At 35.2% G+C, this 72,089-nt stretch overlaps 1 protein-coding gene across 1 annotated transcript; it reads right to left on the bottom strand.

Annotated features, from left to right (window-relative positions):
* Positions 1-18,710: 18,710 nt before the first annotated feature.
* LOC134842501 (carbonic anhydrase 7-like) lies at positions 18,711-58,291 on the bottom strand. The gene is made up of 7 exons (XM_063858873.1): positions 58,107-58,291; positions 50,843-51,018; positions 47,149-47,301; positions 46,374-46,436; positions 37,988-38,111; positions 34,233-34,411; positions 18,711-18,982 (listed from the first exon to the last, which is right to left on the bottom strand). The coding sequence occupies exons 1-7, from the start codon at positions 58,183-58,185 to the stop codon at positions 18,848-18,850; spliced, it is 909 nt and encodes a 302-aa protein (XP_063714943.1). The 5' UTR covers positions 58,186-58,291; the 3' UTR covers positions 18,711-18,847.
* Between the last annotated feature and the right edge of the window lie 13,798 nt (positions 58,292-72,089).

The raw sequence follows: 72,089 nt of genomic DNA, 5'->3' as shown, positions 1-72,089 counted from the left end.
TAATAAGTCGATCAATTTTCATCACTTCTGTTCATCATTTTTTTAATGAAATTTTATAAATTCTGATTTCGATGCATTCAAATTCAACTGATTTTCGGCAAAACTTTAGGTGAGTTTAAACGAAGAACTTTGTAACTGATTAAATGCATAATTTGAAGCTAGGCATGATGCAAATATCATATATTCGTCTGCATGTTGCACCAAAGTACATTCATGAGAAATTCGTTTTTTAATATCATTGATATCCCAATCGAACAACAATGGACCTAGTACCGTACTTTGTGGCACACCTCTTTTAATTTCAACCCAATCAGAAAAACAACCGTATTTACCGTTTGAAGGCGTTCATTGAGGATTTTTTTATATAATGCGTTTGCTTCCATTGATAAATCCATACAAGGTAGCCTTTTTCTTAAACATTTTGTGAGTTAGAGTCAAAAGCTTTTGAAAGGGCTGCCCATACTGGAGCTAATTTTATTGGTAATAACAACAGAACACCACCACTTCTTAATTTTAGTGTAGATTTTTTTTTCAATTTAAACATCACGTGTGTTCTTGGTTTTGAATCCCATAAGTTCAGACCAACTTTTTGTTAGCCATATTTCTGAACTTCCTTAAGTTGTATTTTCACCCAACTCCCGAACAATTTGTTTTTACCTGCATGCCTTTTCTAATAACACTTTGAAAATTCAAATCAACAAATTTCAGACTTTTTGCGTTCTGGGAACAAACTTTGTAGACTGCTTCTATAGCTTCGTAAGGGTCTGAATCACTTAGAATATCCCCACTTAGTGTGACCAAAAAATGATTATGAAAAAATGAGTCAGTTGGAATGGTCGGAACTCATTTTTTTCAGTTTTACACGAAAAAATTTTTTTCATCCAATTCCTGATTTTTGTTTATCTGCATGCGTTTTCTAACGCGACCACCACTGTAAATAGAGCGACGGCATTGGGATTTTTCTCGAGGATGTGCAGTTTACAATATTTACAGATGCTGGAGTCCGAACACCGTTTGGTGACAGCGTTAAGCGTGGAGTCTTGGCCAGGAGAGTTGCAAATGATCAAGAAGCACATCAGAGGATGGAAGATTGCTCTTCAGACGGAGATGGGATTTCCTGTGAGCGAGGCCTACAATCTACCCACGAATGTGAAGTCTCTGGCGGGATCAGTCATGGCCAACCTCTGCGGAAGCCATTATCCACTACACATGGCGATGGTGGAAGCATCTAGTCAGAGGGTGTTAATCGACAAGGCTTTTTCGGTGCCCAAGTGTCTACGATTGGCACAAATGTCGCACCACTCTCACAAGTTGTTGCGGAAGATATTAGGAGCAGTGCCTGGAGATCGAAGTGATGAATTGAGTGAGATCTGGGGGAAGAGCTCGAGAGTCTGGAAAAAGAGAACACAAGTGACTTTGAAAGACAAAATACGATTGGAAAAGCGACGAATAGTGCCCCAGCCATGGAAGAAAACGACGTAATGCATGAGAAAACAATTTAGTTTGAACCTTTGTTGGAAGCTTTGGGAGAACGCAGCCTTCGGAGCATCAACCTGACACACGGGGAATGCCCATGTCATTGCCTGGCACAGAAGTTGGTATCCGGAGCACTCGAACCTCTGTTTGATATGGGACGTGGAAGAAATTCGGTCAATAAGGCTACCCAGTCACCAGCAGAAGGTCACTCTTTTTGTGGTGAGCATGATGCTGGCGTTGCGATGGATCGAGGAGAACGTGGCGAATTATCGAGAGTCGAGAGCACCAACAGTGGATTCAATACATGCCACCGGAGGCTTGAATTTTTCGAGACTGCGTGTAAAGTATTCGCTGTGCCCAAGGAAATGAGGCACGTGTGGAGTCGCATGAGATTTTTTCATGGTTTTGAGCGACGCTGACGTCGTGACTGTATACGGTGACGAAGAATCACACGAAGAAGCATCAGAAAGAATATCGATAGTTCCTGGCCGAGATCGTGCCCGAGGCCAACAGAGACCCTTGCTTACTCATCGTAATGCAATAACCACGGGTTGGATTATGGTTGGTAGAGTGTCTCGAGATAACACCAAGGCGAGGGAATTGATATTGGAGGAGGACTTGGCTAAGAACGTGAGCTTGAGCTTGCACAACTCCTTTTGTTTGATCATGGATTCTTTAGTGAAGGGTCTGCCAAATCAAGCGAAAAGACTACAAAAACAAAAGGAATGGATGTGAGCCTACGAACAGCTGAAGGCATGGGAAGAGATCGTAATCAGTTCCGATGACGAAGAAGAACTGGCAAAACAAATCACGATGTCGAGTGTGTCAGGAGCCAGTATCTCGAACACAAAGGGCACGAACTGAAGAGGGTTTTCAGGGATTGGTTCTTGAGTCGTGAGCGGGGGAAAAAAAAGTGCTTAAATGTGAACTCAGATGAAACTTGAGGGCAAGGAAAAAAAATTTTAATTAAAAAAATTATTGCTATTAGTATACTATATCTACTATATATATCAAAATGCTGCATGACATTTTTCTGAATGGGCAGATCAAAAAAAAATTAAAAGATAGCTTACAAAGCGGAAATTCAGCGTTCAGTTGTATGCAGATTATGATTGCTGTTTAAAGATAATGTGACAATTTTGCATGGCTGTGAATTTGGGTGTGTAGATAAAGTTAAATCTGCTGCAAATTTCTGTAATTGACCCTTGGCACTGTATCTTGAGACGCACTCAACTTTCTAGAGGCTCACTGACAGACGACGACACAAAATGAGGACATCGATCTTGAGTCCGGGGAGTATGTGCCAGTCGGTCATATTTTGAAGTTTGACCTTGAGCAACGCTTAGCCTTGATTTTGGGGTTGAATGCAATTTTTCAAAAATTCGAATTGAGCATGTCATGCTCAAGTTTCTCGCGACAACAGAAAATACGAGAAAATAAGATCAGAAGAATTGAACTACAATCGCGGAAAAGTAATACAAAAAATAGGAGCGTGAAATTGCTATTCACAATTTCGCCGTATAAATCGAACGAGAGTAGAGCTGTCTCATTCCTAGAGAAATAACAAGTCATGACAAGAAGAGATAAAGAAGATTGAGTGGACCAGACTGAACCTTCGGTGGAAAGGTGGACAGCTGAAGCTGCCCAATGGTCAAAACAGAAAACTTGTGTCTTGAGTTAAAATTTATTCACTTCAAACTACTTGAGTTGAACTTGATTACTGGATTAATTCTAGAGTTGCTTATTAATTTGGTTTTTCGATTGTAAGAAAATGTGTTGGTATGTAAGTACCCAATTTAATTTTCTTGAGTATGTTTTACACTCTTATGTTGAGTTAGGGAGAGTTTTAGGTTGATCCATTTGAAATGGATCAAAAGTACACTGTCTAATAGAAATCAACTGCATACGTAAGGTTCCGACCCTATTTTTTAACGGCGTTCGTGCGTTTTGGGTATTTTGAGACCTAAGCTTGGGGGCGTACTTTTTTGTAGAGTAGAGGGGGTATTTTGGTGGTAGCTTTTAAGCTGTAACGCGGTTTGTGGTCTCATGTCGCAAATGAACCGAATTGGCTCCGACCATTTGAGGTAGAAAAACAGAAGAGATAGTGTCCCTGACTCTTGAGCCAATGGTTATGGGGCTTTTTCTTCTTTAACCTCATATGTGACTTAAGTAGGCGGCTGTTACAATATTTCGCTGGCGGTAGCCACAATGCGTTAGTAAAAGCTTGCATTTTGCTAGTAAGATACTGATATAGATATGCAATACAAATCAACTCAATTCTTTTCTCAATCCCGATAAATGATTTACTTTTCGGTAGTGTGATAGAAGATTGAAAAGTTTCAAAGCTCAGTTCAATTTGCTCCAAAAACTTTGCTGCTTAATCTAAATGACCTAAAACTAAACAAAAAAGATAAGCAATAAAAGACAAAAATGGAAAGTGCTATCCAATAGTATCAATCGTTTTAATTCTTTTAGTCAATTTTTGCAAATTTGTTTTTAAGATTGATATGAAAGACTAGCATCAAGAATCAGACTTAAAAACTGCATTCAGTTTTTTTTTTGCTACGTATTAGTCATTTATAATAAGTCGATCAATTTTCATCAATTCTGTTCATCATTGTTTTGATAAAATATGATAAATTCTGATTTCGATGCATTCAAATTCAACTGATTTTCGGCAAAACTTTAAGTGAATTTAAACGAGGAACTCTGTAACTGATTAAATGCATCATTTGAATCTAGGCATGATGCAAATATCATATAATCGTCTGCATATTGCAGCAAAGTACATTCATGAGATATTCGTTTTTTAATATCATTGATATCCAAATTGAACAACAATGGACCTAGTACCGTACTTTGTGGCACACCTCTTTTAATTTCAACCCAATCAGAAAAACAATCATATTTACCGTTTGAAGGCGTTCATTGAGGATTTTTTTTATAATGCGTTTGCTTCCATTGATAAATCCATACAAGGTAGCCTTTTTTTTAAGCATTTTGTGAGTTAGAGTCAAAAGCTTTTGAAAAGGCAGCCCATATTGGAGCTAATTTTTTTGGTACAAACAACAGAACACCACCACTTCTTAATTTTAGTGTAGATTTTTTTTTTAAAGTTTAAACATCACGTGTGTTCTTGGTTTTAAATCCCATAAGTTCAGACCAACTTTTTGTTAGCCATATTTCTGAACTTCCTTAAGTTGTATTTTCAACCAACTCCCGAACAATTTTTTTTACCTGCATGCCTTTTCTAATAACACTTTGAAAATTCAAATCAACAAATTTCAGTGTTTTTGCGTTCTGGAAACAATTTTGTAGACAGCTTCTATAGCTTCGTAAGGGTTTGAATCACTTAAAATATCCCCACTTAGTGTGACCAAAAAATGATTATGAAAAAATGAGTCAGTTGGAATGGTCGGAACTCATTTTTTTCAGTTTTACACGAAAAAAATTTTTTCATCCAATTCCTGATTTTTGTTTATCTGCATGCGTTTTCTAACGCGACCACCACTGTAAATAGAGCGACGGCATTGGGATTTTTCTCGAGGATGTGCAGTTTACAATATTTACAGATGCTGGAGTCCGAACACCGTTTGGTGACAGCGTTAAGCGTGGAGTCTTGGCCAGGAGAGTTGCAAATGATCAAGAAGCACATCAGAGGATGGAAGATTGCTCTTCAGACGGAGATGGGATTTCCTGTGAGCGAGGCCTACAATCTACCCACGAATGTGAAGTCTCTGGCGGGATCAGTCATGGCCAACCTCTGGGGAAGCCATTATCCACTACACGTGGCGATGGTGGAAGCATCTAGTCAGAGGGTGTTAATCGACAAGGCTTTTTCGATGCCCAAGTGTCTACGATTGGCACAAATGTCGCACCACTCTCAAAAGTTGTTGCGGAAGATATAAGGAGCAGTGCCTGGAGATCGAAGTGATGAATTGAGTGAGATCTGGGGGAAGAGCTCGAGAGTCTGGAAAAAGAGAACACAAGTGACTTTGAAAGACAAAATACGATTGGAAAAGCGACGAATAGTGCCCCAGCCATGGAAGAAAACGACGTAATGCATGAGAAAACAATGGAGTTTGAACCTTTGTTGGAAGCTTTGGGAGAACGCAGCCTTCGGAGCATCAACCTGACACACGGGGAATGCCCATGTCATTGTCTGGCACAGAAGTTGGTATCCGGAGCACTCGAACCTCTGTTTGATATGGGACGTGGAAGAAATTCGGTCAATAAGGCTACCCAGTCACCAGCAGAAGGTCACTCTTTTTGTGGTGAGCATGATGCTGGCGTTGCGATGGATCGAGGAGAACGTGGCGAATTATCGAGAGTCGAGAGCACCAACAGTGGATTCAATACATGCCATTTACTACAGCCGGAGGCTTGAATTTTTCGAGACTGCGTGTAAAGTATTCGCTGTGCCCAAGGAAATGAGGCACGTGTGGAGTCGCATGAGATTTTTTCATGGTTTTGAGCGACGCTGACGTCGTGACTGTATACGGTGACGAAGAATCACACGAAGAAGCATCAGAAAGAATATCGATAGTTCCTGGCCGAGATCGGGCCCGAGGCCTTCAGAGACCCTTGCTTACTCATCGTAATGCAATAACCACGGGTTGGATTATGGTTGGTAGAGTGTCTCGAGATAACACCAAGGCGAGGGAATTGATATTGGAGGAGGACTTGGCTAAGAACGTGAGCTTGAGCTTGCACAACTCCTTTTGTTTGATCATGGATTCTTTAGTGAAGGGTCTGCCAAATCAAGCGAAAAGACTACAAAAACAAAAGGAATGGATGTGAGCCTGCGAACAGCTGAAGGCATGGGAAGAGATCGTAATCAGTTCCGATGACGAAGAAGAACTGGCAAAACAAATCACGATGTCGAGTGTGTCAGGAGCCAGTATCTCGAACACAAGGGGCACGAACTGAAGAGGGTTTTCAGGGATTGGTTCTTGAGTCGTGAGCGGGGGAAAGAAAAAGTGCTTAAATGTGAACTCAGATGAAACTTGAGGGCAAGGAAAAGAAATTTTAATTAAAAAAATTATTGCTATTAGTATACTATATCTACTATATATATCAAAATGCTGCATGACATTTTTCTGAATGGGCAGATCAAAAAAAAATTAAAAGATAGCTTACAAAGCGGAAATTCAGCGTTCAGTTGTATGCAGATTTTGATTGCTGTTTAAAGATAATGTGACAATTTTGCATGGCTGTGAATTTGGGTGTGTAGATAAAGTTAAATCTGCTGCAAATTTCTGTAATTGACTCTTGGCACTGTATCTTGAGACGCACTCAACTTTCTAGAGGCTCACTGACAGACGACGACACAAAATGAGGACATCGATCTTGAGTCCGGGGAGTATGTGCCAGTCGGTCATATTTTGAAGTTTGACCTTGAGCAACGCTTAGCCTTGATTTTGGGGTTGAATGCAATTTTTCAAAATTTCGAATTGAGCATGTCATGCTCAAGTTTCTCGCGACAACAGAAAATACGAGAAAATAAGATCAGAAGAATTGAACTACAATCGCGGAAAAGTAATACAAAAAATAGGAGCGTGAAATTGCTATTCACAATTTCGCCGTATAAATCGAACGAGAGTAGAGCTGTCTCATTCCTAGAGAAATAACAAGTCGTGACAAGAAGAGATAAAGAAGATTGAGTGGACCAGACTGAACCTTCGATGGAAAGGTGGACAGCTGAAGCTGCCCAATGGTCAAAACAGAAAACTTGTGTCTTGAGTTAAAATTTATTCACTTCAAACTACTTGAGTTGAACTTGATTACTGGATTAATTCTAGAGTTGCTTATTAATTTGGTTTTTCGATTGTAAGAAAATGTGTTGGTATGTAAGTACCCAATTTAAATTTCTTGAGTATGTTTTACATTCTTATGTTGAGTTAGGGAGAGTTTTAGGTTGATCCATTTGAAATGGATCAAAAGTACACTGTCTAATAGAAATCAACTGCATACGTAAGGTTCCGACCCTATTTTCTAACGGCGTTCGTGCGTTTTGGGTATTTTGAGACCTAAGCATGGGGGCGTACTTTTTTGTAGAGTAGAGGGGGTATTTTGGTGGTAGCTTTTAAGCTGTAACGCGGTTTGTGGTCTCATGTCGCAAATGAACCGAATTGGCTCCGACCATTTGAGGTAGAAAAACAGAAGAGATAGTGTCCCTGACTCTTGAGCCAATGGTTATAGGGCCTTTTCTTCTTTAACCTCATATGTGACTTAAGTAGGCGGCTGTTACAATATTTCGCTGGCGGTAGCCACAATGCGTTTGTAAAAGCTTGCATTTTGCTAGTAAGATACTGATATAGATATGCAATACAAATCAACTCAATTCTTTTCTCAATCCCGATAAATGATTTACTTTTCGGTAGTGTGGCAGAAGATTGAAAAGTTTGAAGGCTCAGTTCAATTTGCTCCAAAAACTTTGCTGCTTAATCTAAATGACCTAAAACTAAACAAAAAAGAAAAGCAATAAAAGACAAAAATGGAAAGTGCTATCCAATAGTATCAATCGTTTTAATTCTTTTAGTCAATTTTTGCAAATTTGTTTTTAAGATTGATATGAAAGACTAGCATCAAGAATCAGACTTAAAAACTGCATTCAGTTTTTTTTTTGCTACGTATTAGTCATTTATAATAAGTCGATCAATTTTCATCAATTCTGTTCATCATTGTTTTGATAAAATATGATAAATTCTGATTTCGATGCATTCAAATTCAACTGATTTTCGGCAAAATTTTAAGTGAATTTAAACGAGGAACTCTGTAACTGATTAAATGCATCATTTGAATCTAGGCATGATGCAAATATCATATAATCGTCTGCATATTGCAGCAAAGTACATTCATGAGATATTCGTTTTTTAATATCATTGATATCCAAATTGAACAACAATGGACCTAGTACCGTACTTTGTGGCAAACCTCTTTTAATTTCAACCCAATCAGAAAAACAATCATATTTACCGTTTGAAGGCGTTCATTGAGGATTTTTTATATAATGCGTTTGCTTCCATTGATAAATCCATACAAGGTAGCCTTTTTCTTAAGCATTTTGTGAGTTAGAGTCAAAAGCTTTTGAAAAGGCTGCCCATAGTGGAGCTAATTTTTTTGGTACAAACAACAGAACACCACCACTTCTTAATTTTAGTGTAGATTTTTTTTTTAAAGTTTAAACATCACGTGTGTTCTTGGTTTTAAATCCCATAAGTTCAGACCAACTTTTTGTTAGCCATATTTCTGAACTTCCTTAAGTTGTATTTTCAACCAACTCCCGAACAATTTTTTTTACCTGCATGCCTTTTCTAATAACACTTTGAAAATTCAAATCAACAAATTTCAGAGTTTTTGCGTTCTGGAAACAATTTTGTAGACAGCTTCTATAGCTTCTTAAGGGTTTGAATCACTTAAAATATCCCCACTTAGTGTGACCAAAAAAATAATTATGAAAAAATGAGTCAGTTGGAATGGTCTGAACTCATTTTTTTTCAGTTTTACACGAAAAAAAAACAATTTTCATGCAATTCCCGATTTTTGTTTATCTGCATGCGTTTTCTAAATACACTTGAAAACTTAAATGAACAAATTTCAGATTTTTTGCCTTCTTCGAACAAATTTTGTAGTCAGCGTCTTTTGTTTCGTAAAGATCTGGATTAGTTTTAACATCACCACTTAGTAATCAACAAAAAAATTACATGACATTGATTCAGTTGGGGTGATCTTCGCTCATCCTTTTTCAGTTTTACTTTGAAAGTTTTTTTTTTCGGGACCTCAAATATCCCAGAAACTTCTTTGTTTTCTGCATTTTTTTTTATTTGAGACATAGCGATTAAAAGCGGCGCATAAAATACGCAGAATTTAATATTCAGTATCATAGATTGCTTTAAGGGATTCAAATGCAGTCGCCATAGTCTAAAACAAGAAAAAATTAAAAAATTAATACTTTCTGAGAAACCGTGCAGCGTTTTGAAAAATTGAAGCATATCTGCGGTTTTTGGATATAAATTGGATAGTTGATGGGGATGTTTCATTCTGGGTTTGGTTTTTATTACATATGATGTCGGTTTGATTAAAGAATTATTAAACAAATCTCCAAATATTTGCTTTAAAAACTCAACAACTGCATAAGAAGAGCATTATTTTAAATAAAATTGACATTTAATGTCAAAATAACTAATTTTTTATCAATCAAACCCTTCTAAACTTTAAGTAAATTAAAAAACAGATTGTTAAGTTTCTGTACATTTGCATTAAAATCTTTTCTAAGAGCTTCTAGACGAGTTACTGTACAGATTGAGATGGTTTGGGGGTATAACTTAAAATTTAATGAACAAATTCATTTCTCTAAAATACTCCCAGATTTTTTTGCATCGATTTCATTTGAAAGACAGTCATTTTTTCCAGTCAAAAAATTTACGTCTTCAAAGTTGCGAGGCTTACTGTTTTTCATCCATTCCACCAGTCATGAAACTTTGTGGTCTCCAAATCCTCTTGCTAGAACAAGTTCTGACATTTGTTCTCTATTTATTCTGTTCACTTTTGAGTCCCTCGCAATAAGCCGCAGTATTTGCTTTCTCTTGGTGAAAATAGGTGTTTTCTTGGTTCGACTTTTTCGTAATCTTGGTTATTTATTTTTTGGTTGCGATGATTGGTTTAGTCTGGTGGGTTAAAGAGATTTTTTCTGGTACTTGTTAGCTTTTCTTCGCTCCATTCTCAAGCTCGAATGTTTTCTTAGTTCTTTTCCTTGTACTGAATAAACTTTCTCATCGCGGGTCTGTTTTGCCCTCAATAATTTAATGCCATAGACGATCATATTAGATTTACTTACATCATATGTCGCCGTTTGTTGTCAAGAAATTTAATCAGGTATTGACTCAGACAATTCTGAGGTATTTTGCAGACACTTATGAGGTAAATTTGCAGTTTTGAGAGCTTTCAGTCAATGAGCAAAGCTTATTTATATCATTTTGGATCTGATTCTTTTCTCATTTCAGGTTGTGTTTGATGAGATTTATCTTTGTTTAATCGATGTATGTAAAATTCTTTTCATTTTATCCTTTCTTTGATTCCACTGTTTTGATGAGTTTTGCTGTTTCTGAGCTCAACAAAGGTGCTTATGAGCTTCTTAGTTTTCTTAGGAGCGTACTTAGAGATTAGGTTAATTAACTTATTGTACACCAAATCGGCAATGAGATCGACAATATTATGGCAGTACGGAGCAATAAAAGGGTTTTCCATAATTACTGTTTTATGACCTTACAGTAAACATGCTTATAGAATTTTATTTTCTCAATGAACTTTTTTGATCAATCAGTCGTCTCAACTTGAAGAAATACAGAAGTATTTTTGTTGGTTTGTTTCCAAACATTACACCTCCTTGTACTGATTTTCCATTAACGTTTTATTGATCGATTTGGTGCATATCGAATTTTTCATGAAATATTGAATCTGCGGCCATATTCCCTGTTAGCCATGTTTTTGGCAGACAAATGATGTCACAGATCACTTTGAATGGCATTCGAGAAAAAAAACTTTTCTTGATTTTTCCAGAATGCTTCTTACATTGTTTAGTAGCAGACGGTAGTTTGTTTTCAATCAATCTGTTTCTAGTGCAATTTTTAGTGGTCTCAATTTTTATTGATTTCCATTCTTTTGTACAATTTGCAATCTTTAACGCTTCCTGTCGTTTCTTTAACGAGGCGTTTTTTAAAGCTGCGTGTGCATTTGTCAGTGCTTAACTTATAAACACCAGTGTTCCCTAGTTTTTCAGTTTCCTAGCTGACAATAAGATTGATAGTTTGAGTTTGAGAAGTTTGAGAAGTAGTGTTCTGTTTCAATCATTTATTTCGTTGGCCTAGTCTGATTAGGTTGTTGAATTAGCGTTCAACCCTCATGTGGTCAAAAATGTACTGAATTTCACTAATTTTATGCTCTTGGCATTTTCTTGCATCCTTGTCTTTGCATTTTTTCACTCCCTTTCTCCTCAATCTAGTGGTGCATTGTTAGATGCGTTAATTTTAGCTGGTGGGTTTGTCTTTGTGTTTTTTTATCCGCTCTTCTTTCCGCATTTGTATGAATTTTGATAGCATGTTTTGTTTAACGATACAGTTTCTTCCAGCTCCTTTATGTCATTTTTTTCTAGTTTTTCTTCAATAAGACTGGTTTTGTTAGCACCGATATTGCGATCTCACGCTTGTTTGAGGTGAAAAAAGAGAAGAACGTTCATAACTAAGTCTTTTGACCAGGTCACTGTACTGTAATTAACTTCGTTGCTTTTTTTTGTTACATGCATTCTACATCCGCATTTTACGCAATCGAATGATTGTTCCTCGGTCGTATAGAGTGGTTGCAGGTTTTGCATGTATCTTGGTTTTTGGTCATTTTTGTGCGTGCCTTTAAGTTTCAACCGGTGCCATCTGAATGTACCTTTAGAAAAGAAAAAAACTAGAAAATTGGTTCAGTGTTGACAGACAGGCTTCACCTTGGGTACCTTTGGACAATCAATACTAACGATTAACAGTTCTCATGTTGGCACAGATGAAAGCACCGATAGTTGTCTGTCATGCACTCGTTCAGCTGATTACCTGCGTCGTTCACTTCTTTCTGGTATTTCGAATTTAGGACCTTTTCTTCCATGTCGCTTAATCCGTTTCTGTTCAAATGGATCTTGTCTTGCTTGAGGTAACATCTACCAGACTTATGACTGCTTAAACCTCGATACCTTTGACAAACTTTCGTCTCGCAGGTGGGAGAGGTTCTTTCGACTCTTGATCTGGGAATGTCGTCCATCATAGGAAAACAATACTGCTATCGGTTCACTCGCAGACAAAGTCGGTTAGTGCAATCAGTTCTTGGACAACTCATTCGGGAGCCGTTGATGAGGGTTCAAAACACTCCAAGGGGTCGTTTTCACCAATCAACAGAATGATTACTTCAAAATGTCCTTCGGGGGGATAAAGTCTCCGTGCTGCCTAATGCTATATACGATATTGAGGTTACCAGTTCTCAAAAATGTCGCCTGTGCATCTGCTAGAAATTGGTAACTCGTCGGCGCTTTCTTGAAAAAATGAAGTCATGATCTCAATAGTCAAGACATTAAATTGAATCTAGTATCTGAAATACTCCCATTGGAGGCCACAAAGTTTGAAACTTTTCACATAAAAACATACTATGTAGTAAAAAACACACTTTTACAATCAAACCGTTTCCAAATGAGGATTTTCGTGTGTAAGTTTTTACAATTTTTGTTAGATCGGTTTAAGGCTGATCAAAACAAAAACATAGAAAAAGAGTATCTTCTTTATTGCGAGCTCAAAACGCATATTTTATAGCAACTTTAAAGAAAACTAATTGAAAAACAATTAGCCAGAAGGTTCTAAGCAAACTCATAGAAAAACAGGGATAGCCGGTTGCTGTGCAAGTAGCACAGAATGTTTCGATCATAGTCTTGAAAAATACAATTTCCTTCAAACTTATGCCGTTTTGTGTTGTGGTTCGATGAGAGATCTGATATAAAACTTGAGATTAGGCAAATTTTACAGTCATAGTTGAACAAGCAACTTGGAAAACAATGTTATCAGAAATATGAGTAGAAACACAAAACTTCAAAAAAAAATTAACAATTTTCAAAGATGTCATTCCAAAATAAGCGCTGAAGTTCTCAGAAATATTAATTTTGCTCAAGTAAAACTAAAGTTTAATGGCTTTTCTTAGGCATTTTTAAGCTTTTATGCAATTAAATTAAGAACCTATTGTGAGCCTGCTCGCTCGCTTTATTCGCACAAATAAAGAGGCAAAGTTTGGTGCGCTAAAAATTTTTTGTTCCGCGGCTAGAAGTTCTGCCTGTCATAAGATTGCTTATGAAAACGCTAATTTTGAAGTGCCACAAAACCATAAAAAAAACAAATATATTTTGATTAGGCCTGGATAACTATATGACTGCTATCTTCAAAGCTGCTTTTCGAAGACCCCCCGCGTTTTTGAGCAATGGGAACCAAATTGCAGCTTATCGATTGTTGTCCTAATTCAAAGTCTTAACATATCGTGCGTGAAGGTGAGTAGACCGAACATGAGCGACCTTTCAAAGTAGCACAGAATGTTTCGATCATAGTCTTGAAAAATACGATTTCCTTCAAACTTATGCCGTTTTGTGTTGTGGTTCGATGAGAGATCTGATATAAAACTTGAGATTAGGCAAATTTTACAGTCATAGTTGAACAAGCAACTTGGAAAACAATGTTATCAGAAATATGAGTAGAAACACAAAACTTCAAAAAAAAAAATTAACAATTTTCAAAGATGGCATTCCAAAATAAGCTCTGAAGTTCTCAGAAAAATTAATTTTGCTCAAGTAAAACTAAAGTTTAATGGCTTTTCTTAGGCATTTTTAAGCTTTTATGCAATTAAATTAAGAACCTATTGTGAGCCTGCTCGCTCGTTTTATTCGCACAAATAAAGAGGCAAATTTTGGTGCGCTAAAATTTTTTTGTTCCGCGGCTAGAAGTTCTGCTTGTCATAAGATTGCTTATGAAGACGCTAATTTTGAAGTGCCACAAAACCATAAAAAAAAACAAATATATTTTGATTAGGCCTGGATAACTATATGACTGCTATCTTCAAAGCTGCTTTTCGAAAACCCCCCGCGTTTTTGAGCAATGGGAACCAAATCGCAGCTTATCGGTTGTTGTCCTAATTCAAAGTCTTAACATATCGTGAAGGTGAGTAGACCGAACATGAGCGACCTTTCAAATTTTTTTTGATCAAAATTTTTGTTTAAGTTATAAAATGGACCAAGAAAAAAGATTGAAAATGAATTATATGTACAACGATAAGTTTTGAGCCGGAATGTTGATTCAGCATTTTTGCTCCAATATTCAGAGAAAGTGGCGAAATTTTTGTGCTCGAGTTGCTTTTTGTTCTGCAGACCTATTTCGACTTTTGAACTAGTAATTTTTGTTGGGATTTTTTATTATCAAACTACTATTAAAGCCCATAGCTCAAAATGTGTGAATATATTTTACAAGTGATCACTTGTGCGCCATGTTCTGTTGTCATCAAATTAGTTTTGAGAGATTTAAAATTGCAAGTTTGGCCGATTTAGGGATAATTAACGCGCGATATGCCTCGTGCTTTTAACACGTGAGCAGCTACTTAATCAGACAGAGGATTTTATCCAAGTTAAATGTAGGTATTTTAGTTGTTTAGAAAAAAACAGGTTACTGTTTGCGAAATCACTTTGTACTTAAGATAGCTAGTGGGGAATGATTTAGAAAATAACTTTTGTTCCAGAATTTTTCGATTCTTTTGCAATTTCATCAGCTTTTCTCAAATCAAAAGCTACTCCATGACGTCGTCTGCAGTCTGGGTGATTGCTCATACAAGACAGTCAGGGTGACCCCTGATACGAGCAGTAATTTCCTTTCGATTAAATAACTGGATGGTTGGAGTGTCTCAAATTGAGTAAGATTATTGAAAACACACATAACTAGGCCAAACTGTGTATTTTGTGAATTTTAAGCGGATTCCGCAACAAGGACGCGCTCTTTGTTCTTCTATTTTTGCCAGTTTTGTTTGATCGTTCCGACAAAATTTATACATGATAAAAGATTTGTCTCTGGATTCTAGAGACCTACACACACCAATATGTTCGCTTATCCAGTGCACAGTTGAGCCTCATAATGAAAATTTGGTTAATTTAGTCATTAGTGATAACGAAGATATGGATTCATATCAGTTTTTTACTAGTTCACTTTGTTTGGTACTGAAACACTTCTTTGATGAACCATTCATTTTTGTTCAGAATTTTCAAAAAAACGGAATCTTTTTGATCGGTTTGATTTTTTATTCAGTCAATTTTTGTCATTTTGCTAAGAGCGTAAAGCGAATGATTTATTCGTGGCGAATTATCCCGCAAAACAAAGTCGTTCCAGATTGAATTGATGCTAGCTAATCAGATCGGTCGTATTAATTTTGTGCGACTCAAAGTTTCCCACTGTGATATTGTCCAAAGTTTATTGGTTTTCAAATTGTTCTTTTCCCAAAAACTATTCGATTTGAATTAAGGAACAGTCGGAACAATCAGGGCTTTGCCCTGATATAGGAGCAGTCTGGTTTCTTTAAGACACATCTCGAATTTATTAATAACAGTTTTTACTTTCTGTTGCCTACAAAATTTTCAAATAAGTCAAAAAACACCCAAGATTTTCAATTTTTCAAGATTCGAATATTTAAGACTAGGTTGAAATGGTTGAAATAGGTTGAAATGATCATATTAAATAGGTTGAAATTATCATATTGTTCTAACAGAACAAGCAGATTGGCAGAACCAAGTTGTTTTCGTCAATTGGATCCTAAATTTACTCTGTACTTTATAACAAAACTACCTCGTTTACTTCTGTTAAATCATTCACTGCCTTTCATCATGCACTGCTTTTTCTGGCCAAAAGATGTAGATTAAAAACAAAACAGTACTTTTCCTTCGTTTTTTTGGCTTGCTACCAAAATTTATTCTAGTTTTTTCGCATACGAATAATTCGTTTATCAGAATTTGTTTTTATCAAACAGTGTAGTTCAAAAAAGTTCTTTTTTTAAAGAGAAATTCGGGGTCAGAAACTGTTTCTCGATTAAAAAATGTTTCAATTTTTGTCATTTGGAAAGACGTCTTATTAACTGTTTGGCATCTCATGTATTAGAGGGCCCAAAATCAAAATAGCAATCTTAATAAAATGGATTCATATTAGATGTTATTTAACAGACAATTGTCAGTATTACATAATTCTGATGATGTTAGGTAATCAAAAAAGCAGTTAGGCCTTGTCAAGAGAGGCCTCAATTAAACAGTGCAGCTACAAAATCTCTAGGTAGGAAGAATTTTCAGTTAAGTACGTTAAGTCATCACTAATTAAGTAGGTTTTGGAAAAAATGAAACATTTTTTCGGTTAAGTAGGTTTTGGAAAAAATGAAACATTTTTTCGTTACATAAATTTGTAAATCGCAAAAAAGGGCTGAAACGTTTGTACTTTGACTCTTTTTTAAATAGCTGACTGTATCAAATGCCTGGGATGACAAAATTGCTTATCATACAATTTTCTTATATGAAAAAAATGTTTATCATACTCTTTCATACAAATTCATAGAGCAAAAGTAAGTGTATGAAAATAAATTTCCATACTATGAACTTTTTTCCATAATATGAAATTTTATAAAAAGCATATTTTCCAAACAAAATTGAGCGTTTTCATCAGGTTTTTTATCCTCAAATTTATATGAAAACAGCGTGATGAAAGTTTTTCCATACTATATAATCATTTATTTCATAAAGGAAAATACAAAAAGTTTTTGTCTTGAAATTTTGTGTTTCATCCAAAACATTAAGCAAGGATTTTCTGTCATGAAAAATCCAGAGTGTAACTGGCAGTTACCACATAGATGAACAGCATTTGGTGAATTTAGCCATTTAATTTAGTTTGAACAATTTCACATAAAATTATATACCAAAAATGTAAATTTTGAATATGGCTAGATAATTTTTAGTTTGAAAAATTTGGTCGTTGAGAAAACTCATCCTGGACTACTTTAAGGATAAAAAAGTCAAGTTTTGCCTGCAACTTTTTTTTGCAACCAAAAAAAGGATTAAAAAAATTTCATCTCAAATTTGTGTTTTGCTTTTGAAAAAATCCATATCATACTATTTACTTGTATGAAGACTATATGATAAGCATTTTTTCTGACCGAAATTAAAATTATGTTTTTGATTGTCAAAATGCCCTCTATCTTAGATATAATTATTTAATTTTGTTTAAAGTTACCCTGACACGTTTTTTGGTGATTTCTGAAAATTTTGTTTTTCTAGGACAAAATGATAATCGTATAATTTTCATACATGAAAATTGTATGATAATCATTTTTTATCGAAAATTTTAAATTATTTTTTCAATGACCAGAAAGCTTCAGAAGAAGCAAATGGACAAAAAATGTTTTTAAAAAAATTTAAAAATACTTAAAATTTTGTATGAGTTTCGTATGATAACCATTCTTTCCATAGACTTCAGTTATGAATTTTTTATGATCAGCATTTTTCTTCTATAGACGTCTACCCGGGTGGATAATTTAGCCATCAAATTCCTTAATCTCACTGAATTTAAAAACCGTCGAACAGGAACAATAGAAGGCGGGGTTATAGCGGAACTTGAAAAGCTGGTGAAATGGTTCATAACAAACTCTTTTCTTATGTGATCCATGCATCCAAAAAACTGAGATTGTCAATCCAAAACATCCATCAACAACAAATTTTATCTATTCTGTTATGCGTTCATCACCCAAGTATGCAAGTTTACTAGAAAGTTTTGTTCATTAGTTTGATTGTGATGAAAATTCCGGTAAAAACTCTTTACTTCTGACCTGAAAAGCTTTATACCTTATCTAATTTTCTGATCAGAAGTTCTTTGTGGAATGCTTAAATAAAGCAGGGATTTTCCTAAATTTCTTTATTTCTCATCTTATTTTTGATCAGAAATTAAGCTAACTCTAAGCTACTTCTAGCTAGTAAAAAGTCTCCGGCTGGCGATCGAATTCCAGACCTGCCATTCCATGGTCGGCAGTGCTAACCGCTAGACCACGTGATTATATAATTTATTATAATTTACATTAGTTTTAGCGATCTAACTCAAAGCAACACTTGTTATAAAACGTATTGATTTGCATTGTATTGCTACGACTATTGTGTATACTCGAAGCATGTTTATCTCGTTGCGGTTGAGCAGTGAACTGATTTCTGTTTATTTATTCCAGAGTTTGTTTATTTCTAAACTAAGAAAAAAGTAGATATTTTCTGTACAGGAAAAAATTTGGCTAGGTAATTTATATACCATTTCTATCTAGAAAAGCAGCCTTCGCTGGGTACGGGTTGGCATTTGCCAACTAACTGCTCAAATCGGACCAAGTTAACATCCTCCCCTCCCCCCCCCCCCATTGCCTTTAGTTCTGACTTGGTTCTGAGCTCGATTTTTCAGCCAGGGGAGATGTTAACTTGATTCCTTAAATCCAAAGTAATTTGGTCTCCATACTCAACCTTGTAAAACCACTAGTCATATCCTAAAGTTGTTATCCAGGTTGTAGGGATCGAAGAATTTGACAAATGTCTACAGTAATTAAATGTCGGGTGTTTTGACAGTGATTGATTTTTTTTCGACAACTTTGAAAACAGCTTTTTTTAAATTTTTTAACCCCGCAAACTGATACCGTCACAAATAAAGATATACCCACACCAGATTTCTTGCCAATTATTGAACTTATTGAACCATCCTCAAATAACAATCTTAATTTTATTAGTAATTAAACATGGTGTCGCTTCTATCAATCTTTAGAGCCAGACTGGTATTCCATCTGAGTCAAGAGAGGTGAACACTTCCCGACCATTCAGAGGTTGTGTCGGTCTGAAGTTGTTCTGAGTCACTTCTCCGGTTGTATCCAGACAGCACTCAGATATTTTTTCGTACTAAAATTCATCCAACGCTCCAGTTTCTTTAGCATTCAAACCTATTCTGCAAGAAACATTCATAAATTACTTGTTTTTCTCTGACAATTTCAATCGTTTTCCGCTATTCATTTGTCGGAAAGAGCTTTTGTAATATAGACAAAGTACATGAATCATTTCAGACATTAGCGATGATAACACACTTTTGTGCAAACAGCATATATTAATTGACCACAGCTATTTTAAACTTAGAAAAGTCAGCAGAACAAACCTATCATGAAACAGTGTTGGTAAGTCTTGTAAAGAGCTAACAGAGCAAAGTAAAAAAAAATAGAACATTTCAAACGTTGCAACCCATTCATTCCTTGAACAAAACTTCAACATTCTTCAACTCTTTTTTTGAGGTGTTCCCTACAATGCATAAAAATTAGTCATGTTTTTATTCATGTTGAATTCTCCGACTATAAGATATGTTTGGAAGTAGTGCAATCAAAACGAAGTGATTCGATCAAAATCTGAGTCCTTAATTTTTGATTTCTATCGACCAATATAGTTTTGCGAGGTCCCAGTTTTTTCAATGTTCTAAATTGACAGAAGCTGTCATGTGTTGTAAAAATGACTTATTTTTCAAATCTGGTTGAAAATAATAAGTTTGGAGTTGAGTTTAATTTCATCAATTATCAATATTTTTTGAGAATTTATATGAGCAAGTTTTTGAATGACTGATGATGTATTTATTTTTTGAAGGGCAATGGTGTCATTTGTTATGAGCCTAGAATAGATGAAAAAATCTGTTAATGATGGAAAAACAACTCTGATTAATACAAAATAAAAACCGAAAGGTTGCATTTTGCGGTCTTTTTAGCATGAAAAGTGTCTTGGTTTTCACATTGAAGATTGCAGCTTCTGTTTTCACCTCTCTTCTGCAGTTTGTGGGTTACTTCGCAAATGTTTGTTTGAAGTCAAAGATCAGTAAAATTAAATCTTCGAACGAGGTGACACGACTAAGAGCAACACTACATTGACCATATTAGAGAGATTTTTTTTGAGGATCTAGTACGGGTGAGTAAATTGAAAACCATTAAATCAGATATGAGACTATGACAAAAATCAAAAGTGACAGCCCAAGGAAAATTATGAGGCAATTCATAACTGTTGTAAAATGCGTTTGGCGAAATTTTAGTAAGAGATTAAACATAATGTTGTTTTCAAAAACGAGTCGAGTTTTTTCGCTAAAACGCTTGCACCAAATGTTTTGTTGGCAAACTCGACAGAAACTTGTTCGATATTTGAATTATGACAGTGTTCAATCTCTTAACAGTTTCAAGATAACCATTTGCTAAAGCATATGACATCAGTTTTTCAATATTGCTTAACACAAATGTTTTCAATAATTTTCAAAAATTATACGATTCTTAAAAATATCAAAAACGGTTTCATTTGAGCAAATTACAAGTATAACGATATTTGATGCCTTCTTGCAAAATTGATGCGATGGGTGCTTTTTTTGCCGTAAGTTGATAGAGTTTGATTTTTGTCACACTTAACTGCGTAAAAAGGCCCAGAGAATAGTTGGAGGCATTTCTAAGTTGTCAAATGAAAATATATTCTGTGAAATTAGGCTATGCTTGTTTCATCTCAATTTTGCTGCTGCCAAGGAAAATTACTGAAAAGCCACGCCCCCCTACCAAAACGGTTTCAGTTGAGCAAATTAGAAACATAACGAATGTTGACGCCTTCTTTGCAAAATTGATGCGATGGGTGTTTTTTTTGCCGTAAGTTGATAGAGCTTGATTTTTTTTCATACTTAACTGTGTAAAGAGGCCAAAAGAAAAAACGAAGACATTTCTAAGTTGTCTTATGAAATTATATTCTGTGAAATTAGGTTGTGCTTGTTTCAAGTCAATTTTGACAATGCCACGGAAAAAATACAGAAAGCCACGCCCCCCCCCCCCCAAAAAAAGGTTTCATGTGAGCAAACTAAAAAGATAACGAATGTTGACGCCTTCTTGGCGAAATTGATGCGATGGGTGCTTTTTATGCGGTAGGTTGACAGAGCTTGATTTTTTTCATACTTAACCGCGTAAAGAGGCCCAGAGAAAAGACGACGGCTTTTCTAAGTTGTCTTATGAAAATATATTCTGTGAAATTAGGTTAGGCTTGTTTCAACTCAATTTTGACGATGCCACGGAAAAAATACAGAAAACCACGCCTCCCCCCCCCCCCCAAAACGGTTTCATTTTAGCAAATTAAAAAGATAACGAATATTGACGCCTTCTTTGCGAAATTGATGCGATGGGTGCTTTTTAAGCCGTAAACTGATAGAGCTTGATTTTTTCATACTTAACCGCGTAAAGAGGCCCAGAGAAAAGACGAAAGCTTTTCTAAGTTGTATTATGAAAATATATTCTGTGAATTTAGGTTAGGCTTGTTTCAACTCAATTTTGATGCTGCCACGGAAAAAATACAGAAAGCCATGCCTCCCCCCCCCCCCAAAAAAAACGGTTTCATTTTAGCAAATTAAAAAGATAACGAATATTGACGCCTTCTTCGCGAAATTGATGCGATGGGTGCTTTTTATGCCGTAAGTTGATAGAGCTTGATTTTTTTCATACTTAATTGCGTAAAGAGGCCCAGAGAAAAGACGAAGGCATTTCTAAGTTGACTTATGAAACTATATTCTGTGAAATTAGGTTATGCTTTTTCCATCTCAATTTTAATGCTGCCAAGGAAAATTACAGAAAATCTACGCCCAAAAAGACGGTTTCATTTGAGCTAATTATAAATATAACGAAATTTTACGCCTTCTTTGCAAAATTGATGCAATGGGTGCTTTTTATGCCGTAAATTGTTAGAGCTTGATTTTTTCATACTTAACCGAGTAAAGAGGCCCAGTGAAAAAACGAAGGCTTTTCTAGGTTGTCTTCTGAATTTATATTCTGTGAAATTAGGTTGTGCTTGTTTCAACTCAATTTTGACAATGCCACGGAAAAAATACAGAAAAGCCACGCCAAAAAAAGACGGTTCCATCTGAGCTAATTATAAATTTAACGAATTTAGACGCCTTCTTTGCAAAATTGATGCAATGGGTACTTTTTATGCCGTAAATTGATAGAGCTTGATTTTTTCATGCTTAATCGCAAAAAGAGGCCCAGAGAATAGACGAAGGCTTTTCTAAGTTGTCTCATGAAATTATATTCTGTGAGATTAGGTTGTGCTTGTTTCAACTCAATTTTGACGCTGCCATGGAAAAAATACAGAAAGCCACCCCCCCCCCCCAAATTAAAAAGATAACGAATATTGACGCCTTCTTCGCGAAATTGATGCGATGGGTGCTTTTTATTCCGTAAGTTGATAGAGCTTGATTTTTTTCATACTTAATTGCGTAAAGAGGCCCAGAGAAAAGACGAAGGCATTTCTAAGTTGACTTATGAAACTATATTCTGTGAAATTAGGTTATGCTTTTTCCATCTCAATTTTAATGCTGCCAAGGAAAATTACAGAAAATCTACGCCCAAAAAAGACGGTTTCATTTGAGCTAATTATAAATATAACGAAATTTTACGCCTTCTTTGCAAAATTGATGCAATGGGTGCTTTTTATGCCGTAAATTGTTAGAGCTTGATTTTTTCATACTTAACCGCGTAAAGAGGCCCAGAGAAAAGACGAAGGCTTTTCTAAGTTGTCTTCTGAAATTATATTCTGTGAAATTAGGTTGTGCTTGTTTCAACTCAATTTTGACAATGCCACGGAAAAAATACAGAAAAGCCACGCTAAAAAAAGACGGTTCCATCTGAGCTAATTATAAATATAACGAAATTTTACGCCTTCTTTGCAAAATTGATGCAATGGGTACTTTTTATGCCGTAAATTGATAGAGCTTGATTTTTTCATGCTTAATTGCAAAAAGAGGCCCAGAGAATAGACGAAGGCTTTTCTAAGTTGTCTCATGAAAATATATTCTGTGAGATTAGGTTGTGCTTGTTTCAACTCAATTTTGACGCTGCCATGGAAAAAATACAGAAAGCCACGCCCCCCCCCCCCAAAAAAAAACAGTTTCATTTGAGCAAATTAAAAAGATAACGATTGTTGACGCCTTCTTTGCGAAATTGATGCGATGGGTGCTTTTTATGCCGTAAATTGATAGAGCTTGATTTTTTTATACTTAACCGCAAAAAGAGGCCCAGAGAATAGACGAAGGAATTTCTAAGTTGTCTTATGAAATTCTATTCTGTGAAATTAGGTTATGCTTGTTTCATTTCATTTTTAATGCTGCCAAGGAAAGTTACAGAAAAGACACGCCCAAAACAGACGGTTTCCATTGAGCTAATTATTTTTATAATTAAATTTGACGCCTTCTTTTCAAAATTGATGCGATGGGTGCTTTTTATGCCGTAAGTTGATAGCGTTTGATTTTTGTCACACTTAACCGCGTAAAGAGGCCAAGAGAATAGACGAAGGCATTTCTAAGTGGTCTAATGAAATTAAATTCTGTGATATTAGGTTATGTTTCCTTCATCTTAACTTTAACGCCGCCAAGGAAAAAATACAGAACGCCACGCCCCCCCCCCCAATTGGTTTCATTTGAGCAAATTACAAATATAACGAATTTTGGCGCCTTCTTTGCAAAATTGATGCGATGGGTGCTTTTTATGCCGTAAGTTGATAGATCTTGATTTTTGTCATACTTAACTGCGTAAAGAGGCCCAGAGAATAGACGAAAGTATTTCTAAGTTTTCTCATGAAATTATATTTTGATAAATTAGGTTGTGCTTGTTTCATCTCAATTTTAACGCTGCCAAGGAAAAAAAACAAAAAAGCGACGCCCCCCTCTGCTCAACTTTTAACAGTTTCGGGAAAATTTTTTGCTAAAGCATATGACATCAATTTTTCAATATTGCTCAACATGAATATTTTCAGTAATTTTCAGAAATTATACGTTTCTTAACAATATCAAAAACGGTTTCAGTTGAGCAAATTACAAGTATAAGGAATTTTGATGCTTTTTTTTGCGAAATTGATGCGATAGGTGCTTTTTATGCCGTAAGTTGATAGAGTTTGATTTTTGTCACACTTAACTGCGTTCCATCTGACGCCTTTTGGGCGGTTCCATCTGAGCTAGTTATAAATTTAACGAATTTAGACGCCTTCTTTGCAAAATTGATGCAATGGGTACTTTTTATGCCGTAAATTGATAGAGCTTGATTTTTTCATGCTTAATCGCAAAAAGAGGCCCAGAGAATAGACGAAGGCTTTTCTAAGTTGTCTCATGAAATTATATTCTGTGAGATTAGGTTGTGCTTGTTTCAACTCAATTTTGACGCTGCCATGGAAAAAATACAGAAAGCCAGGCCCCCCCCCCCAAAAAAAAAACAGTTTCATTTGAGCAAATTAAAAAGATAACGATTGTTGACGCCTTCTTTGCGAAATTGATGCGATGGGTGCTTTTTATGCCGTAAATTGATAGAGCTTGATTTTTTTATACTTAACCGCAAAAAGAGGCCCAGAGAATAGACGAAGGAATTTCTAAGTTGTCTTATGAAATTCTATTCTGTGAAATTAGGTTATGCTTGTTTCATTTCATTTTTAATGCTGCCAAGGAAAGTTACAGAAAAGACACGCCCAAAACAGACGGTTTCCATTGAGCTAATTATTTTTATAATTAAATTTGACGCCTTCTTTTCAAAATTGATGCGATGGGTGCTTTTTATGCCGTAAGTTGATAGCGTTTGATTTTTGTCACACTTAACCGCGTAAAGAGGCCAAGAGAATAGACGAAGGCATTTTTAAGTGGTCTAATGAAATTAAATTCTGTGATATTAGGTTATGTTTCCTTCATCTTAACTTTAACGCCGCCAAGGAAAAAATACAGAACGCCACGCCCCCCCCCCCAATTGGTTTCATTTGAGCAAATTACAAATATAACGAATTTTGGCGCCTTCTTTGCAAAATTGATGCGATGGGTGCTTTTTATGCCGTAAGTTGATAGATCTTGATTTTTGTCATACTTAACTGCGTAAAGAGGCCCAGAGAATAGACGAAAGTATTTCTAAGTTTTCTCATGAAATTATCTTTTGTTAAATTAGGTTGTGCTTGTTTCATCTCAATTTTAACGCTGCCAAGGAAAAAAAACAAAAAAGCGACGCCCCCCTCTGCTCAACTTTTAACAGTTTCGGGAAAATTTTTTGCTAAAGCATATGACATCAATTTTTCAATATTGCTCAACATGAATATTTTCAGTAATTTTCAGAAATTATACGTTTCTTAACAATATCAAAAACGGTTTCAGTTGAGCAAATTACAAGTATAAGGAATTTTGATGCCTTTTTTTGCGAAATTGATGCGATAGGTGCTTTTTATGCCGTAAGTTGATAGAGTTTGATTTTTGTCACACTTAACTGCGTAAGAAGGTCCAGAGAATAGTTGGAGGCATTTTTAAGTTGTCATATGAAATTATATTCTGTGAAATTAGGTTATGCTTGTTTCATCTCACTTTTACTGCTGCCAAGGAAAGTTACAGAAAAGACACGCCCAAAACAGGCGGTTTCCATTGAGCTAATTATTTTTATAATTAAATTTGACGCCTTCTTTTCAAAATTGATGCGATGGGTGCTTTTTATGCCGTAAGTTGATAGCGTTTGATTTTTGTCACACTTAACCGCGTAAAGAGGCCAAGAGAATAGACGAAGGCATTTCTAAGTGGTCTAATGAAATTAAATTCTGTGATATTAGGTTATGTTTCCTTCATCTTAACTTTAACGCCGCCAAGGAAAAAATACAGAACGCCACGCCCCCCCCCCCCCAATTGGTTTCATTTGAGCAAATTACAAATATAACGAATTTTGGCGCCTTCTTTGCAAAATTGATGCGATGGGTGCTTTTTATGCCGTAAGTTGATAGATCTTGATTTTTGCCATACTTAACTGCGTAAAGAGGCCCAGAGAATAGACGAAAGTATTTCTAAGTTTTCTCATGAAATTATATTTTGTTAAATTAGGTTGTGCTTGTTTCATCTCAATTTTAACGCTGCCAAGGAAAAAAAAACAAAAAAGCGACGCCCCCCCTCTGCGCAACTTTTTAGCAGTTTCGAGAAAATTTTTTGCTAAAGCGTATGACATCAATTTTTCAATATTGCTCAACATGAATATTTTCAGTAATTTTCAGAAATTATACGTTTCTTAACAATATCAAAAATGGTTTCAGTTGAGCAAATTACAAGTATAAGGAATTTTGATGCCTTTTTTTTGCAAAATTGATGCGATAGGTGCTTTTTATGCCGTAAGTTGATAGAGTTTGATTTTTGTCACACTTAACTGCGTAAGAAGGTCCAGAGAATAGTTGGAGGCATTTCTAAGTTGTCATATGAAATTATATTCTGTGAAATTAGGTTATGCTTGTTTCATCTCACTTTTACTGCTGCCAAGGAAAATTACAGAAAAGCCACGCCCCCTACCAAAACGGTTTCAGATGAGCAAATTAGAAACATAACGAATTTTGACGCCTTCTTTGAAAAATTGATGCAATGGGTGCTTTTTAAGCCATAAGTTGATAGAGCTTGATTTTTGTCATACCTAACTGCGTAAAAAGGCTCAGACAAAAGACGAAGGCATTTCTAAGTTGTCTTAAGAAATTATTTTCTGTGAAATTAGGTTGTGCTTGTTTCAACTCAGTTTTGACGCTGCCACGGAAAAAATACAGAAAACCACGCCCCCCTAAAAAAAACGGTTTCATTTGAGCAAACTAAAAAGACAACGAATGTTGACGCCTTCTTTGCGAAATTGATGCGATGGGTGTTTTTTCTGCCGTAAGTTGATAGAGCTTGATTTTTTTCATACTTAACTGCGTAAAGAGGCCAAGAGAAAAAACGAAGGCATTTCTAAGTTGTCTTATGAAAAATATATTCTGTGAAATTAGGTTATGTCAACTTTAACGCCGCCAAGCAAAAAAACACAAAAAAGCGACGCCCCCCCCTTCTGCTCAAAGTTTTAACAGTTTCGAGAAAACCTTTTGCTAAAGCACATGACATCATTTTTTCAATGTTGCTTAACACAATCATTTTCAATAACTTTCAAAAGTTATACAGTTCTTAAAAATATTAAAAACGGTTTCATTTGAGCAAAATACAAGTATAACGAATTTTGATGCCTTCTTTGCAAAATTGATGCGATGGGTGCTTTTTATGACGTAAGTTGATAGAGTTTGGTTTTTGTCACACTTAACTGCGTAAAAAGGCCCAGAGAATAGACGAATGCATTTCTAAGTTGCCCTATGAAATTATATTCTGTGAAATTAGGTTTTGCTTGTTTCATCTCAATTTTAATGCTGCCAAGGAAAATTACAGAAAGCCACGCCCCCTCCAAAAAAAACGGTTTTATTTGAGCAAATTAAAAAGACAACGAATGTTGACGCCTTCTTTGCGAAATTGATGAGAAAACCTTTTGCTAAAGCACATGACATCATTTTTTCAATGTTGCCTAACACAATTATTTTCAAAAATTTTCAAAAATTATACAGTTCTTAAAAATATTAAAAACGGTTTCATTTGAGCAAAATACAAGTATAACGAATTTTGATGCCTTCTTTGCAAAATTGATGCGATGGGTGCTTTTTATGACGTAAGTTGATAGAGTTTGGTTTTTGTCACACTTAACTGCGTAAAAAGGCCCTGAGAATAGACGAAGGCATTTCTAAGTTGTCTTGTGTAATTTTATTCTGTGAAATTAGGTTGTGCTTGTTTCAACTCAACTTTGACGCTACCACGGAAAAAATACAGAAAACCACGCCCCCTCCAAAAAAACGGTTTTATTTGAGCAAATTAAAAAGACAACGAATGTTGACGCCTTCTTTGCGAAATTGATGAGAAAACCTTTTGCTAAAGCACATGACATCATTTTTTCAATGTTGCCTAACACAATTATTTTCAAAAATTTTCAAAAATTATACAGTTCTTAAAAATATTAAAAACGGTTTCATTTGAGCAAAATACAAGTATAACGAATTTTGATGTCTTCTTTGCAAAATTGATGCGATGGGTGCTTTTTATGCCGTAAGTTGATAGAGTTTGATTTTTGTCACACTTAACTGCGTAAAAAGGCCCAGAGAAAAGTTGGAGGCATTTCTAAGTTGTCATATGAAATTATATTCTGTGAAATCAGGTTTTGCTTGTTTCATCTCAATTTTGACACTGCCACGGAAAAAATACAGAAAGCCAGGCCCCCCTCCAAAAAAACGGTTTCATTTGAGCAAATTAAAAAGACAACAAATGTTGACGCCTTCTTTGCGAAATTGATGAGAAAAACTTTTGCTAAACCACATGACAGCTTTTTTTCAATGATGCTTAACACATTTTTTTTCAAAAATTTTCAAAAATTATATAGTTCTTAAAAATATTAAAAACGGTTTCATTTGAGCAAAATACAAGTATAACGAATTTTGATGCCTTCTTTGCAAAATTGATGCGATGGGTGCTTTTTATGCCGTAAGTTGATAGAGTTTGGTTTTTGTCACACTTAACTGCGTAAAAAGGCCCAGAGAATAGTTGGAGGCATTTCTAAGTTGTCTTATGTAATTATATTTTGTGAAATTAGGTTTTGCTTGTTTCATCTCAATTTTGACGCTGCCACAAAAAACAGACAGAAAGCCACGCCCCCCCCCCCAAAAGGGTTTCATTTGAGCAAAATAAAAAGATAACAAATGTTGACGCCTTCTTTGCGAATTTGATGCGATGGGTGAATTTTATGCCGTAAAATGATAGAGTTTGATTTTTTTCATACTTAACTGGGTAAAGAGGCCCAGAGAATTGACGAAGGCATTTCTAAGTTGTCTTTTGTAATTATATTCTGTGAAACTAGGTTGTGCTTGTTTCAACTCAATTTTGACGCTGCCACGGAAAAAATACAAAAGGCCACGACCCCCCCCCAAGAAAACGGTTTCATTTGAGCAAATTAAAAATATAACAAATGTTGACGCCTTCTTTGCAAAATTGATGCGATGGGTGCTTTTTGTGCTGTAAATTGATAGAGCTTGATTTTTTTCATAGTTAACTGGGTAAAGAGGCCCAGAGAATAGACGAAGGCATTTCTAAATTGTCTTTTGTATTTATATTCGGTGAAATCAGGTTTTGCTTGTTTCATCTCAATTTTGACACTGCCACAAAAAACACAGAGAGCCACCCCCCATGAAAACGGTTTCATTTGAGCAAAATAAAAATATAACAAATGTTGACGCCTTCTTTGCAAAATTGATGCGATGGGTGCTTTTTGTGCTGTAAATTGATAGAGCTTGATTTTTGTCACACTTAACTGCGTAAAAAGGCCCAGAGAATAGACGAAGGCATTTCTAAGTTGCCGTATGAATTTAAATTCTGTGAAATTAGGTTTTGCTTGTTTCATCTCAATTTTGACGATGCCACAAAAAAATACAGAAAGCCACGCCCCCCCCAAGAAAACGGTTTCATTTGAGCAAATTAAAAATATAACAAATGTTGACGCCTTCTTTGCAAAATTGATGCGATGGGTGCTTTTTGTGCTGTAAATTGATAGAGCTTGATTTTTTTCATAGTTAACTGGGTAAAGAGGCCCAGAGAATAGACGAAGGCATTTCTAAATTGTCTTTTGTATTTATATTCTGTGAAATAAGGTTTTGCTTGTTTCATCTCAATTTTGACACTGCCACAAAAAACACAGAAAGCCACCCCCCCAAGAAAACGGTTTCATTTGAGCAAAATAAAAATATAACAAATTTTGACGCCTTCTTTGCAAAATTGATGCGATGGGTGCTTTTTGTGCTGTAAATTGATAGAGCTTGATTTTTTTATACTTAACTGGGTAAAGAGGCCAAGCGAATAGACGAAGGCATTTCTAAGTTATCTTATGTAATTAGATTCTGTGAAATTAGGTTGTGCTTGTTTCAACTCAATTTTGACGCTCCCACGGAAAAAATACAGAAAGCCGCGCCCCCTCCAAAAAAACGGTTTCATTTGAGCAAATGAAAAAGACAACGAATGTTGACGCCTTCTTGGCGAAATTGATGAGAAAACCTTTTGCTAAAGCACATGACATCTTTTTTTCAATGTTGCTTAACACAATTTTTTTCAAAAATTTTCAAAATTTATACAGTTCTTAAAAATATTAAATCGGTTTCATTTGAGCAAAATACAAGTATAACGAATTTTGATGCCTTCTTTGCAAAATTGATGCGATGGGTGCTTTTTATGCCGTAAGTTGATAGAGCTTGGTTTTTGTCACACTTAACTGCGTAAAAAGGCCCAGAGAATAGACGAAGGCATTTCTAAGTTGCCGTATGAATTTAAATTCTGTGAAATTAGGTTTTGCTTGTTTCATCTCAATTTTGACGATGCCACAAAAAACACAGAAAGCCACCCCCCCCCCCCCAAGAAAACGGTTTCATTTGAGCAAAATAAAAATATAACAAATGTTGACGCCTTCTTTGCAAAATTGATGCGATGGGTGCTTTTTGTGCTGTAAATTGATAGAGCTTGATTTTTTTCATAGTTAACTGGGTAAAGAGGCCCAGAGAATAGACGAAGGCATTTCTAAATTGTCTTTTGTATTTATATTCTGTGAAATAAGGTTTTGCTTGTTTCATCTCAATTTTGACACTGCCACAAAAAACACAGAAAGCCACCCCCCCAAGAAAACGGTTTCATTTGAGCAAAATAAAAATAAAACAAATTTTGACGCCTTCTTTGCAAAATTGATGCGATGGGTGCTTTTTATGCGGTAAATTGATAGAGCTTGATTTTTTTCATACTTAACTGGGTAAAGAGGCCCAGAGAATTGACGAAGGCATTTCTAAGTTGTCTTTTGTAATTATATTCTGTGAAACTAGGTTGTGCTTGTTTCAACTCAATTTTGACGCTGCCACGGAAAAATACAAAAAGCCATATCCCCCCCTCCAAAAAAACGGTTTCATTTGAGGAAAGTAAAAAGACAACAAATGTTGATGCCTCCTTTGCGAAATTGATGCGATGGGTGAATTTTATGCCGTAAAATGATAGAGTTTGATTTTTATCCCACTTAACTGCGTAAAAAGGCCCAGAGAATAGACGAAGGCATTTCTAAGTTGCCGTATGAATTTAAATTCTGTGAAATTAGGTTTTGCTTGTTTCATCTCAATTTTGATGCTGCCACAAAAAATACAGAAAGCCCCGCCCTTCCCCCCAAGAAAACGGTTTCATTTGAGCAAATTAAAAATATAACGAATGTTGACGCCTTCTTTGCAAAATTGATGCGATGGGTGCTTTTTGTGCTGTAAATTGATAGAGCTTGATTTTTTTCATAGTTAACTGGGTAAAGAGGCCCAGAGAATAGACGAAGGCATTTCTAAATTGTCTTTTGTATTTATATTCTGTGAAATCAGGTTTTGCTTGTTTCATCTCAATTTTGACACTGCCACAAAAAACACAGAAAGCCACCCCCCCCCCCAAGAAAACGGTTTCATTTGAGCAAAATAAAAATATAACAAATGTTGACGCCTTCTTTGCAAAATTGATGCGATGGGTGCTTTTTGTGCTGTAAATTGATAGAGCTTGATTTTTTTCATAGTTAACTGGGTAAAGAGGCCCAGAGAATAGACGAATGCATTTCTAAATTGTCTTTTGTATTTATATTCTGTGAAATCAGGTTTTGCTTGTTTCATCTCAATTTTGACACTGCCACAAAAAACACAGAGAGCCACCCCCCCATGAAAACGGTTTCATTTGAGCAAAATAAAAATATAACAAATGTTGACGCCTTCTTTGCAAAATTGATGCGATGGGTGCTTTTTATGCGGTAAATTGATAGAGCTTGATTTTCTTCATACTTAACTGGGTAAAGAGGCCCAGAGAATTGACGAAGGCATTTCTAAGTTGTCTTTTGTAATTATATTCTGTGAAACTAGGTTGTGCTTGTTTCAACTCAATTTTGACGCTGCCACGGAAAAAATACAAAAAGCCATATCCCCCCCTCCAAAAAAAACGGTTTCATTTGAGGAAAGTAAAAAGACAACAAATGTTGATGCCTCCTTTGCGAAATTGATGCGATGGGTGAATTTTATGCCGTAAAATGATAGAGTTTGATTTTTATCCCACTTAACTGCGTAAAAAGGCCCAGAGTATAGACGAAGGCATTTCTAAGTTGCCGTATGAATTTAAATTCTGTGAAATTAGGTTTTGCTTGTTTCATCTCAATTTTGATACTGCCACAAAAAATACAGAAAGCCCCGCCCTTCCCCCCAAGAAAACGGTTTCATTTGAGCAAATTAAAAATATAACGAATGTTGACGCCTTCTTTGCAAAATTGATGCGATGGGTGCTTTTTATGCGGTAAATTGATAGAGCTTGATTTTTTTCATACTTAACTGGGTAAAGAGGCCCAGAGAATTGACGAAGGCATTTCTAAGTTGTCTTTTGTAATTATATTCTGTGAAACTAGGTTGTGCTTGTTTCAACTCAATTTTGACGCTGCCACGGAAAAAATACAAAAAGCCATATCCCCCCCTCCAAAAAAACGGTTTCATTTGAGGAAAGTAAAAAGACAACAAATGTTGATGCCTCCTTTGCGAAATTGATGCGATGGATGTTTTTTATGCCGTAAGTTGATAGAGCTTGATTGTTTTCATACTTAACTGCTTAAAGAGGCCAAGAGAATAGACGAAGGCATTTCTAAGTTGTCTTATGAAATTATTTTCTGTGTACTAGGTTATGTTTTTTTCATCTTAACTTTAACGCCGCCAAGGAAAAAATACAGAAAGCCACGCAAATTACAAAATAACGAAGTTTGATGCCTTCTTTGCAAAATTGATGCGATGGTTGCTTTTAAAGCCGTAAGTTGATAGATCTTGATTTTTTGTCATACTTAACTGCGTAAAGAGGCCAAGAGAAAAAACGAAGGAATTTCTAAGTTGTCTTATGAAAAATATATTCTGTGAAATTAGGTTATGTCAACTTGTCAACTTTAACGCCGCCAAGCAAAAAAGCACAAAAAAGCGACGCTTACCCCCTCTGCTCAAAATTTTAACAATTTAGAGAAAAAATTTTGCTAAAGCACATGACATCAATTTTTCAATATTGCTTAACACAAATATTTTCAATAATTTTCAAAAATTATACAGTTCTTAAAAATATTAAAAACGGTTTCATTTGAGCAAAATACAAGTAAAACGAATTTTGATGCCTTCTTTGCAAATTTGATGCGATGGGTGCTTTTTATGCCGTAAATTGATAGAGTAAATTTTCAATAAATTATGCCGTAAATTTTCAATAATTTTCAAAAATTATACATTTCTTAAAAATATTAAAAACGGTTTCATTTGAGAAGTTACAAGTATAACGAATGTTGACGCCTTCTTTGCAAAATTGATGCGATGGGTGTTTTGTATGCCGTAAATTGATAGAGCTTGATTTTTCCATACTTAACTGCGTAAAGAGGCCCAGAGAATAGACGAAGGCATTTCTAAGTTGTCTTATGTAATTATATTCTTTGAAATTAGGTTGTGCTTGCTTCAACTCAGTTTTGACGCTGCCACGGAAAAATACAGAAAGCCACGCCTCCCCCCCCCAAAAAAAAACGGTTTCATTTGAGCAATTACAAGTATAACGAATGTTGACGGCTTCTTTGCAAAATTGATGCGATGGGTGTTTTTTATGCCGTAAGTTGATAGAGCTTGATTTTTTGATACTTAACTGCGTAAAGAGGCCCAGAGAATAGACGAAGGCATTTCTAAGTTGTCTTATGAAATTATATTCTTTGAAATTAGGTTGTGCTTGTTTCATCTCATTTTTAACGCTGCCAATGAAAAAATACAGAAAAGCCACGCCCCCCCCCCCTGTCCCCCCTATGCTTAATCTTTTAACAGTTTTGAGATAACCATTTGCTAAAGTAAATTATATCATTTTTTCATACTTGCTTAACACAAATATTTTCAATAGATTTCAAATATTATACGATACTTAAATCTATCAAAAACGGTTTCATGTGAGCAATTACAAGTATAACGAATGTTGACGCCTTCTTTGCAAAATTGATGCGATGGGTGCTTTTTATGCCGTAAATTGATAGAGCTTGATTTTTTTCTACTTAACTGCGTAAAGAGGCCCAGAGAATAGACGAAAGTATTTCTAAGTTTTCTCATGAAATTATATTCTGTGAAATTAGGTTGTTCTTGTTTCATCTCAATTTTAACGCTGCCAAGGAAAAAATAAAGAAAAGCCACGCCCCCCTCTACTCCCCCCACACACACACCCTATTTCTTTGATATCAATTAGTACCTGTTTCAAAGAGATGAAGATGGGTTTGTGGAAGACAGTCCACTCCACTATCTCGTTACAGGGGGGAGTGGTGAGGGATCCGGAGTACCTGTAGAACCCATCCAACTCTCCCCCATTCCGTCCAATGGGAATCAAGTCACTCATTTTAAGATGATTGGAGATGTCAACGCTGCTGTCGACTGCAACAGATATTTCAATAAACATATCGAAGACTTTTTCGGTTTTTGTAGTTTTTAATTCGTTTTTAGCTCAGTTTGTAACTCAACTCGACTAAATTAGCGACTGGATAATTTCACTTCAGATCGAGCTAGCCCGAGTTGATCGAAACATACTACTCACACAATTTTTATACAATTTCATAAGTACAGAAAATAGCATGAAAGATCTATAATTCTATGATTATTACTTTTGTATCAATAAAAAGTGAATGACTAGCGTTTTTCAGTAAAGTAAAAGTGAATTTTTACTAGATTTAAAACTAACCGCCTTGAATATATGTTTTTTGTTCTTCCGATGATGAAAATATGAAAGTTCTAATTTTTGCTGAAACTTTCAATGAGGCTTCTTTTTGTATTTTAAAAATTTGAAATGATTTTTTTCTACCCTATAAAATAGGCATCGCAGAAAAAAAGTTTTTTTTTCATCGTTTTAGAAAAATTGAAAGGGAAGTTTCAGAGTGACTTTCAAAAAATGCTTGTCATACCATTTCCATAAATGATTACTTTCATTTTCTGACTGCACGACTACAATCCTAAGTATTAAATAATTTCAAATTTGAAATTCGATTAAACCAATAATAATTTTCAAAACAGTAAAAAATTTGCATGATTAGATTTTTCTTAAGACGCAGTAAAAAAATTGTATGATTTGCGTTTTCGTGAAGATTAAACCGGGTGGGCAGTTTTTTGATCCGACAGCTGACAAAGTAGGAAAAAAACAGCTACGCAATTTTCTCAATTAATTTTCTCATACACATTTTTCAGCCTGATTTTGGTTTCTAAAAACAACGCTTCGTGGAACTTTTTGCAGCATGAACTTAAATTGGTCTGAGTGAATGAGAATAAGTTATCGATACACAAGAGAACAAGATTGGAAGCCAAACTTTTTTCATTTCTGAAATTATTAATTAAGCTAGCAATGCCTAATATGAAGTTCGTTTTAATCGACACCCGGGTTGACTTCACTAAAACAAAAATGCTTTTGATACAAGTCCATACAAAAAAATGCTTACCACACAATTCTATGCCTGGTTTTTGTGAAAAAATGCTTATCACACGATTCCCGTATATAAAACTTGTATAACACGCATTTTTTCCACTCATTTAAAAAAAATCCTTTTAAAAGGTTACTAGGCAAGACCGAATGAGCTTACTTTGGATTTCCATTGAAAAATAAACATATTGGTTATCAAAAGTGTGTTTTTTCAGGAAAAAATGCTAATCATATGAATTCTATTTATGAAAACTGCATGATATGCTTTTTTTACGTAAAAAAAACTCCAAAATTAAAAAAAAAAGGATTTAACTATTGTTAGTGGAATGCAATAACAAATCCTAATTTTTTTGCTCAACCGAAACCTTGGATGTAACATTTAGTTTTTGAAATAAACGAAGTTTTTTTGATAAATCAGCATATAACCCATGAAATAGTGTACCTCTGTTTGTTTTAACTTTTTTTAAAATTTGAGATTGGAAAACTGTTTGTGCTGTTAGTATTTGAGATCAAACAACCTTCATTCTCTCGGTATATGAGATCGAAAATTTTTAAAAATCTTCTAGTATTTGAAATCGGAAAGGTGTTCATTCTACCAGTTTTTGAGATCGGAGAGGTGTTCGTTTTTGCAGTTTTTAAGATTTAGCTGGTAAGTTCAAATTATTGGCAGTAAATGAGATTGAGCTGTCGGACACTGATTTTGAGGACCCACAACAATGTTTAAATCAAAAAAGTTATTTCAAGACTTAACTTTCTATGCTTTTGGAAATCGCAAACACATTTTTGTAGGTTTTTGCAACGTGGTCTATGATTTGTGTGTTTGTTTAAGAAATTTGAGTTCTTTTTTGCTTGTTTCTGCTTTAGAAAGAAACTAAGATTTTGTAAATAGTTTTTCGATACGTTTTTGCAACACAGATCGGAAAGATTTCTGAGCGAGATTTTTCTGTGTTGCTTCGCCATACTTAAAATATTCTTATTTTTGACAAGAAAAACCTACGATTATCAGAATACATTTTAGATTCAGAAAAGCTTTTATTAATGTTAGGTACTTTTCGGCAAATAATTAAGCAAAAAGTTCATAAAAAATTGCATTAATTGATTTTTTCTTTATTGTTTTAGATCATTTTTTCATGCCTTGTCAAGTACAAATCGACAAATTTTTGGTCTATTAGAAAAAAAAAATTTGTGCAACCTATGTGATTTGAATTACTCCCTCTCTGTTAAATAAAATATTGAGTTACCACTTTTCGTTCGATCCCAATTTATTTTAAACATTGGTTTATCAAAAAAATCAAACTTTCTCAAACAGGTCAGTGTATTTGGTCAGAACAGGGTCGTTGTAGTGACTTGTGTGAGCTCGGAAAATTAATTTGGCCGACTTAAAAAAAGGAAAGGAATGGTTGAAAAAGTTTTAGATTCGCCCCCTGGTTCGATGTCAAAGTGAGCATTTTTAGATTGTTTGAACTCCTTTGACCGAAAATGATATTGTCAGCAATTTGATTTTAACTCTGTAAAAAAACTTTTTCAATATTCTGACTATCCTGTTTCAATGGTTTTGTCATTGGGAATCATTGGGGCACTTTATCGACTTGCAAAACCTCAACTAGCTTAAAGTTAAATCGGCCAGCATATAAATCGAAACGTAATTAGTGCTCAGTTTCAGCCATTACATGTCTAGTTCTTTACCTTCTACAGTAAATTACAGTGAACTGCTCTTGCACAAAAGAGTTCTCTTGAATAGAAGAAAAAAAATTGTTCTCACAACGTGAAAGTTATCAGCAGAAAACTGGGTTTCTCGGTGTGACAGTTCATTTTTTAGTCTCTAGTGCTTTTCATGCTTAAAAATGCATTAAAAACTCAGTTGTTGATTTTAATTGCAGATTTATATTTTAAAAAATGATATCTCGGTTCGAGGTTTCCGCAGTATGTTTTGACCGAATTGATCGAGGCGAACGTCATAGCTTGCCGAAAAACATCCATGCAGCGCAGCGCCTATAGTTGAAGTGATAGTCGAAACATAAAGGTTCAAATTAGTCGAAACCAACTTTACTCAAAGTCGCATCATAATTGCTTAAAGTTTGTGGAATTTTTTTTGTTATTTTTGTTCAAATACTTCAACCAAAGTTCATTTGCTCGATAGAAAACTTCTGCAGAGAGAAAATGCAGATGGGAAAAAGTGAGTTTAATGAAAATTGGTAATCCGATTGAAAAAAGTCGGTTCGCTACGACGCATTACCTTTTCGGCGACTGCTGTGTTGTTTTCTTTCCGATTAAACTTTGCTGCAAAACGCAAAAATTATAAATTATTAGCGTTTCCCTGGTTAAATGGAGTGGTTATCCAAATCATAAATGGGTTGTCGAACTTGGTCGAAACATGGGTTTCTGGTTGCGCTGGGCGATACATAGGCGATTCGATCGCGCTGGTCGGAACATAAAGTCAAAACTTTGACCCGGGATCTGCTTGCACAAGTCTTCAGTCGAAATATTATCCAAAATTTTTCATTACTATTGACATCATTGGTCGAAACATGAATCGCAATTACCTGCTTCGTTTCCATCATCGTGATTGCCATCCTCGCTTCCAGAAGAAGAATCCTTATCGAATTTTGTTTGTGCCAGCAAATCTATCAGGTTGCCCAAACCTCCCTTGGCAGCAATGTCGCTCAACTAGAAAGGAACATTACTCCATTAATCTACTCATTTGTATTTTCGAAAAAAAAGAATGTGGGGGCAGGGGCTGATTTTCAAAAAAACTTCGAAAATTTTGTCTCCTTTTCCGATTTTCCCAAAGCACTCAAACGACCCTGTTTTGGCCAAATTTTGTGCGCCGCAAGCAAAATTTTGAGAAAAAAAGACCAAAAAATACTTTTTAGGCATTTTTTGGAAAATGTTGACCAAAAAATCGCGTTTTTTCGGCGCGCGCTCCCCATCAAAATTAGTATATACTGGCACCAGAGGCGCCTTTGAAAATTTTTTTGGCTCCGTCACCAAAAATGGATACCTCAAAATAGTACAAAGGGGGACCCTTGGGACCCTTTGGATCGGCAAAGGTCTTATGCCGGGCAAGTAAATTTATGCATTTAAACTCAGAGTTCTGGTATATTCAATGTACAGTAGAAACAAATTTTGTCAAAAGTTAAATGCGAGCTGATACAACACGACATAGAGACAGATGCAAGGTTGATATATTTTTTGTAGTATTCACCGTTGTGAGAAAAAGTTCCCAAATTTTAATGACTACAAAAATATAGGAAGAAGCATCACAGCAGTATAAGGGATATTGAATAAAGCAAAAATATATTGCTCATTTGAACAGATTCCTGGAAATGAATAAGATAGTGGGCAGATAAAAGTTGAAATGGTTGCTTCTCAATACTTTTTAACAGACACCAAGATGAGAACTAGACGGCACAAACTGTCTAAATTTCAAATTTTTTAATCAAGTTGTTAACACATTTCATGAAATTTGGAAAAAAGGAGCGTGTAGTATAACTCAATATTGTCTCGGGGTTAGTTTTACAAAGATTTATAGAAACAATTTTTAATTGTAGGCAGAAAGAACGAAAATTAAACTAAGGTGAAGATGTAGTTAAATTTTTTTACCATGTTCAAAGAAATGATGTTATGATTAATAATAACTAATACTTATGATACAGCAAGGTTGTTAATCATACCAGTTTTCAAGTTTTTTGCCTACAAAACATGTGAAATCTACCGATACAGTAGCCTGGATTGAAAAACGAAAATCAAATTCTGTGTCGGTTTCATGCAAATTGATACAGAGATACTTTTTGATTATTGATTTTGTGGATCTCGTTACTCAAATTAGGTTAATGATTTTGTGAGATTGCGATTGCTGTCTGAAACATTAACAACAAAATGCAAAAGTTTTTTTAATACATCATAAAACGCTGAAAACAGTCTTCATTACAGTTTCCGTACACTTAAGAAACAACTCAATTGCAAAAAAAACAAAAGGGTGATAATAAAAGGATGAATAGAAAAAATTAAGAAAAAATTGATGAGATGACTCAGTTTTTCAGGGCTCAAAAAAAGTTTCTTAACATAAAAAAATCTAGAGAGCTAAACTAAAACACTACCAGTGTTCGGATTCATTACTAATTGCTGTGAATGAAACCTGATGAAGCACCAGCACAATCCGTATTTAATCAACAACAAAACATTTACCGTGTGTCATAAGAAAAGCCAATGAAATTGTTTTTTACAAGTCCTGTCGCGTATTATAAAAAAAATTTTGAGAAAAGAGGCAACGCTAAACATTGTTCTCAAAATCCCAAAAGCCAGTGAGATTAAAAATTATTTACCATACGAATTGTTTGCCACACCAGCTCGATCAAAAACACAACCGCAGTCATTTGATGACTTGTACGGCAATTAGAAGAACAGCAATCCTCTTCTTAGACTACTTGACAATTGTTAGAAGCTTTTAAAAACTAGATTACTTGTTGATATTGTATGGTGGCGTCCCTCATGCTTGAGGGACCGAATGCTTGAAATTAATTTTAGCTTACTTTCAGCCAATCAGAATTGAATATTCAAAATCTCAAAGTAAATCGCAAAAATCTCAATGTAAGAAAATAAATCAAGGCCATTAGTGTTAATATTGACCTATTAGATAATAAGCAAATGAGTTTTTAATACGAAAAAAATTCTTATGATTTTGAACTCAATAATGTTGATGGTTACCAAAAAAGTAATGCGGTTGTAACCTGCAATTTGTATATTTTTGATTATTTTCCACTGATTTAATACATTTTCTGTTAATGTTGACTTCGATTTTAGCCAATAGAAACGCTTAACGATTTTGATTGGTTGAAGTTTTTTCAAGCGTTCTGTCCCTCAAGCATGAGAACCTTCCCCATGGTCGGTTAATGTAACCAATGTAATTTAGTTTTCGAAGAATGAGTTGGTATTTCAGCTGCTGTTTTGTCGAGAAAATCAATTGTTTTTTTCACTGATAAGCGTAGGAACATTAAACAACATGAACACAAATAATCTAAGGCAGGTATAGGATAACCGAAACAAAATGTGAGAGTAGAATATCAGTTCAAAACCGCTAACGACGTACAAAATGACTCATGAACCAATTGTTTTATCATGAAAACACTTTTTCTTATAATATCTGAAGCATAATATCATAATTAAAGAAATTGACGTTTTTGCGCGTTCTCGAGTAACTAAAAACCGATTCTCTGCTATTATATCAATTGTTTTCCAAATAATCATTTGATGCTAATTTTGTAAACTAAATGTCTAAAAGGCTCAGAAATTCAAACAAGACTGCTCGTATCAGGGCAAAACCCTGAATGTTTCGACGGCCTTTTAAGGTTTATGGAACAGTATTAACATTTAAAAAATTAAATGTAATAAAATAAAATGAAGTTTTTTTTTCCAAAATTTGATTTTTTTTTGAAATCATCACCACAAATAAAGAACAAAAGAATAGATTTCGATCCTATTAACAAATCAATCTATTCAAACACGACCGCTCAATCTTCTTTTATAAATTTTTTGCATTCAATTTTTAATAACAGCTCTATAATTGTATATACATAAATAAATACAAGACTGCTCATATCAGGGCGATGCCCTGAATGTTCCGACTGCCTTTTAAGGTTTACGGAGCAGTAATCATAAAAAAAATTAAAATTTATTAAATTTAATGAAAATTTTTATTTTGAAATTTGAGATTTTTGAGAATCTCACGCCACACGCCACATAAAAAAGAAAAGGATAGATTTTGCTCCTTGTAACAAATCAACTATGGCATATCAGCTTCTTTCAACCAATTTGGAACGATTTCTAAAACGGGTTATATCTCCACTTACGTTTAATAGCATGAAATATATCGCGGGTTAATTGTCACAAATTGGCCAAAATGGCAATCTTTAAACCCCCATAACTTTACAAAAAATGATTACAGGTAAAAATAACTTTTCAAATTTAAGCTCAAAACAACAACACCTTTTAAATGATATTTAAAAAAATTCGCCAAAAATCGCTACTCAAAAAGTCGAAACTTGTCTGAAAAAAAATCCGCTTGAGCACAAATATTCCGTTACTTTCATATCGGAAGTCGGAACAATAAGCTAGAACTGGCAGCATATTTTTCGTATTTGGCTATGGCAGATGATTTTTAATTAATTGTGTTAGCGCAAGTGGGGACGCTGAATGGGTTAAAAAGCGAACCAATGACTGTACAAAATTGTTTCAGAGCAGAAAGAAAGCCATTTCAATTTCAAAAAAAATTGCGTGCTGGTACGCTAGTAAAAACCAATCCAATCATTCAAGTTAGAAGCCAAAAGTTCATGAAATCTGTTTGAAATATATATACCCAGGTTGACGTCTATACAAGAAAATATTTTTCAATTATTCTCAAATATGGAGCCTTTATTGAAACTATTTGTTCGAAAATTATTTTAAATTGATTTAAGACTGGCTTACAATTTAGGGGCAGTTTTGGTTACCTGAGATCATTTTTGGCATCAAAAGCAGTTTGAACAAGAAAAAATTCAACATACATTTTCATAAATGAATATTTATATCCCTTATTTGATGGCAAACTCCTTTACGCGCTCAAATGAACGATTTAAGAAAATAAATGACCGCAAAAAACGTTTTTTAAAAGTTTTTTTTTCAAATGCTATGGTAAAACCAAATTTGTGAAAAAACAGGCCTCTTTTCTCAACACCAAAGTTCAAAAATAAAATTTTTCTAAGCCATATACCAAAAATTAAGTCTGAGTAAAAATGTTGACTTTAGATTACATAGCTAATATCACCAGATGCAGTTTATCTGCGTGAAAACTGCCAATTAACTCTGGATTTTCTTATGATAGAAACTTTTGAATTTTGTGTTATTGAACTTAACGAAATTTCGAAACAGTTGTTTGAATTTACCTTTCTGGAAAGAATGCCGATCATTCAGTTTCATAGAATTTGAAAGAAGTGCTTATCATACGACTTCATTCTGTAACTTTCGTGATAAAAATTATTGCAAAAAGCTTGTTATTAATTTCCAAAGTGTGGCAAAAAACGCTTGTAATAAGGTTTCATGTCATGGAAAAAATTGCTTTTTTTGCATTTTCGTACAATTTTTTTGTTCCTTAAAATTGTATGAAATTACATGATGAGCAATTTTTATCGCATGCTTTTGTATGTTACACTTTTTTGTCAACACGGAAATATATTGACAACTTCTGCTTGATTATTCGCAATCCAGACTTCGACACCCTTATCACACTTGTCTGTTTCGATGTTAAAGACGAGGAATACCGTGCACGATGACAACAAATCCTATATATTGAAACAATATTCATATTTGGGAGCCTTTGTCTGAGTGCGATGCGAAACTTAGAATGTTTGCAAGTGACATGGGACCAATAACCACAACTAATTCTTACCTTGTGTCAATTTTCGTAGCAAATGGAAATGAGCAAAAAAATCCAATGATGCGAATTCAAAATTCCCTAAAAAATCATGAGCCGAATAGACTGATAAAGTTCAATTGAGATAAACATATGAGCTAAATGATACCTCTTGCCTTGATATAAAAGCCTGACTGAATCTTTGCTTATAAACTGCTTGTGAACAGAAAACAAGACAGTTTTCTGACCTTATTTTTATTGTGTGTTTTTGATGCCTCACTTGTTTTTTCAAACGTAAAAAAGCCACTTTCTCAATTTTTCATAAGCAAACATAAACTTCTGATATACATTCAGTTCTGTTTGTCCTGCCTGTGACTTCCGCGAGCATTATTCTTATTCTTTGAAGTACGCATGGCTCAGCAAAGAGTCAAGGGACACTCAGAAACGAGCTCAAAAAAGAACGAAAAGAAAAATTACTCAAAATAATTTGGTTGGGTGACTTATGATTTCGTGGGGCCTCCCAACATCGTTATCAAACTGTTTACACGTTATATGTTTTTGTATATATTTTTTAAAATTTTTTATGACTTGTTTTTTATAAGTAAGAAAACAAGTCGTACAAAAATTAGTAAAAAAATATATAAAAGCTTCTAAGCTTTTTGCATCTTTTGTATTAACTCATTTGTTTGCTTTTTTCTGTCGAACTAAAACATCAGGTTACCAAATTCGAAAACGGATGAAAATAGATACGTGTTTTGTTTTTACAAAATGCGCGATCATTACAAAAAAAATTCGAAACACGAAAAGTTTTTAAAAATTTTTTTGAAAAAAAATCAATTGCAGTTTGCAATACTGCAAATCGGCTGAAAGAAGAACAAATTAAATCTGCTTACACAATTGATGACCATCATAAGATTGCCACAAGTTTTTGCACGAAAAGAGGCGGAAGCGACAAACTTTACTTTACGGAGGATTTGGAATTATCAGATGTTAAATCAAATAACCTCGAGCATAAGTCAAACTACATTTCAAATCAAACAATTTAAGACTTATACAGAACCTGTAAAGAACTCGGGATAAAACTGTCAGATGATTGTAACAGCTTCACCCATCTGAATTGAAAAAACGCATTTCGCAAATTGGTTGCAATGTAAACAAATATTAGACAGTTTTTTGGCAGAAAAAGAAACAAGATGGAAAAGTAAAAAGTATGGATAGATAACTCCATTAAAAAGCAGCCAATAATAAAAATACAAACTTTTGCAACTCCATCTCACTGAAAAAAATTTTCAAAAACAGTGAAAAATTCAATGAATGTGCAAAAAAATAACCATCTGGTACGGGACAAAAGTAACACACTACCAACAGAAATTTAACACAAAGACTGAAAATATTTGCAGAGGACTATTCAAAATTGTCAATGAGGTTACTGGTAAAAGTAAACTAAGAAATAAAAGCGAAGTTTTCGATGTACGAGAAGTCGAATTTTCCAATGCTTGTTTTTCAAGAAGATGAGAAAAATTAGCTGAAATAAAACAGCAGGAAAGCTAAGAAACAACATTAAAACTTAAGAACAAAGCTTTTAAGACCGTTTGAAATGGCTAAAATTCTTGAATTTATTTCAAAAAACCAAATTACAGTGCAAATTGTTTCAATTTAAGTTATGTTTTCTTGAATTCAAAAGCTTATGAAATAACCCCAGTGCTGAAAAATTTGATCCAAAAGTGAATTGATAAAAAACATTTCCCAGCGTGCTTAAAAGCTGCAAAAAGACTCATAAGGAAGGATCTGAACTTAAACCAGAAATCTACAGACCAATTTAATTACTTCCAGTTTTAGGTAAAATAATTTACTACAGAAAAATTAACTTCAAAAAAATAACCTAGAAAAAAACAAGTATTTTAAGGATCAAAATTTTCTATAGACTACACAAGTTGGTATCAAACAAGATCAAGATCAATTGATGCAGTAGCGTCACTTACTGAAACAATCCGACTTGAGCGAGACAACCAAAAGAAATTAACGCAATGTACTTTTCTTAATATAAAGAAGCTTTCGAGACGGTCGATGATATACAACCTCTAGGAAAATATTACTCTTATGGACTGCGTGGTCCAATTTTTGAATCTTTTGACATCATATTTTCAATATAGATCACAGTTTCAGTATCTTTTTAAAAAAACAGCACCAATAAAATTTGTTATTGAGTGCCACAGGGCTCGGTTTTAGGTCGACTTCTTTCTATTAGCTTCACAACTGATTTATCCTCCAGTCAACATAATTCTCATACTTTCTTTATGCTGAAGACACTGTTACTTTAAGTTCATCAGATGACTCATTAGATCAATAGAATCAACCAGCACTAAAAAAAAACTAAAAATTGGCTGAAAGAAAACATTCTCGCCCTCAATACCAATGACTATAAGCAACTAATTTGGAAAAAATGGATTGCACATGAATCAACGTGAAATTGAAAACGTGAAATCAATTAGGTATTTGGGAATAACAAAAGACAACAATTTGAGTTTTTCGTTCCCGTTTCTTTTCTCAGGAAGAAAAATAAATACATTTTGCGGTTCCTTTCAACAATTAAGTAAGCTTCTAAGAAAAAATACACGTAAGCAAATCGTTTGTGCAACGTATCATTCCATATAGAGTTTTATTATATGGTACTCCAAACAAATGTCAAGAAAAAATCAGGATAAAGATCTGAAGAAAGAGATTATACAGAACAATTTCATGAAGCTTAGATTCGTTTTAATGAGGTCAGCTGATTTATAATGTATACTTTTACTGATTTTCATTTTTTCGAAATTTTAACACCTTTAATAAAATAATCTGAAAAAATATCCCAGTAGATACTTACGCATCGTAATAACTGAAAAAGATCTAAGTAAAATATCAAAACAAAAAAGAAACTCGAAAGTTTCACGACTGGTGCGAATTACCAAACAAAAAACTCACTGCGTATAAGAAAAAAAAACTGACCAGATGCGTCTTTAAATAAGGAAAAATTTGCAATGAGTTTACCAAAAAAGAGTCCAAAACAGCCTAAAACAGAAGAAAAACACCTTTTCTTAGATAGCTTATTTTAAACAAGGATGCTCTATTGACCATAATTTATAGCTAGGAATATTACTGTAACATCTCAACATGTTTTTTGTCATATTTTCAAATATGCGTTTTCTTTTTTCTTTTTCTTCGTTTTTTTTTGCGTTTTGGTTGATACCGATAAAAATTGAGAGATGAATTGAGAAAAAAATAAGAAAAAAATTATCAGAAAATGTACCAGAAAATCTCAGGACTCTCTCTCAGGCTAGCGGATTATAACAAATTCCACTTGGGCATTAGCCTGAAAACAGTTTATTATTTTCATTACTTTTAAAAAATCAACTTTTGAGTATCCAGAGTGGCGAGGCAAGTAACAGATACAAAGTTTTTACCAGTTATCAGTTATTTTTTAACACTCTTTTGAACGGAACTTTTAATGCCTGACTCATTGTCTTTAGATTGATTTCGAAATAATAGAACTAAATACATACCTCAACGAAGAATCCCAAGACGGCCAAAGTAGAAGTTTCTTTGCTCTTGAATACAAAGTGAAACTGAAACAGCCAACTTAATGAAGATAATCAAGGAATGCCTAAAAAATTTTAAAAAAACACCTCGAGAATTTTATGAAATTTTCAAGATGTATCTAAAAGGTCGCTTTCCATCATGATTGGACTAATTCCGCTCAGGGGTTCGATCCCATGATTGTTCAAAGGATCGCGGTTTTGTAAACGCTTTAAGATCTCCAATAACCAAAAAGTCGGCGTTTCTAAACATGTTTTTGGGCGCAAGTACTCCAATAAAAACTAAATTTAAATGGCGCCAACAGCACCCAAGAAAAACTAAAAGGTCGGTCGGCCGAAAACCGATGTCATTGAATAATTGAATAGCACCAAAGAAGAAACCGTATGGGTGGTCAATTTATCGAATGCCTATAGAACCCTTTAACTTATGAAACCTTTAGTGCTAGGCATTCTTGGCTGACGTTATGCTTTGAGCTAAAAAAGCAGTCGCTCTTTGAAAACTTCGAATTTTGTTAGGTTTTTTTTTTGTTTTTTTTTGTTCAAAAATATTGTAATTTTGTTGTCTTGAACTGCATAATGCATGATCATTTACACCAGCACTAGCTTGGAAAACTTTTTCCTGCTTCTTATTTTTTCCAATAAAATTGGTTTTGTTTTAGCGATTTCAAAATTAGTCGAGCGGTGTCAAACGGATATTATTTGAAAATAACGGTTACTAAACCATATTGAGTTTCGAACATACCTCGGCCGGATATTGTCGCTTGTCAACCGTATGTTCCGATCCCATCGGGAACCTCGTGTGGTCTCCCCAGTGTGCATGGAACTGAAGCAACTCGTAGCGTCTGTGGGTTAGTCCACCCCCACCCATATTCAGCCCATTCCCATCCACTGACACCTTTAAAAAGATCAACAGTTTCGTCTCCAGAGTTGCGAGGATAGTAACAGATAAGTAACTCCTACCAATTATCAATGCAGAAAACCAAAAGTTTGCTTTTGCTCAAGATGAATATTTCGACACGCAGATTATAATATGCTTTCCCAGATCGAGTTTCTCGATTATTTTTCATCTTGCTCGATTAAAAATCGGCATATTTCGACTTTCTCGACCAAAGAAAAGTTTAAAATTAGCTAAGAAGCGATGAAAATAAGTAAGTCAAGTAAGTGCAGATTAAATTTTGTCTTTTTTTACGAGTTTTGCAGAGTTTTGAGTCTGCAATTTTTTTCAAAGCAATTTTTTCTTGACAATGAGTAAAGAAATCCGAAATTTCTTTTATTAACCCAAAAATGGCGCTTTGATGTTGTATCGCAATTAATCCCTACGAAATCTCTATTTCAGTCACAGCTTTCCCAACCGATGGCGCAACCGTACTGCGTTTGAGTCTCTACTTTCCGGACCCTGCGCGTCTTAAGTCGCGATCTTTCGTGACTAAAAACCTCAGCGCGACTGCGAAATTTCGGGCGCGCAACCTATTTTGCCCGAATGTTTTGGGTCGCGGACCTCGAACCACCGGATACGAAGCTTGTTAATCGAACTTGGTCAGGTTAAAGGTCATCAGCCGTACCTAAAGGCCTGAAGAATCTTTTGATCTCAATTCTGATCATAAGTCATCCAAAAATTCTCGATTGTTTTGGCCACCCTTGAAAAGTTACAACATTAAGAGGCCAAACTGTGCATTTTGTGAATTTAAAAGCGGATTCCACAAGAAGCAAAATTAGATTAGTCGCGCGCGGAAACCTCAGCGTTGCTACGTTTCTTTGATCTTCCTTGCTGGTTCGGGTTCCACAAAAAAATTACTAAAACACTGAACCGCTCAAAATCGATAAAAAACTAAGCAAATTTGCGGAATTCGCATCAAGGTTTGCAGAATTGGGAACAGTTTGTGGAATCCACAATTAAGAAATGAAATAAAGATGTAAAAAAAATTAGCTGTTGTGGAATCAACAAATTGTAAGCTGAATATCCGATATGAAGGCGCAACCTGCGTTTTGTTTGCGGATTGAAGTTACATACATAGTAGCATTTTAAATCAAATCTTTTATTTACCAGGTGGTCACTAGCGAGCTTTGTCCTAACTACTGCTACTATTTAAGCTACTAATTGAATTATCAAGCGTTTGATCTCATTTCATGCCAATTTAACATCAACTTCGATCTCAAATCCTACCCGCATCTTACACCCAACTTCGATCTCAATCCCTGTCAACGTACACCCAACTTCTATCTTAACTCAGGCTAGGTTAGATATCAATTCCTGCCTGGTTTGTTCTCAATTCTGCCTCACACCCAACATCGATCTCAATTCCTATCACTTTGATCTCATTCCTGCCAATTCCTTCGATCTCAATTCTTTCTATCTCATTCCACCTCTCAACTCAAACACCTCATCACAAATACTGGTGATTAGAAATCTTAGAGTTTTCATACAAGTAGACGTATGAAACAAATACTTCAAAGTATCAAAATTTTTGGCTTTGATTTTTGACAGCACGGGTACGTAATCTAAAATCCAACCCTTTGTTTTTTCCCCCTTGATTTGGAAGTGTTTGCAGCCAAAAGTACTGTGTCGGTGGTTGCTAGTTTGGTCTTGAATAACTATTCAAATGTCACTTTTTTGAGTTATTGATAACCGTTTCTGAATTTTTGTCTTGAATGAATTAATTAGGGCTAAATTAGTCTTAGTTGAATATGCGCCCATCGAATTGAATGAAGTTGATAGATTAGTTTTTTTGATTACTTAATTTCTATAACCAAGTCACTAAAGTTTTCAGTAATCAAAACACCATAGTAATTTTTTTCTATTGTTCAAGTAAATATTTTATATTTCACGAGCTCTTGGCGTCTTAAGCAACTTTTTTTTCAAGTTGCATTGATTAAGTTTCAATATTCATCTACAAACACCTTTTAACTTTTTTTTATGCGAGTACTCGAATTGAGCAGAGCTGCATCTAGAGTTCAGGATCTTTTAAAAAATAAAAGTTTTTTTTAGAAATAATCTATGAAAACTATTTGAAATGATTAAAGCTTTAACAATGCTAATTAATCCATTAATACAACAAAAATCTCATTTCAAGGCGGTTTTACGCAATTTCTGGCGATATTTTATAGTTGTTTCGAAACGAGGCTGTTTTATAATGTCTTCCCGTGAAAAGGCCGTGTGAACCTTATTTGCTAAGTTTTAATTTTGGCAAGTTTTCGAGATATTAGTTTATCTGATTTTGGTATAACTTTGAACAAAGCTTTGAAGTTTCACGAGGCTTTTTGTAAGTGATAAACTTCAAAAATTTAACAAAAAGAGTCATATGATCAAAAAATTTCTTTCATCCAACGTATAAACATAGTACCACTGATGTTTTTGCTCTGACCATTGAAAATGGGAAGGAACTTTCAGTTCGGGTGTGTTTTAGTTTTTTTCGTTTTAGTTATCATTTTTTTGTTTTCCACGCAAAACCAGGAGCCACGAATAATCATAGGAATGGGTCGATCGTTATAAAACTTTAAAGCCCTTTCAGTTTTCATTCGAACGTTATCGAAAAAATTACAAAAAATTTTCCAAAAAATGACAAAAAATGTCGAGAAAAACCAGTTACAAAAAAAAATGTCATATCAGTATTTGACTAAAGTGACGAGAAAAACCAATATCGATAAAAATCACTCTGGAATATTTTGATTTTTGAGGGGTGTGAGCAGGCTTTACCTAGAATAATCGGCGTAATGGCTGGAGTGATATATTTATATATTTATATGTCACATTATGATTGGAACATTATGTCCTACTTGCACAGCCACATGCTATCCTTGTTTGATTTCATTTTCGGTTAGAAAATTGACAGCCGCAATTACAATCACTGAAATATTTATTGTTCTGACTTTCGTAACGAAAGTAACGGAATATTGGGTGGGTTTTTTTTCTTCAGACAAATTTCGACTTTTTAACTAGAAATTTTTGACAGCTTTTTTTATATCATCCAAATAGTATTGTTGGTTTTGAGCTTAATTTTGAAAAGATATTTCACGTGTGATCATTTTTTGTAAAGTTATGGTGGTTCAAAAATTTGGGACCATTAAAGCGCAAAATATTTCGCGCTATTAACGCGTCAGCGGAGATTTAATTCGTCTTAAAAATCATTCCAAATTGGTTGAAGGAAGCTTATTTGCCATAATTGATCTGTTAATAGGAGAAAATCTATCACTTTGTTCTTACTATGACGTGTGGGGGAATGTTGATACAAAACATCTCATTTATAACAAAAAAATTTTAATTTTGTTTTAATACATTTAGCTTTTTCATGTTATTACTGCTCCAGGACCTTAAAAAAAACAGTCGGAACATTCAGGGCTTCGCCCTGATACGAGCAGTCTTTTTTTCATTTTATGTATTGAAAAACTTGAATTAAGTATCTCTTCGAACTGGAATCAAGAAACAAGCCTGGGCTAACCTTGAAGCCATGTCCAGTATTGCTCAGAGTCGCTTTTTGCACCGGACGGTAGAATGCCTCGGAGAAGAAAAAGGGAGACAAATAGTGAGCTGACAAGACCGCCTCTGATTGGATGTCAATCGGACTCTGTCGGATTCCATCGCAGTTCGGAAACGACTCCCCCCAATCTTTCCCTTCTGTCAACACATAGACAATAAAAACTAGTTTAAAGTTCGCTGGCTATCCGCTTTATTACGAGACACCGTTGTGTTTTGGAAACTAATTTTCAAGAGTGGGCTGATTTTCCAAAAACTTGCTCCATCCACTCATATTGAATACAAAATGGAATCTTGAGTTCCCATGTTGATCTCGGTACACAAAACATGCTTGTCATACAATTCATACAAATAAAATGCTTGTCATACGCTTCCATCAATTGATCGTATGTAAAAAATGCTCAACATTCAATATATATAGTTGGGGTAATTGCATTGAGAGTTTGGAAAATTACCAGCCGAACTTAATTGTTCCGACTTTCGAAGAAAACAGAATATTATGCTCGGTGTGGTTTTTTTATTCAGTCAATTTTCACCGATCGAAATAAAAATTTTCAACAAAATTTTTTTATACCCTATTGAAGATAATGACTTCTTGAGTTCAAATGTAAAAAGATATTTCACCTCAGATTATTTTTGTAAAGTTCTGATTTCTAAGACGGTATAAAACAAGACCCATATCAACAACTAGAGCGCCAAATTTACCACAGCAGTAATGGTAGAGTTCAATGAAGTTTGGAAAAAGGAAAAGCTCCTCATAATACTGTTCCATTTTTCTTAATCTGAGCGCTTGATTTCAAAAGTCCTAACTTTTTTTTACAAGTTACAGCACAGGACACCAATCATCTCGTTTTCGTACGCAACTGTCCTGAGCTTGATTACACTGATGATGCAAATCAGTTTCGAGTTCGTTAAATGTTTTTTTTAATCGAAGTTGTTGTTAAAACGAACAAAGACGTGCTCTGAACATGAATAAAGACACGCTCATTTAACACAATTTTTTGGTACATTGTGACTTACTTTCTGAAGTATTGTAATAAATCTGACCCGATTGTATTACCGTGATTTTATCATACTTTGTGAAGTCGAATAATTTGATTTTTTCAACTTCACAAAAGATTTTAAAATCACGGTAAAACAATTGGGACTTTGGGACTGTTGATTTTTTTTTCATATTTTGGGTAGAAAGTTGTTACAAACTCAAACTTGCGCGCACATAGCACAATCTATTTTGATTTGCCATAGGTAAGACACACATACTTGTTTCTCATATTTGATGTATTTTGAAAACACTTTAGATGCACTTGGATTTAAATCTTTTTGAAGTTCATTTGACAAACGAACTTGAAAGTTATCAAGTGAAACTTCTGTTATTGAAAAATGCAATTAAATGGGTTGAAAATCGCTATTAGCGTGAAGAATACCTTGAGTTTATCATTGCGATGAATGATCATTTCCAGAGTCAAATGTTTTCAAACTGAAATATACACTCCAAACTTACGGTCGTTTTGAAGATTTTCGTGATAATTGTCACTCTAGCTTTCATCAGCCAGAAAATTTCTCTGCTCATTTCGCATCAACTCATATTTTATCTATTAATTGAGTTAAATCAGCTGATTTACGTACTACTGGTTCCGTTTTTATGCCACTCTCGGACATTTGCAATATGTTAATTTTTTCGTGACCTTTTGCAGTTTAAGTGAGACAAAAAAGTAACAAAATTCAAAATTTCATTATTGTCATAGAAATCGTCAAAGATCCGTCCAAGTTGGCTTTTATTGAGAAGGTTCAGCTGGAAACAGAGCAAAAACCGATTCTAATGATATTTAATTCGAGGGGGGAGAGACGCTTATGCAAACTACGAATGAAAACGGGGATGAGCATGGCATTAAAAATTGATTCGGATAGGCTGGAAAAATGCATTCGATCCTACAGACTTAAACAGCTTATGGGTATCGCCAAACGTCAATCAAAAAATGTTAATTTTGCTCCATTATTTGGACAATCTTACAGAAACCTTGCTTTCCGTGTTTGAAAACCACAAATTTTGAAGAAAAAAATCAGAAATCATTGCCATCAGAAATGAGTTGCTTTTCATTTACGGCTGAGTATAATCTGACACTCAGCATCGACGTTTGTCTCGTTAAAAAAAGCGAGCGCACCAGCTGGGTGAATACCTGATTTGAACAACCTTGATACATACACAACTGGAAGTACAGTATAAACCCAAAAGTAATTTGAGTTTTATCAAAAAAAGAGGGATTTTCTTCCCATGTTTCTATAAAATAGATATTAGCTCTAAAACTTAAGTACTTCACATTCAACTGCCTCTTTTGTTTGGACCTACTCAACATCATTTTGCACTTAAAACCGGATTGCTAAAGTTCATCATTCAGAACAAATTAAATGTAATTGCCCATTCTTGCAAAATTCTGAAAACTGCTTTGACGTTAATTGGATTGAGAAAAATAAAATCCTAAACCTTCTAAGTACTTGTACCTTCAAGTATTATGGTTTACGCAGCTTGTTGTTCCGACTTTTGATACGAAAGTAACGGAATATTTGTGCTCGGGGTGGGTTTTTTTTTTCTTCAGACAAATTTCGACTTTTTAACTAGCCATTTTTGACGGAATTTTTTTATATCATTCGAAAGGTATTACATTGAAATTTTTCATAATATTAATGCTCCATAGACCTTAAAAGGCAGTCGGAACATTCAGGGCTTCGCCCTGATACGAGCATTCTTGTTAATTGTTTAAAATTTCGTGGTTGCTTGCTCCGAATACTTTTTGTCTAACCTCAATCATTTAACTGAGTTGTAAGAAATCATGAAGCTTGTGGACATTCTATAGCGGTTGCATCAAAACTTTTCACTAAATGAGCTCAAAAAATCAAAACAATATTTTTCGACAAGAACAGCTTTAAGCAATGCGGTAGATTTGATTGACAAGAGAAACCTATTGTTAAAGTGATGTTTTCCCTATGTTCGGGAAGTCGTGAATCGTCCAATGAAGATCAAAAGTTATCATTGAGCAGAAAAATGCCTTGACCATACACTAGTATTATACAGAGCGACAATACCTCAGATTCATTGACTTTTTCAAGTTCATTCCATCCTTGCACAAATTGTTCGATAAAAAAGTGAGTCTTTTCAATATTTTTTCCTTAAAAAAAAACACAAAACATCGGCTTTTGTCGCGGCAAAATTTTATTTTTGTACTCATATATGAGAAACCCACTGGTTTAGCAGACAAGCGACTACTGCCCTTACAACATTGGTTTTATTCTTTTAACGTTTAACGGAGAAAAATTTATCAAACGTGACGCAAATTTCGGAAACGCTCCAAAATCTACAAAGTTTTGGATAATGATGTGAGATAAAGATCAACTGAACCTCGAAATACTAAAAAAAATAGTACATGGTGGTACCATTTCTGTGCCTGACAGCTATTATTTCAAGGCTTGTAGCAAATATTTCTGGTTTTTAACCCTCAAAACCGAGCAAAGATGATTCGAGGATAGTTGCGAGAATCCCCTATGGTAGAGTTATACGAACAGAAAACCTGATTGCGTAAAATTTCAATCTTCAGCTGGTTCAAGCTAGGTGAAATCTTTCTTGATCATGAAAAAAGATTCAGCGGTTGCAAATCTGCTAGAAATGGATCTTGAGTTTTCACACAGTAAACAACTTAAAATAAATCCTCTAAAAAACTTGTTTCGGCGGGTGTGAAAGCAAGAAAAAATAGGGTTTCGTTAGAAAAAAAAGAAGTATTGCCGAATTAACATGATAAAATAAAGACTACATTAAAATAATTGGCAAATTGAGGTGAGTTTAGGATTGAAGGTGCGTCATCTTAAAGGTTGAGAAAGAGCACAAGTAAAGCATAAAATCACTTTGAACAAAAACAAGCGGTAGCAAACCCACAGCGAATACGGAGAAGCTATCTGTAAATTCCGGAATAGTTTTGCGTATGGCAAAACAAGCGAATCGAAACGAAAGCGGATGCTTGTTCGGATAGCTATAGGACAGCGAGAAAACTGGATTTTCAAAATCAAATCAAAATAAATTTTTGATGAAAACTTTGCGGTGTTCGCGTACCAGATCAAAACTGGGGACTTATATCTCGAAAGAATTTTGTTTTTCTTTCATGGTCTACCCTCTCCTTGAACTTGACTCAGAAAATAGAACGGTTCATATATAAACTTCCAGTGCACGAAATAAACCTAGTTTATTCTCCTGAAGCTCGAAATGTACTCGACGCGGAGTTGTTTTGAAAACTTTTTGTTGACGGACATTTATCATGGAAATTTTTTTTGCGCAAAAAACAACTGCGTCGAAGAAAGCCACCAGACTTCTGTCGGCAAAAACTTGTTTTTCAAACACTAATGTGCCAAAAAACTTGTTCATAAAAATCTCTTCCAATTAAAAAAATATCTTTTATGGAAAAACAAGTACAACAAGACAAAAAATTGTCCGCCGTCTAAATTTTTTTTCCATAATAGACTAGAAATTGAAGCTAGTTATCGAAGCAAATTTCACTGCTGATTTCTTTTGGGAAAAATCAAGTACAAATAAGGCTTCAAGGAAACAAACTCGGTTTTTGTGTCCAGTGGAAACTTGTCTTTGAGTTTGAGAACTACAAGTTTGTACTTTAGTCAAAGAAAGAGTGGGCCATCGGGCATTTGAACAGTCAAAACTGCCCAAAATTGTTTTGTTTTTGGCATTTTTATGGTATATGATTTAATTAAGATCTCGCAATTGATCTGCTTTTAAATGGTTTAGTAATCATATCAATAATGAATCAATCTGCAGAAAACTATCGGGCAACGGTATGACAAAAGCTGCCCAGAGCATGATGACGCCGCGAGGTTTATCGCGAGATACTTCCTTCTGGCTCACTCTTTAGGAATAAAGTTACCTGAATAGCTCACACGTTAAATCAATTACAAACTGGGACATCAAACAGAACTTCGTTGTCGGCACACGTTTACAAGCGTTACATTCTCGAGAACAATCAAACAAAATATCCACAAAGGCAATAAAATATTGATAACGATGCAGAAAGGCGAAATGCTGATAAAAGCGACAAAGATCGACGCTCAATACCTGCTGAAGGGGGCAATTTGGATAGCTGGTTACAATTTTTGAAGATTGTCATCAGCCTCTCATTTGGGATTTTGTAGAAATTTTGGTAGGAGCAACGCAGGATGTTTTCATTAATCAAAACGTTGGCTGGGCTATCGAGAAAAAACTAAATCACAGTTTAAGGATAGTTGCCAAACTGAGAACACTCATCCGCTATGTTTGCTCCCTGAAGTGCTCGATTAGCCGAATAATTATTGACAACTACTGATCAAGGTATCTTTGTGCTCAGGAAGTTATTGAGATTGATATATAGATATTAAAAGCAGCAATACTGCAGGCCTAGACACAAATGCATTGGATGAGGAACAAACTTCTGGTTCTGGTAAGTCAATTCAGTGGCAGTTGAAGTTTTGGCATTGATTTGGTGATTAATGCAAAAAAGAAAACAAAATAAATAATCCGAAAAACATCAACATTACCCCCCCCCCCCAAAAAAAACAAAACAAAACTAAACGGGGGGGGGGGGTAAACAAGCGGTTGAGGGGGTACACCCCCCTCCTCTCCCCCCCCCCCCCCCCCAACTATATCATTAAATAGTTCCCCCCTCATACCACCGTTCAAACCCTACCCCTTCCCCTTGCGAAAGGCGGTTGTGGTAAAAAGACAGTAAAATGAAGTGTTGAACTGCGATGAATTAAAAAAGTAGGGACAAAAAATATATGTTTTATTGTGAATTGTAACATTTTATGAAACAAAACGCGTAGCAACTGCCCTCAACAGTAAATGAGATAAATTTGAAAAAATTGTAAGTTTCATGAATAGCTTCTCGAAAAAATTCATTATAACCGAAAGATTTAGGATTATAATTCATTTTAAATTGATTTTCATCGATTATTGTGGATTATATTGACAAAAAATTTTTTAGGATTATAATCCATTTAAATGGATTATAATCGATTCTTTTGTCATTATATAGCTACTGACCATATTATGATTATATAATCGATTATGATCCATGGGCGCTCGGTGCTGGTAAAAACAATGTGTTCCATCCAAAACTTATTTTTGTGGAATGAAAATAATATGTAATAAAAAGAAGACCCATTGTTTATAAATGCAAAACCCGGAATTCAAAACCCTGAATAGTAAAATTCAAAGGGTTTTCATCTTCGCTCAACAAAATCTGCACCGCGCGCCTAAATTAGTCCAGAGCCTGACCAAATTGGCAATTTTGAACCGCAAAATTTTACAAAATTATTTGAAGTATAAAATTTGTTTCGAGCACAGGGTGTCCATATCTTCAAGGAACAAAAAACCACAAGCGTAAGCAGGGGCGGATTTGGGGGGGGCGGTAGCTTTCCCCCTTCTCAGGGATTCGACCCCCTGCCGACCCAAAGGGTCCCCCTTCTTCGCACTATTTTCTGATGTCCATTTTTGATGACAGACCCTAAATTTTTCTAAAGGCGCCTTTGGCTCCAAAATAAACTAATTTTGAGGGGGGAGCGCGCGCATTATTTCGAAAGTCGTAATCAGACAGTACCATTCGTGCATTGCGCAAAATGCTCATGCACTCTGAAGTATGCTGCCAAATGTTTGTCTGTTCCTTCACTAATCGTCGTATAAATTGCTGAGCAAAAGTCAGCTGGGGAAAAACGCGGAACAAAGTTGACGCGGGAAACTTCAGAAAAATACGCAAAACCTACATTTACGATCCTGTTCATAACCTTGAAGAAGTTTGAACGTTGTAGCTTCACACGTTTGCAATCTTCTAGGTTCACGTTTTTTCTCTTAAAACATTGGAATAATTTTTTTTCGCAAAACCGTCAAAGAAACACAAATCATAGTTTGTTGTTCCGATCTTTGAAAAAAGTTAAGGAATCGTATGGTCCGAAAGGATTTTTGTTTGGCAGTTTTCGACTTTTAAGCGAAGTGTTTCATTCTTTACCTAAGTTTGTAGACCCTCTGAAAGATACTGATGACCGAGTTAATGAGCTCAAAATTCAGAAAAAATTACTTATGTTTTGCAGCTATGTTGGCTCGAAAATTGTTGGTTTCATAAATTCGTATCATAGTCTATTTGAAAAGCAATCAAGACCTTAACAGTTTTACAAAAATAGGATTCTTGAATTTCTATCTGACTTACGGAAATCATAGTTCCAACCATCCGCTGACGCTGTATACTCAGACAAAATTAAGGCAATCAAAATGGAAAACGCAAGCATGGTTTGAGTTTGTCCTTTGTGATGAAATTAACACAGTTTTGAGTTTGAAATTTGGTTCTTGTGATTTGGAACGGATTTTACTACTAGGAAGTTTTCAAAAGCAAATAAAACATATCGAAAAGTTTTTTCTAATTTTAGTTAGAAACACTTGATCTCCAGATGTGGTTGTTTCATTCTTTCTCTGGCAAATGTCATCTAAAGTCAACATAAACTTGAAGTAAAACTAGATCCTTCAGTCAGATAAAACAACCATTTTGAGATAAATAAAGCTTTGTCTGAAAAAATGTGTGAAGTCGAATAATCGAAAAGAAAGTTAATTCTTTTTGATTAAAGTTTTTGTTTGATAAACATTCACCGCCAAAGAACAATCGACAAACACTAATTCTGTCTAAAAAATACCTGATAGACACTGTCTATGAAATACATGTGTGGTTTCAGATCTCTATATCTTTTGTAGTTTTTGAATTATACGCCAGACATTGTTGATATTTCTTCTGTTATATTAGCTGAAACGAGCTCAATCAATTTTGAGAGAGGCTTTTTTTAAAAATTGAGAAAATTTGCCCATCAAATTTTAAAAAAAAAAAAAACTTATGGTCTGCCAAAAACCCAAAAAATAACTTTTCAAAGCGAAAAGCTCTGATATGGAACGGGAATAAAAACTTAGCAACCAGAATTAAAGAGAGGGAGGTGCTTTGAGTCGGTTCTGTGTCTATTAATTGTATTCATCACAAGATTCACGCTCTCTCGGTAGTTTTCAAATTTTTCCTAAAAGAGTTCAAGTGTTTCGTAAAAAAAAAGCAAAAAATGTTTTAATCAGGGGCGCATCTAGGATTATCTCGAAGGGGCGAATTTTTTTAAAAAGGAAATTTTGTCGACCTCTTTTTTAGGTTTACCAAATTAATTTTCTGAGCGCTCCCAAATCACTATAAAGACCCCGTTTTGACAAAATTTTGGTGCAAAAGGCAAATTTATGACAAAAGAGGGCCAAAAAAGCATTTTAAGGAAAATTTTGACCACAAAATTGCGTTTTTTGGGCACGCACTCCCACTCAAAACTAGTATAGTTTGGCGCCAAAGGCGCCTGTCATACTGTAACGTATGAGTTTCTCTAAAATCCGAACGGGTTAGCTATAGGTATCTAAGTAACTCGGACTACGAAAAGTAACTGAACATACATCTGAATTCAACACCAACTGAATGGTATCGCTCAGCCATCTGATATTTCATATCAGTCAAGGCCATTCATTTGGTATCTGACTAGCTCTATATAAGTATAGGTTTATATAATTAATATATGCCAATCCGGACGGAAGACATTCCCCCTCGTGGAAAAAGTGGAGGTTTATCGTCCGAGTGAGACTAATTATTAGTTTTGTAGTCCCTTTCGGACTTGAGTTTTATAGTCCACATGAGACTGTTTGATTGCCTCTCCTTTAATTCCGCTTATTGTCTTTTCCTTGTCGTGTCTCTGCCTCCGCGAGCGTTGTTGTGATAGGTGTGTTTTTAGTTATTGTCAGCGGCGCTGATGGAGCCTCTTCCTCCTTCTGGAACTTTTCGTTTCCTCTGTGGCGTTCGCCTCCTCTTTCGATTTGTCATGGGCCAGTATAGTCTTCTTTGGGCTCTCACAAGGGGAGATCAAATCTATTACGCTTATGGGGTCGCTGTCCTTTTTCTTCGGTTTTATCATTTCAAAAAGTTTCTTACACCCCAAAAATTCTGATGATTTTTTTTAAAAAAAACTCATTTCTCGGATGAAGCTTTTGTTGCTTGTGTTAGCCGGGGTGCCCGTAGTTTGTTTCTCTGGAGACGCGATTAAAAATTTGGTGGGGCATCGATGGTGTTGATTGGGATTGGGTTTACCAAAGTTGAAATTAGTGTGGCCCGTTGGGTTCGTGTGGATTTTCTTGTTGGTTCTGTGGTTGTTTAAAGCTGCGGCGGCGGTGTTGTTTTGGTGCCCTGTCTTTTGGGGGAGGGATCTGAGTTTTTTGAAGCTGTGGACGACCACCCATCGCTAGACGAGACATCCGTTTTTTGCCCTTTTTTATGTTCCTCTAAGCGTAATTTCGGTGTTGAGCGAGGTTTTTTCCCCTTCATTTATGCCCAAGCTGTGTGCAGTGTATATGCTAAAATTCTATCTTCGATCGTTTGTATTTTAGGTCTTTAACTTTTGTTTCGAGACTGAATGTCTTTCTAGCTATAGCTACCTGTTGTATGTGTTTTTAATTGTTAGTGTCTACTTGTTCTTGTGTTCCTTTATATCTTAGATTTAAAGCTTCCTTTTCCTTAGCTAGTGAATATCTTGTTGTCACATCTGTGCTACTTTTAGAAGAGGGATCCCCGTCTATCAGGGACGTATTCGGTGGTTCTGGAAGATTCTTCATGGGCCGTCGTGTTATTTTTGTTTCTTTTTCAGACCAGCATTGAAAGTAGTGCATGATTTCTGCTTGGAGAGGTGATTACATCAGATTTTTTTCCGATCTAAACAAGTGTGTTTTGCGTTTTCACAGTTTATGTTTTTTGGTGAGCTAGTTGTTGCCAGGTTGGATAGTCATGTTTTGGGATTTGGGCCCATGTGGGCGTCGAAAAGAGAGATTTTTGTGGTTTCTTGCTGTGTTATTTTTAATGTTTTTATGATTTCGAAGACGTCCGAGGCTAACTTATATGTGGAGTTTTTTCCGTCTTTTCGCATAACCCCTAAACTGCGCTTTAGTGTTCGGATTAGACGCTGCACAACCCCTCTGGATGTGTGATCATCTACGGTCCCGAAATAAGTTTGATGTTGTTGGCTTTACAGAAAAAATGAAACTTTTTAGCTCTACACTTTTGTGGAGAGCTAAGAATTTCCATCTGGACGATTGTGTATTTTGGGGAACCAGATATTTTTGCACAAGTTGAGCATGGCCGCCGCCCCGGTAGTTGTAAGCTTCCTAGAATGGTTTGGTGCAATTGTCCCGTTTCCCAGTCCCGTTTCTGAACGAAATTGATTATTGGCTGGATGTTTGTGTCCCTGTGGGTGGCCGCGTCTAAAATTTTGAACCCGACAACTTGCTGTAGTTTCTTTCAATAGAGTGGTGTATCCTCTTTCGCCTCCGTTGATGTAGCTCGGTCTGCTGTTTCCACGACACTTGCCACAATTAGTTCGTGGCTACCCTCTAGTTATGTACCGCACATTGTCGGCGGGGCCTCGTTTGGCAAATTTGCTTCAATGCAGAAAAGCTGAGGGTCGACTCCACTACCGCAGTACTCGTATTGTTAGCTCTGTTTGTGATTGCACGTCATTAGCACGTCATTAGGTGAGCGAGGAGTTGTGATGTGTGATTTTTAGGAGCTACCTCTCCCTCGGACCCATGCGCTATCAGGGATGAATCGCCCATTATAGCCTTTCGTAGTTTTTGTGTGGATGCTGTTTTTGTGAGGTTGGGAGTGCCTCTCGTAAAATGGTGTATGGAGCCCAAGAAGCTTCTTGGTTGTTTAATTTTTTTGGTTTAGAGAGCTTTTGTATTGCCTTTGTTTTTTGTGTTACTGGTAGTAGGCCTTCGCTACTTACCTTGTAGCCGAACCATTCGTTTTGTTCACAAGAAAGTTTGCTACTATCCGGCAAAGTACTAAGTTTTCGTCATTGAATTTTTTGAAACGCCTTATGTAATACTGTTTGTCCGTGATTGTTTACCCTTTTGTCATTATCAATTTCCGTAGAAAGTTCCGCCCGATGAAGTTTGCTTTTTGATCATGATGAACAGTGGCGATCGGATGATTCATCTTCCGGATTCCACCGCAATTATCAGGCGTCGTTTTGAAACAATATAAAGTCCGTTATGACAGGCAAGGTTTTGGGCGGCGTCCGCCGGTGTGAGGAGTTTCTTGAATATCGCGGAGCAGTCGTTTTGGCGTAGCTTTTCTGCCATTTTTTCAGTAACAATGATATTGGGCTTCCTGACTCCGCTTTTGTTAATAAGTTTTCTGATTTTGTTTTTAGTTTCACAATATGACCGTTTAAGTTGTCGTTGACCCAGACATAAGAAGATATAGCTTCTCACTTTTATCCCTGGTTATGTTGTTGCAAAGCACACCCTTGTCTCTGATTTTTACCTTGTTTTTTCCCAAGTGACTCTTTTTTCTTGGTTTCTGATATCTCTATTGCGCTTTTGTGCTCCTGTTTATCCATAAATTTAACCGCGTAATTTAGTTCATTTGGTTCAACACTGGAGGTTTTGTTCTTAATTAAACCCATATGTCTACCTCGTCTTCGGCAAACACAGCCATCTCCATCATAGCTGCCTACTTTGACCATTCCAGTGGTGGTTCTTCTGATGACTTCTGCTTAAATGGTGGAATACTCAGTGGGCTCTTATATCTAAGAGTGGCTATCGATATCTAAGTAACTCGGACTAAGAAAACTAACTGAACATAATTCTGTTTTAAACAGCAACTGAATGGTATCGCCCAGCCATCTGATATTTTATATCAGTCAAGGCCATCTATTTGGTCTTTGATTACCTGTCTATAAACATAGATACATAATAAAAATTCATGTCAATCTTGCCGGATGACAGCCCCCTTAGAAAATTTTTACTGTCAATCAGCCAAAAATTGGTACTTCAAAAGGGGGCCCTTTGGGTCTGCAGGGGTCGAATCCCTGACACGGGGCGTCCTCCAGCCACCCCCCCCCCCACGCAAATCCGCAGGTGGCTTCATTAAACCTTAAAAAAATTGTTCCGACCTTTCTCGTAGACTGAGAAGGGACTATGAGGTAGAATAACTTTCCGACAACTTGGATAGTTTAGTCGTGACGTGGATTGAAAAAAAAAATGAAATGTATTCCCAGCGGAAAAAAATGGTCGTTTTTGAACATTTTTTGATTATTTTTCAAACATAGAACCACTCCCAATCAATAAATAAAAGCATTTTTTTAATTTAATCTCAGTTTGTTTAAGGTTTCTTCATTTCTTCACAGCAAATTTCGGATCACGAAAAAGTTGTAAATATGATAAAGATTTTTATATGGTGATTTCAGTCAGCAAAATACAGTATGATTATTTAACTTTTCTAATCAAACAGCTTTTCAGAAATGTGCCACAATTATATTCTACGAGTTTGAGTTATTATAAGGGCTTGAGTTATACCAGAGCCTCATTCCTGCCCGGGTCGAGATCCGGCTCAAAAACCGCTCAAGATATGAGCGGTTTGAGCGGTTTGGGCGTTTTTTTTTTGGAAAAACCGCTCAAACCGCTCAAATCTTGCTTTAAAACCGCTCATTTCTTGCGGCGGTTTTTGAACGGTTTTTCAAGCAAGATTTGAGCGGTTTTTTAGAGGTTTTTGAGCGGTCTTTTAAAGAAAATCGATTGAAACCATCAAATGGCCTGGACAGGTAATGTGACGCTAAGATGTAGTTGAACTGCTATCTACAATTTAAAAAATGCGCTTAACCGTTCTCATCTCAAGCAAGATATTTTTTCGATGTCAAGACCACAAACTATATTAGCGACCTTTTTCAAATACTCGAGCAAAATAACCACTAGAAAATATGTAGGTCTGTGTATTTATGTATGCATGTATGTATTTATGTATGAATGTATGTATATATGTGTGTATGTATGTATGTATGTATGTATGTATGTATGTATGTATGTATGTATGTATGTATGTATGTATGTATGTATGTATGTATGTATGTATGTATGTATGTATGTATGTATGTATGTATGTATGTATGTATGTATGTATGTATGTATGTATGTATGTATGTATGTATGTATGTATGTATGTATGTATGTATGTATGTATGTATGTATCTATGTATGTATGTATGTATGTATGTGTGTATAGGTAGATGTATGTATGTATCTTTGTATTTGCATATATGATACGTTAGCTTATGATGATTTGCCACATTGCGTCAACGTCAGACTCTGCCCCAACAGTCGGTTACAGTCTTTGCTTCCAAGCTTTATGGGTGGCCTTGGTTTTCTCTTGGATCAATGGGTCGCTTGGATCAATTCACATTTCTTCAATTCTAGAACCTCCTGGGTTATGTAGAACCAATGCAAAGAGACCAGATGGCTTCACACTGTGACCCCATTGATTTGTGGCTCTCATTTTCCCTGGGATGCTACTGTTGTTGACGGATTAGCCCCATCTCGCATCTGGCAACCTCCAAAAGTCAATAAACGAAATGAGGACACTGATTTAGGGCGGTTGGTTTTTTACAGGATTTGAGCAGTTTGAGCGGTTTTTTTTAAACAATTGCGCTCAAAATATTGTTTAAAAATGAGCGGTTTGAACGATTTTGAGCGGTTTATCTACAATAACCGCGCAAGATTAGGGCGGTTTTTGAGCGTTTTTTTTTTTAGATAAACCGCTCAAATCCGTTCAAATCTTCCGCGGTTTTTGAGCTTTTTTTAAAGATAAACCGTTCAAAAACCGCTCAAACCGCTCATTTTAGAGCAACATTTTGAGCGCAATCGTCAAAACAATTCGCTCAAACGGCTCAAATCTTGCTTCAAATTAGATGAAAAATCTCGACTCGGGTGAGATCGAGATTGAGTTTTTGATTGTTATGTTAACTTGCACCCAAAGTCTTGCAACCGAATCCAGGCAATTGATTGGTTTGAGTATTTTCACTCTGCGTCCAAACCGTTCTTTACCGTAAGCACTATCACAGTTTTCTTCATTTTCCTTGTCGAGGATAATCAGAATAAAAATTTCTCCCGCTAACAGATATGGTTTCACGACTGCAGGGAATGAAGACAACAATTCAACATTTTTTGTGTTCCTCCAGAACCAATCCGTGATCATTTTGTTTTTCTCCTGCTAAAAATTATAAACTTAAGCTACCTAATTATCTCGGTAGAAATTTCATGTGTATTGAGCATCGGTGTCCTACAATTTAAAACCAGCTAATTTAACACCCACAGTAAACTATACTACCTAGTCATTTCACTACTAAACAAAATTAATCCACCACAATTCAACTCCCAAATCACTATAAAGACCCCGTTTTGTTAAAATTTTGGCGCAAAAGGCAAATTTATGAAAAAAGAGGGCCAAAAAAGCATTTTTAGGAAAATTTTGACCACAAACTTGCGTTTTTTGGGCACGCACTCCCACTCAAAACTAGTATAGTTTGGCGCCAAAGGTGCCTGTCATACTGTAACGTATGAGTTTCTCTAAAATCCGAACGGGTTAGCTATAGGTATCTAAGTAACTCGGACTACGAAAAGTAACTGAACATACATCTGAATTCAACACCAACTGAATAGTATCGCTCAGCCATCTGATATTTCATATCAGTGAAGGCCATTCATTTGGTATCTGACTAGCTCTATATAAGTATAGGTTTATATAATTAATATATGCCAATCCGGACGGAAGACATTCCCCCTCGTGGAAAAAGTGGAGGTTTATCGTCCGAGTGGGACCAATTATTAGTTTTGTAGTCCCTTTCGGACTTGAGTTTTATAGTCCACATGAGACTGTTTGATTGCCTCTCCTTTAATTCCGCTTATTGTATTTTCCTTGCCGTATCTCTGCCTCCGCGAGCGTTGTTGTGATAGGTGTGTTTTTAGTTATTGTCAGCGGCGCTGATGGAGCCTCTTCCTCCTTCTGGAACTTTTCGTTTCCTCTGTGGCGTTCGCCTCCTCTTTCGATTTGTCATGGGCCAGTATAGTCTTCTTTGGGCTCTCACAAGGGGAGATCAAATCTATTACGCTTATGGGGTCGCTGTCCTTTTTCTTCGGTTTTATCATTTCAAAAAGTTTCTTACACCCCAAAAATTCTGATGATTTTTTTTAAAAAAAACTCATTTCTCGGATGAAGCTTTTGTTGCTTGTGTTAGCCGGGGTGCCCGTAGTTTGTTCTCTGGAGACGCGATTAAAAATTTGGTGGAGCATCGATGGTGTTGATTGGGATTGGGTTTACCAAAGCTTAGATTAGTGTGGCCCGTTGGGTTCGTGTGGATTTTCTTGTTGGTTCTGTGGTTGTTGTAAGCTGCGGCGGCGGTGTTGTTTTGGTGACCTGTCTTTTGGGGGAAAAGGTTGTAAGTTATTTTTGATTAGATATTTCACTGAATGATTTTGACTTCTAAAAAAACCTGCTTTTGCTAATTCACAACAATTTTAGGTTTTATTTCCGACAAAAATAAAATTCTGAAAGTCATTTTCTGCTCTACTTAAGGTATGAACAATTGCAACCACCAAAAGAAAAGTATGATGGAGATTTCTTTCAAACTCACTGTGTCATCTAAAAGCAAGTCAAATCTTATACCTTCGAGTCAAGAGACTTACTTCAAGCGAAAAAATAAACTTCAAGAAGTGGATTTGCTGAAAATACCAAAAAAAACACATAAATGTCCAGCTTCTGCCATTGCAGAAAATAACTATTTGCCCGAGATGCGTCGAGAGCTTAATAATGACTTTTCAGCGGAAAATCAGTGCCCGAAATGTTATCAAGAGTTTCCCAAAATGTTATCCTTGCGGTATCAAGAGTGCCCGAAATGTTATCAAGAGTGCCCGAAATGTTATCCTTGCGGTATTGCCAGCAACAAATGATTTGGCTACTCAATTTGCCCTCCTGACTAAAACCAAACTGATTTGAACACGCAAGCAGTTAGATAATTATATGCCACCCAGCCCTGCAGCGAAAAGTTCGGACTGTTCTGTAGTTTTTGGAAGTTTTATCCCAAACGACTGTGGGTCAAATGATCATGAGTGAATAATTTTGCACGTTGATCTCGAAATGCAAGAGTGTTGGAAATTCTTCAAATTTACTCACAAAATTTTCTATCAGCTGTATTCATTTTAAGTTAGTGTCGCTGGTATTGCACCAGATTGCATATATCTATTCCATCCCAACAAAACCGAAAAACTTAGAGATCGCCTTTTGCAAGCTTTATTCCAAACTGAACCCTAAAAATATGGTTAGATTTTAAGCAAGCTGTTCTTTGGGCCAACTAAAACAAAATTTCCCGGATCGCATATATCGGGGTTTTTTCTATCTCTTACATAGCTACATGAGAGAAATTGATGAACTAGGTCTCAAATGGAACTACGAAACAGTTCACGATTTAGGGTGTGCCTTAAAATTGCTGCCTTTCTTCGCATTTGAATAAAAAAGATTGGCAAGTCCTATTTTATGATCATTCAGGAAACTCAAAAGGTATGCAATAAAAACTGTTAAGAAGCCGAAAATATGAAAAAATTGATAAAATTGGTACTCGACTGTACCTATATAATAAGCATGGTGCCAAACCGTGAAATCCTATTGCCAACCTCTATGTGGAATCAGCGTGATGCGGCTGTGAGTGGGATTAGACAAAAAATGCTGTCAAAGGATGGCCTTTGGCATCATTCTTATTTCAGCTGAGCCCTCCTTAAAATGTGGAAAAGAGTATGCAGCCTAAAAAAGCAGCCTCGGTACAAAAAATTTTACCGTTTTTTTTCGATGTATCGATTGGCCATAATTTCACAAAAAAATTGTACGAAGGCAAAACTGACGTTTTTTGAGGGCATTTGCCAGTTTATGTTCGGCCAGTGTACATTTTTCCTCATTTTTGTTTGATTCATCTGTGTTTCAAACTACAAATTTTAATTCTGCTTTAATTTTTTTAGCATGTTTTGAAAACAACGTTTCTTTGCAGTTTCACGGAAACTGTACTAACCGCATGATATTGACTCGTGAACTAGCAGTTCTTTTTCCGGTTAATTGCACATTTTTGGGATGCTAGTTTGGGAATTTGGGCTGGCGAACTCTTTCACTTTGTGTTTATGCGCCAAAAACTCAAAAAAAGCTCAACAAAACGATCGTGTTATTAGCTTTGAATTGTTTTAAGCTTTTTGGCATTCGTGGAACTGTTTTCATTTTTATACCGGCTAAAAATGTCTGAAAATTCACGCCATTTCATGTCAAAGAACGATCAATTAATTGCGGGCCTTTGAAGTTTGTTGAAAATATGCTTGTTTTTGGCTCGAATCAACTCTACTGTCCCAATTAATGTCAGACTTAATTCTGTTCAAAATTACAAAAAAAAAATAAGTAGCGCAAAATTGACTGCCTTCAAATGGCAAAAAACGTTGCTGGTTTTTTCTTTGATTTTTACTAAAGTCTTTCTGGAAGTTACCTGTTTTTTCAATTTGAATTAAAACGGTCTTAAGTTAGGAAATAGTTTTTAGATTTGGTGGCATTAAATTGCTAAGGCAACACAAAGTAGGGAATGAAATTGTAAGTTGTTAAGTTGCATAGACTTTCAAAGGTGGGAACCGAAAAACTCAATCTGGCTTGCGCGAAAAACTTTTTTAATTTTGAGCTCAAGGTTTAAAAATCTATTAGATGATGACAAAAGAAATCTGCAAAAATTGTTGACTCAAAAGTTTGAGGAAAAAACACAGAGTGTTCCTTTTTATATTCTCGCATTTCGCATTAAAAAGTTAACCGGTAGGTAAATAGTGCTCATTTCCTGCACATTTACAAAAGTTTCCACGAGCCTTTTCTACAGGTTGGTTCTTCTGAACATTTGTGAATAAAATTATGATAAACATAAATTTCTCATTTTGAATTAAGAATAATTGACAACGTTTTACGTACTAATTTCAATAATTGGAGTTTCAAGCAATCAATTTTCTGGATCAGTAGGATTTGGTTTTGCGAACAACCTAAATACTACAATCCAATTTCTAAAATTAATGCTTAAATGTTTATGATCTTTTTCAAAAGTAGTGGTTTTTCAAAATTAGATACTAAAGTTATTTTATTTAGAAGTGATCAAAGTGAGGCAAAAACTATAGTGAACAAAATTTGAATCACAGAATTTCATGAAAAAAAGCAAAAAAAAATCACAATTAAATTTTTTTATCAAAATGGACTAAAAAAATTTTTTGGAACAAAATTTTTTTTGTTGTTATTGTTTGCTTTCCATTTGCTAATCGATTTTGAAACGACTTCCAACGCAAAAACTCAAAATTAGCCTTAAAATTTTTCCAGAAAAAAACGATCAAAGCAATCACGCAACAATTGCGCTGAAATCCCAAAACACAATTTCTATATTTTTCAAAACATACACAAGTTAACAAAATTATGCGCAAATTCAAGTTTTCTCTGTAAAATTTCTGTTTTAAAGCATGATTTTTAAATTTTTTTTGAGAACTCAAGCGAGAACTTTGCATAGACCGATAGCTGTCCTCTATTTTAAGAAACTGACAAGTGTTGAAACCAAATTTTGATAATTTTATAGAGGGCAGCTCTGATTTTATAAGAGACTATGCAAAGTTTTTGTTCAAATTCTCAGTGAAAAATGTCCAAAATCATTTTTGAAAACAGGACTTTTTTTAAAAAAAAACCTGAATTTGCGCTTAATTTAGTCCACTAGTGTAATTTAAAATTACCGGTAGTTACGGAGTTCTGGTATGTTTTGATTTAAGCCTGACATACAAATGATCAATTAACGTTGCCATAGTTCTACTTCTCAGAAGTTTTTGCATTCAAAAACTAATTTCAAGACAGAACTTGCGTATCAAACATCGCGTTTTGCTTAAAATATCGCAATTGACTGCAAAAATTCTGTCGAAATGAAATGAATACGGTCTCTTTTTTTTGAAACTCACTATAGCTTAGATTCTTCCTGATAGCTAAAATGGTGCAAAATGCTTTGCAAATTTGGGCCCAAAGTTTTATCCCAAAAATGGATCATTTTTCGCTTTTTAGTCAACAAAACTTTTGCAAAAACTCGTGACTCTTTTAGAATAAATTACTGCTATTTGCATCTGTGTTCCAGTTGTGCAAGCGAAAAGTCCGGCAAAAAATTTGAATAAAAATTTGAATAAAAAAACTAAATTTAAGACAAAACTCACCTATCAAATATCGCGTTTTGTTTGAAACAAGGCAGTCGAATTTACTTTTCGAAATGAAATGAATAATGTCTGTTTGAATTTTTTGAATTTCCCTTAACCCTAAATTCTTCCTAACAGCTAAATTGGTGCATTCGTCTTTTGAAAAATTCAGGCCCAATTTTACCACAAAAAAGGATCTTTTTTCCCGTTTTAGTCACTTAAAAAATTTGCAAAAACTCTCGGCTTTTATACAAAAATATTCTGCTGTTTGCATCTGTCTTCCATTTGTGCCGGCAAAAAACTGACAAAATTGCATTTTTAAGTCAGTTTTTGACTTTTCCCCCTATCTTATCACTGTGGTTGACCTATTTTTCGACTGTGCTCACCATATGTTTTGACTGAGCTCAAGCTATGTTTTGACTGTGCTCGACCTACAGTTCGACTTTTTCGATCAAAAATTGGAGTGCTTTGACTGTGCTCGATCTATGTTTTGACTTTCTCGACCATCATATATCAAGAATAAAATGACAAAAATCATAGTGTACGTTTTTCAGTTGCTTTTTTTGCGATGATGCTTACAACTGAAAATAAACTATAGGAGTCGGTAAAATGCGAAAGTTCTTCATCGAATTTAGCTTTTTTTCCTTCAAATCTGGACTGGAACTGTTGATCGGAAAACTAATATTTGAAGAAATTTCAATAGAATTTTTGTTCTTGCTACAGGAACCTTTATATCTCTAACTCTAAAAACTAAACGTTTCACTCTGTAACTTCTACTTTTTCGTCCAGCAAATCTCCTTAATTCATTGTTTATTGCAAAATAATTAGATATGCTTATGTTGATCTAAGCTCGATATATGTTTCGACTGTGTTCGACCTATAATTTTACATTCGCGGCCAAAATCAGGTATGTTTTGACTGTTTGCTACCTATATTTCATTTTTTTAAAACTTTTGTTTTGATTGTCTTGTTCTGTTTTTCGAATTTCTTTATACAAATTGCGTATGCTTCGACTGTCTCGGTCAAAATTGGGCAGGTTTTGACTTTGTACTTGACTTAAAATTACGCCTTGACTGCAGATTTTCAGTCGCAAAATTGCAAATGCTCGGCTTCCAAAGTCGAAACAAAAGTCGAGCACCTCGACCCCGGAAGGCATACGGCGCGAAGTGCAAAATCTAACTTTTTTGACTAGTATTTTTTGGATATTCTTGAAGCAAAAGATAATAAGAACACAGAAGAATCAACACTCATAACTCTTTTCGACAAGTGCTTTTTTGGATATTGGCAAGCAAAAGATAATACGAACACGGAACCAACTTTCAATGAAAACAATGGGTTTTTTCACCTAAATGGCCCAAAAATGCTAAATCAAAAATATAAATGGAAGCGAAACTGGTGGCTCCTCGTTGATTCAAATAAACGTTCATTTTCAATTATTTAGTTCAATTATGAATGTGTTGTGAAAAAATGATGACCCTGGACATGTTAATTGGTTTTTAATTGATAGTTTCCCATTTGATCAGAATGCAGCTATGACTCATGGGCGAACACACCATATCATCGGGGCATTTTTTCTTCTCGTCCCAGAGGTCACATTCATCTCCTCTTGTTGACACCTCTGTCGACAGTTTATTCACTGCATTTTGGCTATTTGCTTCCATTTTCAGGACAATCAGAATAAACAAAACATAAACTCCGCCCATTTCGAGAATCGAAATCTATACACTGATGATTCAGTAAATAAATCAGAATTCAATTTTATAAAATAGCGCAAACGTTTGAGATATTGAAAAAAATTATGTTTTTTATTCAATCTAAGTTATTTTTTATTTTTCGACAACTGATTGACACTTTGTTTCCACAGTGAGCATATTGATTCTGTTATTAAAAGTATTTGACCCAATTGATTTTTCGAATGAAAACGTTTTTTGAGTACTTTTGCGGCCTTCTACAAAACGGTTCCCAGATGTTCTCAAAGAAGCAAGATAAAGAATTTTAAATGCTTTCACAATAACAGGCGCAAGATCCTTTTTAGCTGTTTTAAGAAGAATGTTTGAAAAGTTTATAATTTAAGTAGAGCTTA

This window comes from Symsagittifera roscoffensis, chromosome 3 (genome assembly GCF_963678635.1).
Source record: "Symsagittifera roscoffensis chromosome 3, txSymRosc1.1, whole genome shotgun sequence".
Classification (NCBI taxonomy): domain Eukaryota; kingdom Metazoa; phylum Xenacoelomorpha; order Acoela; family Convolutidae; genus Symsagittifera; species Symsagittifera roscoffensis.
Note: the sequence above shows the minus strand (reverse complement) of the source record. Positions and strands in the feature narration are given on the sequence as shown.

Excerpts from the sequence above, each read along its gene's own strand:
- LOC134842501 (XM_063858873.1), bottom strand. The coding sequence starts at position 58,185 with ATGCTTGCGTTTTCCATTTTGATTGCCTTAATTTTGTCTGAGTATACA. Across the intron at positions 38,112-46,373 it reads TCTTGGGATTCTTCGTTGAG|TTGAGCGACATTGCTGCCAA; the intron begins GTATGTATTTAG and ends GTTCCTTTCTAG. Across the intron at positions 34,412-37,987 it reads CGATGATGGAAACGAAGCAG|TCGACAGCAGCGTTGACATC; the intron begins GTAATTGCGATT and ends TATCTGTTGCAG.